Source organism: Marmota marmota, unplaced genomic scaffold, assembly GCF_001458135.2.
Source record: "Marmota marmota marmota unplaced genomic scaffold, marMar, whole genome shotgun sequence".
Taxonomy (NCBI): domain Eukaryota; kingdom Metazoa; phylum Chordata; class Mammalia; order Rodentia; family Sciuridae; genus Marmota; species Marmota marmota.
In genome coordinates, this window is record NW_025999891.1 from 52,512 (window position 1) to 114,307 (window position 61,796).

At 43.8% G+C, this 61,796-nt stretch overlaps 2 protein-coding genes, 1 long non-coding RNA gene and 1 pseudogene across 3 annotated transcripts in view; 1 reads left to right on the plus strand and 3 right to left on the minus strand.

Annotated features, from left to right (window-relative positions):
* The window catches only part of LOC125613212, a 27,788-nt gene extending 16,435 nt beyond the window's left edge, over positions 1-11,353 (minus strand). The window contains exons 1-3 of the long non-coding RNA XR_007343712.1: positions 11,343-11,353; positions 9,426-9,435; positions 4,670-4,673 (exon numbers count right to left, since the gene is read on the minus strand). This is a non-coding gene — a long non-coding RNA (uncharacterized LOC125613212). The remainder of the gene's footprint in view (positions 1-4,669; positions 4,674-9,425; positions 9,436-11,342) is intronic.
* A 2,017-nt stretch (positions 11,354-13,370) lies between these two features.
* On the plus strand, positions 13,371-15,922 carry LOC107155125 (lymphocyte antigen 6D-like). Its single transcript, XM_048792620.1, has 3 exons — positions 13,371-13,419; positions 13,797-13,895; positions 14,408-15,922. Exons 1-3 carry the CDS (start codon positions 13,371-13,373, stop codon positions 14,590-14,592), a joined length of 333 nt encoding a protein of 110 aa, XP_048648577.1. The 3' UTR covers positions 14,593-15,922.
* Positions 15,923-29,189: 13,267 nt separating this feature from the next.
* LOC107155126 lies at positions 29,190-31,829 on the minus strand (annotated as a pseudogene).
* Positions 31,830-61,147: 29,318 nt separating this feature from the next.
* The window catches only part of LOC107155184 (aspartoacylase-like), a 104,684-nt gene continuing 104,035 nt past the window's right edge, over positions 61,148-61,796 (minus strand). The window contains exon 8 of the transcript XR_007343716.1: positions 61,148-61,442. The gene's annotated coding sequence lies outside the window, so the exon portion shown is untranslated. The remainder of the gene's footprint in view (positions 61,443-61,796) is intronic.

Below are 61,796 nucleotides of genomic sequence, written 5' to 3' on the forward strand. Positions count from 1 at the left end.
CAGCCTCTACCTCAGAGCAAAGCCTGTCCAAGGAAGGGGGAGTGACCTTTGTCCTTGGAAAGACCCACAGAGCACTCCTAGGCACATTCCCACCCTGCTAAGTTGTTTATCTACAAATAACAGGAGAGATCTGCTGAGCCAGGTGTCCCTGACTCAGTCAGGCTAGCAATCCCCTAGCAGCCACCAATCAGCATGAGACAGGGAAATACCTGGGATGCCAGATGACCCTCCCAGTAGTTTATGGTGTTGGGAAACTATGTAGTTCAGCACATACACCCCTCTTGGCTTAAACCAATCAGTTCAAACGAACCCCTCTCTTGTAGTAACCAATCACCCCTACCCAACTTGTTCCTGCCAGTGAATGTGCTAATCATGTTTTAGAGTTGTTATTTGATTTTTCCCGCGGTGTGTGATGATTTGCTAAGAGATTCTATGATGTATTTGGGGGTCCCTGCCTTCTCCAAAGAATATATAAAACTGCTGCAAACCCTGGGCTTGGGGCCTCTCAGGGTCACCAGTTGCTGTGTGTGCACGGAGGACCGAGCTAGCTTGCAATAAACACCTCTTTGCTGTTTACATCGATCCTGGTCTCTGGTGGTCTTTTGGGGGTCCCGAATTCGAGCATAACAAGGGGAAAGGGGTCCTGGGAAGTTGGACAGTGGACTGTAGCCAGGGAACCTGGAGTCTGGGGCTGGGCAGGAGGGCAGATGCTGACCTGGGACCTTCCTCCACTGCAAGCCCATTCTGGTGGTGAGCCTGGCAGGACCCAGGCAGGTGCTTCAAGACTCCAGGTCAAAGCTTACACGGAACCACTCTTTCTAAGCCTGTTTTGTTGCTCAAATTTGCCTTAAAAAGGATCTTTTGACACTGACTCTTAACAGTCTATTGCTTCCCCTCTGAGGAGGGATCAGATCAGACCAAAGCACAGAACAAGTCCATCCCAGTGACATGGGCCCAGACCACTTGATGGACAATCAGTGATGTCTTCAGAAAATGTTACTCAGAGATGGGGGAATTGTCAGAATGAAGATGGCCACATGCCAACCCTACCCAAAGCAGGCCTTGCCCAGGCTCCAGAGCAGGGTTCCCACATTCTCCACTAGGTGGAGCGAGTGGGCATCTCTGCCAGTTGGCTTTGCCCTCACAAGCTCTGGGTATCCTTGAGGGGATCTCAGCCCCACAATAAAGGGCCAGATGACTGCGAGCCCCACATTCCTCAAGACTGCAGGATGGACAAGACAGGGGGACTGTGACAGGGCTCAATTAAACTCAGAAAATTTTAAAGAAGTTCCAAATTGCTTTTTTCTCAGTCTCTGCCATTTCCTGCCAAGGTCCCAGCTCCCTGCAGGTACCCATCTCATGCCCAGGATGGAAGCTTTGACTAGGCCAAAGCTCTGGCCCAGGAAGAAATGCAGGGCTGGAGGGAACTGACCATGCTCCCAGCTTCGTTCCTGTGGATGGCAGTACTTCTGTGGGAGAGCAGAGGCAGATCAGATTCTTCCTCTATATTGGCCAAATTGTGATTAAATTCATTTTTCCTTGCTATATCGTGTCCTCTTATTTCTGATGCTGGAGGAACCCCACCCACCCACTCACACACAATGCAATCAGCAGGGACTCCAGATTCTTGGGCCCAGAAATACAAAGATCCTCACCTGTGCCTGCTTACCTGCTGGCACTTCCTAGCCCATTGACCATGAGCTCCTCACTGAGGTGCTATCCATGTCCCCAGCACAGCTGGTGGCCATGAGCAGCCTGGGCCTGTGGTGCCTCAGCTTTCAGGGTCTCCTTAATCCCCTCCTGGACTTCTCACCTTTCTTCCCTTCTCCCCTGTATCAGACCGCTACTGCAAGTCTTCTTAAAGGCATGGATCCCCCCACCTGCGTGGACTACCCCAAGCTGCTCCTGGGCTTTGAGGTGGGTAGCTGGGGCACAGTCAGGGCTGGAAGGAGAGTTCAGAGAGGAGGGCCTCTGAGCCCCACCCTGGAGGCCTACCCCATGGTCAATATCCCCTTCTTCAGTTCTGCATTCTGGGAGGCAACAGCTGGAGTCCAGCCCACTGGAGAAATGTGAAGGACATGGGGCAAAATCCTTGGGAGGGAAACCCCTGGCATCTGGGTGAGCAGATGGAAAGGCCTTTTGGGTGAGGGGTGAAGAGAGCCCATAGCTCTAGGGCATGGGGATGCTGAGTTGTGCAGTATGGCTGCTCTCCTGTGGGCACCTAGGTGTACCCTGCCTGACAGACAGAACAAGGGCTGGGACCCTGATCCCTTGGTGAATCACCAGAAGGAGCTGGGGCAGGAGGGTCTCAGCAGGGCCCAGGAGGATGAGACCCAGGGCAGCATGAGCCCCTCCTCCAGGACCCAAGGCCCCCCATGGCCATCCCACACAGCACAGATACTATGATTGACAGCCACAGGACACAGAGACACATGTGCACAGAACTTTCCATACACTGACCATATAATGAGCCACAAAAAGCTTCAATAACATTCAAAGTATGGTGTGGGTATATAGTATAATGTGTATGTATGTGGTATGTGTGAAGTATGTGTGTGATGTGTGCATGTCGTGTGTGTGCTGTGTTTGTGTGTGGATAGTTGGGTGCTGTGCATGCTGTGTGTTGTTTCTACAGCACAGTTTGGACAGGATGGTGGGTTTCTTGGCATGTAAGTTGTAGTACTTGGTGTTGAGTGGGTGTATGTGACGTGTGTGTCTTGGGTTGTGTAATGTGTAAGGAGGTGTGTGTGCACTTGGTGTGTGCATGTGTGTTTTGTTCCTTAATTCCAATTCCAGGGTGACTGTGCCTTTGCAGAGCCAGACCCTCAGGATCAAGGCCAGCAGAGCTGATGCCACCCTTCCCTCTGGTGGCGAATGGCAGTTATGGTGATAACAGTGATCCCTGTGTCCACAGGACAGTCTGTGGCAGACAAGGAACCCCTGAGAATGACATATAAGTCAAGGCCCAAGTGTCCACCCCAGAATTCTAGTGTCAAGATAGCAGTTGGCCGATGGGGCCTGTGCCCAGCAAGAGCGTAGCTTCTGGTGGCCTCATGGAGGACAAGTTCAAAGCCCTACTGCCTTCCCTGTGGCCATCCCGGGAAAGCCTCCCACAGCTCTGCTCATGCTCATGCTCACAGACCCCAGAAGCAGACTCATGTGTTTCTGAAAAGGCCACAGGGATGAAAAGCCACTGAAATCAAGATGTGTTCAGTGGCCATGTTTATAATAACTGCGATTCTGCAGCTGCAGCCTCAACTGCTCACACCCAGTAGAGACGGGTGAAATAGGAAACCAGGGCATGCTCGCCTCTGGCCAGTGACTCTGACAAAGGCTCTGGGGAGACAAGAGGGTCACTCTCCATACCTTCCCCACTCTTATTCCACTGCTCAAAGCTTCAAAGCCTGAGATGGGGGAGGGGCGGCCCCAGTTGAGGTCACAGGAGGGTATTCCTGGGGTCCCTTTCCAGCCTGGGAGCTTCCTCCTCTGCATCTGGGGTGACACCTACTAAAGGGAAGGGTCTTGACCAGGATGGGTCCCTATTCTGAGGCTCCTGGACCAGGGTGCTCTCTATGAAGGGAATGCCATCTTTCTTGCTGGATATTTTTGGTGTCCCCCTGCACACCCTCCAAAAACACCTACAGTGCTATGATTGCCCATGTGGATATGTAGAACATACATGGGGTCATGAGTCACAAACAGCCCCAACAGCACCCCATCTGCTATGAATCCTTCTCTGTCCCCTTTCCTGCTGTTTCCAAGGATTCAAGTCATCATGTGGCCTTGGCAGGGGTGGGTATGGTGTGGCAGAGGGAAGGAGGCCATGCAACTGCCAGGAGAAGATAAGCCCCCATCCGGGTGGCAGGGCAGGCTCTGCTGAGACAGCAGGGTGCCAGCCACCAGGGCAGCTATGGGATGGCAGTTGAAGCAGGAGAAATTAGAGGCCTGGGCCACTTCCCAGATGCCTCTGTCCTGCCTATTAGGTCCAACTGACCCCTGAAGAGTCAGTCCTCATGCTTTCCCCACAGGATGAAGACAGGGCAGTCCCTGCGTCTTCCCTGGCAGACAGAGCGCTGGTCAGATCTGGGTTTCAGAGAAACATGAATAATTGTTTTAGAGTAGGTGTGTCTCTTGCAGCATGAGGAGTGAATCCCTGCAGAAATGCCTGGAGGACAGAGTGCTCCACAGGCCCACGTGTTAAAGGCCAGTCCCCTGATGGTGTTCCTGGGAGGTGGTGGAACGTAGGAGGTGAGGCCTAGTGGGAGGTTTCATTCAGGTCACTGAGGTATGTCCTTGAAGGGATTCTGTTTCTTCTTTTTTCCCCTCTTGCATCTCAGAGGGAAGATTGTTGTGAAGATTGCTCTGCCACAGGCTCCTCCATGATATGCTGGCTCATCACAGGCCCCAAAGCAATCCTTGATGGAAACCTTTAAAACTGTCAGACAAAATAAACCCTTCCTCTTCCTAGGTCTCAGGCATTGTGTTACAGCAATGGAAAGCTGACTCTCACACTCCACATCAGCCTCCCTGTGCCCCTGTACTTGCTTTCCCAGACACATGGCCAGGAGACATGAAAGTCAGCATCCTCAGGGACTTGTGTGTGTTCATTCCCAGTCTGTCCATCAACAGGAGAAAGATGGACCCAGTGTGACACACTCGTCAACAGCACATCACTCAGCAGCACAGAGCAGAGGGGACAAGCACAGCCCCGAGTCCATGCCAAGTTCAGAGCAGCGCCCCCTGTCTGATCCTACTTAAGGAAGTGTCCAGAATAGAAAAGAGCCTGAGCTGGCAAGAGAAATTACAACAGTGGTTACTAGGCAGGGATAGCACAGGGACTTCAGGAGAGTGGTTGCAGGGATATATCCCTGTGCAAAGTTTATGGGGTGCTCTTAGAGGGAGAGTTGTGTGTTTCCCTGTTTGTGTGTATTCTTTGTCTTTAGAGAAACACAAACAATGGTGTCAGCAAAGCATTCAGAACAACATCCAAAGAGGGCTGGGGATACAGCTCAGTTGGTAGGGGGCTTGCTTTGCATACAGAAGGCTCTGGGGTCAATCCCCATCACCACACACACACACACACACACACACACACACACACAAGTTCAAAGATGGAGTAAAGCAGATCTCAGGTCTCAGAGGGCATCAGAATTTCTCTGGGGACACAAGAGTTTGGGCTAGTTCTGGTGGGAGGGAGGAGCACTCCCTGGGGGAACAGCCCTTATAGCAGAGCAGGGCAGTGATCAGGTCAGAGGTGCCCTGCAGCCAGGATGGAAGGATGGAGGGCAGGACAGAGGGGCAGCAGCTGGACCTTGGCAAAGGCAGCTGGGGTGGAGGGCTGGACAGATGGGAGTCTGTGGACTGGGTTTGGACCAGCCCACCAGTGCAGCTTGTGGGGATGGGGCACCAGAAGGCTGCTGCAGATGCCGGGTGCATAGTTAAGTGACTGGGGTTGGGGAGGATGAGAGGGAGCAGGTTTGGAACAGGAGAAAATCACAACTATTTGGTAGAAGGTGATTGGGCAACATCCAGGCAGGGCCTTATGCCTCATCCACAGGGAGAGGGCAGATCACCCCAGGACACAGATTGGGAGGGACAGTGAAGGACAAGAGGGCAGAAGGAAGGGAAAGATGGCATGGGGAGAGAGGAGGGACTCTGGGAGGGGGCTGTAGGGCCAAGTCCAGCAGGGACAGTGGGAAGAGAGAGGGAGAGGTGGTGAGGAGGGAAGAGCCAGAGCAGGAGGTGGGAGAAGTGAAGACGGGGAGAGCCCACGCGGGCGGCTCTTGGCATCTGGGAAATAACCACAGCAAGGACAGCACACGTGTCCGGGGCTCGAGCCAGCCACACTCCACACGTTACTCCATGCTCCTCAAGGCTCCCTGGCCTCATAGGGGTTGCTGTTCCCTCCAATTTGCAGATAAGAAGACAGGCATGGAGCACACAGGAAGCAGGTGTGTGGCCAGGATGGGGACATGGGTTGGCTCCACAGTGTGTTCCCAGGCTCTGAGCTGTCCTCCTACCTCCAGGTGGTGGGGCTGGGCTGTGACGGGCGGGCAGAGGGCCTGGGTGGGGGACCTTAGGGACTCTTCAGTTTGGGCAGGATTTGTGATGTGGGCTGTGCAGTTGTAGCTTCAGGACCTTTGGTCACCTGGTGGCTGCTTCTCAGGCCTTATGCCTCATCCACAGGGAGAGGGCGGATCCCCCCAGTCATGTGGATAGGCCCACTGCCTGACGTTTCCTGGGCAGACACACGTGTCCTAAGTCTCCTATGGCATTGCCAGGGTCCAAGGTCCCTGGGTGTGTGCTCACACAGTGGCGGTGGGAGGAAAGCCAGGAGCCAGAGAAATAAGGAGCATGCCTGCGGGCTGCTGACCTGGAGTCCTGCCTCTGGAGCTATGGAGAGGCCATGACTCACTGGAATGTCAGAGTGACTCAGGGGGCCAAGGCTGCACATGGCCATCACTGCCATGGAAACTCTGATGCTGCTTGGTATACAGTTGGCTGGCTATGGTGTAGCATGCTGCAGGCACTCCCTCCACCCCTGGAGAGGGCTGGTCCTAGAGCCTCAGGTGGGCCAGTCCAGCGCCTGTGTTCATCACAGTGCTCTAGTCCTTGTGTCTGGGCCACAGCAGAGCAGCTGGCCTGCACAGCCTGGACAGTAGGAAGCCCAGGAAAACCCTCCCACCCCTATCAAGAGGGTCAGTCTGCAGCAGACAGACACAACATGGAGGCGAGCATGCTGTGAACTATGTTGGAACTGTAGACCTTGTCTAGGGAGCACCAGGGCAGTTATACCTTAAGAGGATCTATGTGTATCACACTTACTCCCCCAAACCTTAGGAAGTAGGTGCTGTCATGAGACCCATTTGACACATAAGGCAACTGACACACAGAGAAGTTAACTAACCCGAGTTCACACAGCTAGTAAGTGGCAGAGCTGTATTAGAACCAGGCACACTGGATTTGGGTTTCCATCTCCTCATCCTGATCTGAGATTGATAATATGAAAGTACACAGGGAATGTGCACTGGATTGGGGCACAGGGATGCTCTGAGCCAGCATGGCTTAGGGCATGTGTCTGCAGTGGATAAGTGGGTGGTGGCAGAGACAAAAGCAGGAGGGTCACCCTGCCAGACAAGAGCTGCTCTGTTACAGACATCGCAGCAACAGTGTAAAGGTGGGATTCTGGGTGGGAAGAACTTTGGGACCAATTAGATATAGGGAGAGGGAGGCACAGGGATGTCTGGCTTGTGTGGGCTTTTCTGTCTTCATGTGGCCTGAGGACACACGTTTGGGAAGGATAGTCTTTGGGCGAGGACAGCATCTAAGTGGTCACATCTGCAAGGCTTGGAGGGGAATGAAGAGCCTTTGGAGAGAGTGGGTAGAGGTGGAAACTGTCTGACCCTCACAGCCTTTGGGGCCAGAGTGTATGAGCCTGTGGCAAACTGCAGTGTGTGTCCCCAGAAGCCACACAGAAGGGGATCAGAGTGCCAGATAAATGCCCCTAAGCTGGGGCAGAAGAGAGTTTATGTATTTGCTCATTTCAGTGCTGAGGATTGAACCCAGGGCTCTGTACATTCTGGTCTGTGGGGAGCCACTCTGAAGGATTCGCGCCTTCCTTCCTGAAGCGGGAGGCTTTGACCAGTCACTACATTTTATATTGACCTGGACGTTGTCCCGGTTCAGGAAGTTGAGGGCCTGTCTTCAGATGTAGGCGTGTCACCCTTTGGGTTGAATTACACTCACCTGTCCCTTGTAACTCTGTCCCTTCTGACATTTTTTGGATGGAACTTTCTAAGAATAAGAAAGAGTCCCCCCAATAAAAGCCCACTTCCAAACCTGCTCGCTCTCTCTCTCACCAGCGTCTCGAGACTTTCTCTTGCTCTCCCATTTGGGGAGACTGAGGCCAAGAGCGGAGAAGCTGTCCTGAAGCTTGTTTAAGGGTAAAGTATATATCTGTGTTTTATTTGGTGTCCCTGAAAATTCACATAAGCGACCTTAAGTTCAACTGCCTGCGTGGGTCGGGGGCAGCACTAGTCAAGTGCTTTACCTCTGAGCTCAGTCACAACCCAAGAAAGTGTATTTAGGGGACAAATGGGTGGGTCATGGTAAGGTCACAAGAACTAAACGGAGCCAGAAATCAATGGAAATCTGAAGACATTAGAGCCAGTAGGGCTGCGTGTCTGGGCTGGTGTTTGTAAATCCATGATTTGGGGGAAGGCATCCATGCCATTCTTGGGCTAAACTCATTGTGAGACTTATTCCATTTACTCTCCAGTCACCTTACGTGAGTCCCATGACCACCACACTGAGTAAATAAGTGAGGCAGACTGAGATGACTAACATGGTAATGAGTATGCTGAGAATAAGAGTTGGAGCTGGGATTCAAGTTCAAGTGTTAAGGATCCTGAAGATTGAGCTTTAACAACCACCTAGTATTGACTCATGCCAACTGCAGCTGAAACCATGATATACTCCTTCACCACCTTTACCACCACTGCTGTTAGCAAAATCACCACTATTGCTCTCTCTCCACCATCCCCATCATCTCCACTATCACCACCACCATTAATATCACACCATCATTACTGCCCCCATCACCTTCATTAATAACACAGGCACCACTACCTTCACTACCATTACCATCACCATCACCACCAGCACCAGCACCAGCAACCATCACCACCATCATCACCACCTCCACCACCCCCTTTACCACCTCCACCACCACATCCACCACCTCCATCACCACCTCCACCACCTCCATCACCATCTCCATCACCACCACCATTACCATTACCATTACCAGCACCAGCACCAGCAACACCACTATAACCACCACCACCATCCCTACCACTACCATCACCACCACCATCACCACCTCCATCACCAACACCATCACCACCTCCATCACCAATACCACCTTTACTATCATCACCATCACCATCACCATTACCAGCACCACAACCATACCACCATCATCACCTCCATCACCACCACCACCAACCTTCACTATCATCACCATCATTATCATCATCATCATCATCATCCCTACTATCATGTCCTTCCTTAATACCATCACACCCTTAGAACCATCACCACTACTGTCATCACTATCATTATCACCACAACCATCACCATCATCACCACTATTAACACTATCACCACCACCATAAAAGAATCACTGCTACTATTAACATAAACAAATCTTTTTTTTTATCAGTAATTACTTTAAATGTAAGTGAATTAAACTCTCCAATCCAAACAAGGAGATTGCCAGAATGGAAAAAATATATCCCCCTTGATCCAATTATATACTCTCTGCAAGAGACTCACTTTATTTTTATTATGTATTTATTTTTATTTATTTGCTGTGCTGGGGCTCAAACCCAGGGCCTTGTGCTGCCAGGCAAGTGATCTACCACTGAACCACATCTACCACCTGAGACTCACTTTGGATCCAGAGACACAAACAGGTTGAAAGCAAAGAGATAGAAAAAACATCCAGTAAGTTGTGACCCACAGAGAACAGGGGTGGCTCTTCTAATAGGAGACACAATGGACCAGATCAAAAAAGGTTACTTGGGACAAAGAAGAACAGTGTTTACCAGTAAAGCTTCAGTCGGCAAGAAGATCAGTTACAAACATTTCTATATGTGAAACCATGTGAAAAGGGAGGAAATGCAGACACACAACACAACATGGAAGAACCACGAAGAAACTACATCAAGTGAGACCAGCCAGGAATTCCACTCCTCTGAGGTCCCTAGGAGCCATGGGGACAGGCAGTGGGTGATGAGTGCTAGGGCGGGGGTCAGGGAGGGATTAGTGTTAATAGGATGGAGCTTCAGTCTGGGAAGATAAGGAGGTCCTGAGGATGGGCTGCTTATGCCACTAACTGTACACTTAAGAGTGGCCATTGGTCAATTAAATGGGACATGCATTTTACCATAGAAACAAAGTTCTGTCAAAAATAAACCAACACACCTTGTCTCAGTGCCGCTTCTGGCTAAAGCCTGCCTGGGGTGCTCCCCGTCACAGTGACCTAGATCCCAGAGAACAAGGGGCCAGGTGGGATAGGCAGCTGTCACTTCTTATGTGGGGGAAGTGCCAGGGACTGGCTGCATGGGAGAGATGTGACTCAAAGGGTGACTGTCAGGACTGCAGTCCTGTCAGAGAGAGATGGCTGGGGAGCACCCAGGGCAGGAAATGGGAAGGGCTCTCTGGGAGCAGTGGCCTCTCCATTGACAGAGGTCAGATCCTTTTGAGGAGTCCCCTGTCCCCATGATCTGACCCTGCTCCTGTCATTGGGGTCATGAGCAACCTCCCCTGCAGAACTTCTAGGCTGGTTATCTTTCTGTGGGTCCACTCCAGAGGCAGGACCCTAACAACCTGGTCTCCTGTGGCCAGTGTAACAAACAACAAGAAAAGTAATGATTATGGTCTGTTACTTCAGGGGGTCAGAAGCTTGCAATTGGTCTTCCTGGCTGAAAGCAAGGTGTGGCTGATCGCGTTCCTCCCACAGGCTGAGGGACAGCTCTGCCCTTGCTCCTTGCAGCTTTCAGGGGCTGTTCTGGAGTGTCCCTTCTCTGCTTCTGTCCTTGCCTCCCTGTCTCTGACCTCTGGCCTCTTGCTTCCCTCTGCAAAGACCCTGTGATGACATCAGGGCCCCTGGGCAATCCAGAATCACCTCCCCACATCCAGATCCTTAGCTTCATCCCATCTGCAATATCCCCTTGCCATGTGAAGGAATGTCGCCACAGGTCCACAGGGTTAGAACTAGGCTGTCTCTAGGGCATTTTTCTTTTTACAGAACTATCAGCTGCCTGCTATACTGTTCAGGTTACCTAGGGGATGAAGCTTAGTTACAACACAGACATGATAAGCAGAACTTCTGGGCTGGTCACCTGTGACTAGTCCCGGTATTGTCTTGACTCCGTACTCGGAATGTACCGTTCCTCTTGGCTGACCCCTGGCCTTTCCCGCTAGCCCATAACATGATGCAGACAGGTGGCTGGAACTCCCTGCCTGGGAAGTGCAGTGAGGTCAGCTGTCTCCTAGGATACTGGGAGGACTCAGAGATTAGGTGGTGCTGGAAGCAGGTCTGCCCCCTCCTGTCACCGCTGAGCCTGGCTGCTAGCCAAGTCTAGGCTAAATCATGTAGGGTGTTCCCAGACTGCTCCCAGAAATCTTGACCAGTCCTTCAGGCTGGGGGGGGGGCGCGTCTCTTAGGTACCTATTGCTTATGTTCCTATTGCTTCTGGGTTCCCAGGAGGGTGGTGACTATCCCCACACAGAGAGCAGATATGAGCCCACAACACCAGGGATATCTGTTTCCTCACAGATTGGAAGATGCAGTCCCCTATGTGAAGGGCAATCCTCACACCCAGGTGTGACCTGGCTGGTCATATCCCCCCTCAGGGCCTCAGTTTCCTTTTCCATGTAATGGGTTCATTACTCACATCAGGAATCCTGGTAGTTTAAAAGAAAGACCAAATTCCCACACTTTGCACACTGAGTATTTATTTATTTTTTATTTTTTGACAGAACCAGAACCCTGTCAGGCCACGCAGGGCTGGTGGAAACTAAAACCCTTCCAGAGACCCTTTCCCCACCCCCAGCATCCCCATCAGGTACCTGTCCCTCACCCCCATTTTCCCTTCTGGTCATGGAGGTGATGTGTTCCTGGACTCATCTTGTATTTCTCACTTGCAAGGGGAAATAGCCCTGCCGGCGATGTTGGAGGAGCCAAGGACCTGGGTTCCATCTCTTACCTGCAGCATGGCCTGGGGCAGGGTCTGACCCACAGGGCACCTTGGCTTCTGGATCCATGGGGCACTTGGTGAGGTGACAGTGCCCAGGGCCAAGGAGTCCTGGCTAGGCATGGTGACAATAGAAGGGGACCTGAAGGCAGGGAGGAGAGAACCTGTAGCAATCCAGAGGAGCACTTCCTCCTAGTCTGTGTGGCACTAGGCAAAATGCAACTTGGGCCCCAGTCCAGGCTTGAAAGTGTGGGTCTGGACCCAGGTGTATAGAGCTTCTCAAGCTCATGCAGAGAAATAGCCATGCTGTGCAATTCATTCCCAGAACCCCCACACCTGGGTTCAGGGGGCTCTGGAGAGGCTGGTTGGGCTCAACTGACTGCCTCTGCGATTAGCAGCAAGCAAACAGCCTCTGGCCATCTGGGCTTCTGGGGTGGAAGGGATCTGGCCAGTAGTGGTAAACAGTGTGGAATCTCCCAAGGTCAAAGGCTCTTGGGCCTGAGTCCTTGGCTCAGGGCCCCTAACAGCCTGTAGAATCCAGTCTCTGCTGGTGGTGGACAGGGGGTGGGTGTCCAGCTGAGACCCCCTGGTTATGCAGTCATGCCCCCGCCATCAGGAGGGCTCTGTCTTAGTACTTGACTCCCTTGATTTCTAAGGGGCACTCCTACCCAGTCACATCCGTCCCTCTGGTGTTTCTGCACCTTTGAAATTCAGACAGAATGTACATACTGTGTCCTCTTCATTCTTGATGGGACACAAAATAAGTCCCCCTACAGCCCATGGTGTGGTGAGGCAAAGAAGTAAATGTTATCTCCATGTGACACCTCCCATCCCAGCTTGGCCAGTGTCAGTCACACTAGCCCCTACCATGTCCCCTCTGGGGAGGCTGTGGCTAACGGGTCCCACAGAGCACCCAGTGACTGTGCATCACACCTACACCCCCGCATGAAAAAAGACCAGCCCCTGTGTCATGGGCTGAACTGTGTCCCCCAAATTCATATGTTGAGGCCCCGACTGCCCAGTCCCTCAGAATGTGACTGTCTGCAGATGGGTCTTTAAAGAGGTGATGCAGGTTGTGAAGTCACTAAGGTGGCCCTGATCCAATCCTCCTGGTGCACTTGTGAGAAAAGGACGTCAGGACATAGATACATAGAGGGACAGCCATGGGAGGACACAGAGAGAAGATGGCAAGGTGAGGCCTCAGAGGAGCCAGCCCTGCAGGCACCTCGCCCTCAGTCTTCAGCATCCAGAATGGGGAAGATGCTTCTCTGCGGTTCTGACCCTGTCTGCAGTGTTTGTTATGGTGGAGCAGATTATGCTGCCAGGGAGGGGCCTCAGCAAGAGGCAGAGCAGCATGATTGTCCTGGCCCACAGAGGGAAGTGGGGAAGTAAGGTCCAGTGGCTGGCGGAGGCCTGGGCCAGTCAGGTGAATTCCAGAAGTGTTCATCACCTAACCACACCCCCGTGACAACTCATGTCATTAGCTAGGAGTGATGTAGGACTGACACTCCACCCACCACATCTGGGGGGGCTAATAAAAGTCAGCTGGCCTCATGCAGGCCAGACATTTGCTCTGTACACTTGCCTGCCTACCTGCTTGGACTAGGGATGCGACACCTGCTCTGGTTGCTGCCTCTGTTCCTGTTGGCATGGCCAGGTAAGCTTGTGGGTGCCCTGCCCTGTGTCCCCAGGGCTCTGAGGACCCTGGCTGCCATTCTGAGAGTCTGATGTACGTGGACATGCCCCCAGAATGATGTGCCCCTCTGCTGCCCAGAGAAGGAGCCAGGGCACAGGGCAGGACTTGCTCAGAGCCTCGGTTTCCTGCCCTAGAGAATGCATGGTGCTGTGACTTCTGGTGGGCTCCCAGAACCAGCAGTGGGCTGACTGCCAGGGTGGGCAGGCAGATGGGGGAGCCAGAATGAGGTGGAGGGTTTGGGAGGTGGGTGCTTTCCAAAAAGCAGGGTCCACACCTGTGGGGTCGATGGCTGTGGGGTGGGAGGCCTGGGTCCCTGAACTGAGGCATCTCTCCTCCAGTCCAGGGCCTGAAGTGTCACGAGTGCTTGGCATCAGGAAATTGCTTCCAGCCCACGTCTTGCAGGGCTGACGCCCGATACTGCCTGACGACCTGGAACAGTGAGTATCTGCCTTCCGGGCAGGTGGGGGTCAGGGTGGTGTGGGGTGAGATGTGGATCTGGCACCTGGAGCCTCCAGCAAAAAGGCAAGCCTGGGAAGTCCCCCATTTCTAATCTAGGCACTGAGATTGGCCGGCAATTGTTCAGGTAAACACTGTGATTGTCTCTACCCTGCAAAATGGGCACAACGCTGCTGCTTTCTTCCAAGTGGAAGAGCAGACAGGATATTCTGTCCACTCCACATGCTGCACGGGAAACACAACAATTCAGATTGTTCCCAAGGGTACCAGCTACTCAGAAAGGAAGAGTGGGGAAGTAGAGTAGCAGGTAGAAGCCCTAGTGGTGGTCACATGCTGGGCCCTGACCCTGGTCACCTCCTGCCATGCTTCCCTGTGGGGTGGGAGAGCAAGGAGGAAGCATCAGGCAGGCTGTCGGGAGGCCTGAGTGTTTTGAGAGGGGCAGGAGCGGATTCCACAGGTCTCAATAAACAACTCTCTATCTTGCCTCTTCCAGGTCCCCCAGGACAGAAAACGCTTGTTATAAAGTCATGTGCTTACACCTGCCCTGGCTTCCAAGAGAGCCTGAGTTACTCCAGAGCTTCCTGTTGCAACACAGACCTCTGCAACAGCACCGTGAGCCCCAGTGCCAGCTGGGGGTTGCTGGCCCTGAGTGTCTTGGGTGCCTACCTCATCAGGTAATGGTGGAGCTCAGTCCAAGGCACGCCCAAGAGTACAGGACTAGGAGTCTGGAGCCAGGTTCCACTGGTGGCTGACATGCTTTTTGGCCTTGGTGTGGCACTTCCGCACTTCCAACCAGAAGGACTCCAGGAGAGAATGAACACATAAGTGGCCCTTAAAGGACACTAGACACACCACTCAAGGTCATTTCTGCTGTCCAGGTTGCTGCATTCTGATCACCAGCCTGAGAGCTGGCCATCTCCCAGCCTCCAGGGGCCATGCGGTTACATGGTCCTGGTTAAGCCAGGCTGAAGCAGGAGCCTCTGGAAGTCCAAGCCGTTGTTCCTTTCCTGGTGTTTCAGGGCTCAAACTCCTAGCAACCTCAGAGAACCTGGGCTCTGTGCCACCACCTCAAGTGAGCAGGATCCTTGGCGGACACTAGTGCTACATTGCCAGCACTCAAGCTTGCTGCTGTGAGGCAGGCCAGGGACCATGGAGAAACGCCAAGCCTTCCACTGGCTGGGGCAGGGGCAATTGGCCATGTAGGGACAGAGGCACCCCTGAGCATCACATGGGGTGGTGTTGGTGGCAGCAGGGACAGCACAGATAGTGCATGCAGCCCCCGGCGTCACCTTCTGTCTAGGGCTGGGCCTGCCCACCCACATCAGAATCTCAGCTGCGAGAACTCCTGTGCATGCTGGATCCAAGAGCACAGGGATAAGAAGAGCAAGGGCCAGGCCTCACCCAGCTGTGAAGCTACTTCAGAGCCAAGCCTGAGGCCGCCTCCCCTCTCTGCCTACAGCTTGGATGATGCCTGGGTCAGCTGGTCAACCCTCAGGAATCATACATTTTTTATTCAAGAGTGACTACCTCCAAAAAGAACATACAGCAGGTTCTTTCCTCAGAGACCTGAAAGCTCAGACAGCACCTGCCCTGCTCTTCCCAGTGGGGCCTCGACAGGCACTGGCCAGCAGAACAGGCTATGGAAGGGAATTGTGGAGAGCCCACCAGCCTGCCCTGAGGTCCCTGGCTTCTCACCTGACTCTCCTCACCACCTACCTCACTTCTTCTCCTCTTGGGGAGGGAAGGTGCACAGGCTCCTCACTTGCTACAACCCTCGGGCAAGGCTGGGGTCTCCTCTGACCCTAAACACTTACCAGGACCTCCTTCCTAACAAAGTTGGGACTCTTCTGCAATCGGGCCCCTCATTCTAGCCATCAAGGGGACACAGCCTGAGAAGACTGGTGTCACCAACCTCCTCAGCAGCCCTGGTATCACAACCTCACCCAAGTACCAGGCCTCAAGATCCCCTTTGACCCATCATCCCAGAGGTGGGACATCTATAAAAACTTAAACAAGAAATATAATACTTATAATAAATTAAAAGTGATATTTAAGTTTTTATTGTGTTCACAGAGTTCATGGGTTTAAGGGACTTTCCAACCTGCGTCACCCTGGAAAAAATTAGTGCCCAGCTCAGCCTTCTACCATTAAGCACCCCTCTTCTGCACAAGAGCTGGTGGGTTCTCTGGTTGTTAGGACCAACCAGTGGGCACATCAGGTGTCCAGCAGTGACTCCCGTGAGTTCAGTGTGTGTTCATGGGCAGTGGGAACAGAATGCATCTCCTGCATAACTGCCCTGTACATGCCAGTTTCTGGATGTTCAGGACCCTGACTTCAGCCTCCACAGCTCAGTTGGGTGGTAGGGAGGCATGGGCTCACCTGTGTGCAGGGATCCCTCTGAACTCACCAGCCAGGAGCCAAGGCTCCTCAGGCAGTTGATAGAAGGTTCCTCCAGGATGGCTTCCCATTGCACCCACTCAGGGAACAGTCCCCCACCTTCTCTAGCCCCAGCAGGGAGACAGAAGCTGTGCCTAGCCTCAGGCACAGCCTGTAATGGCAACACCCTCTGCTCTGGGTCTGAAGTGGTCCGGGGATTTAAGGGTCCCTGAAGCCTGTGCCCCAGCACCTAGCTCAGTGCAGGGGACAGCAGGCCATGGAGAGTGTTGTGGGCTCCTTTATTGAAGCAGGTGGGCACATAGGGGGGGTCCGGGACTTGTAAGGACAAGAAGTGGCATCATGACCTCATCTGGGATCAGCTCAGGCCTCTCTAGGGGACTGAGGCCAACACTAGGTTTCTGCACATGGTGCTTTAGAGAGATTAGTCTCAGGGGTGAATACCAAAGCCTGACAAAGAGTATCTGGCACTGATCCTGCTTTAGACAAGAGAGCTTGGCTCCAGGGGTCAGGGGAACACAACCTTCTCAACTGCACACTGCCTGCTGAGAAGATCCTACCCTGTGCAGCCTGACCTGGAAGCCCCAGGGCCACGTGTGCTGGACACATGCAGCTGGAACCAAAGCCAGGCAATGGCAGCAGGTCTGGTGGCTCTGTCACCCGCTTCAGTTCCAGGCTTCCTACTGCATCCACAGCAAGAGGAGCATCAGCTTCAAAGCCTTTTGTGTTATTGTGGTGCTGGAGATCGGATCCAGGGGCGCTCTACTACTGAGCCACACCCCAGCTTTTGTTTTGAAACACAGTCTCACTAAGCTACTGAGATTACAGGCATGTGCCACCACACCCGGCTTTAGTGCCTTTTAATACTATCTTGAGACTGGTCAGGAGGTTTGGTTCACCCAGTACAATCCAGGACTACTACAGGCATTGATGCTGGAGGTCACCACAAGAGTGACTGCACCCACCCTGGGACATCATGGTGGACTCTACACACCATGCTGCCTGGTTTTTTTTGCAAAAAAAAAAAAAAAAAAGAATGCAGGAATCATCACACTGTTGTTTTTTGTTGTTGTTGTTGTTTGTTTGTTTGTTTTGTTTTTTGTTTTAAATCAGGCAAGGGAGAAACATGTCTAAGAAGTGAAAACCCATGCTCAGATCATCTCCTCCAGTCCCTCTGCTCAAGGGGGTGACTGACACCCTTTCCTCATGCAGGACCAGACAAAACTAGGGATTGACGCCAAACCCTTCCTTCCATGAACATCGCACACTTACTTCCACCCATGCTCCTTTAGTCATCAGAGCTGAGGTGACAGTTATGTGCCTTCGGTTTAGAAACTGAAGTAACTTTTATATTTTCATGTTGATACCTATAGATATAGAAAATTCATTTACATTTCAGGAGGCCCTGCATAGCCAGTCGCTTTGATGGCAAATTTTAAACTGCTTCTGATTTTCTGTGATCACAACTTGCTTATTACCTATGCAGGTCTTTGTGCTCCAACCAGATTATTTCTGTTGAATACTCTCCTAAAAGTAGAATTCTGAAAAATAAATGTCACACATTTAAAATTTTTGTTATTTCTGCCAAGCTGCCCTTCTCAAAGGTTGCACCAAGCACTGTCTGGCTTTGGTGGAGGGTTGAAGAAAACTGAGAATTACAGCTATGGTTAGTTAGGTTCTGATGGGCAACCTCTACCAGCTGGGCTTCTCCCCCATGCTTTGCTGATATATTTTTAGAGCAAGAGTCCTATGTCAAGACTTGGCATTCACAAGGTGCTCTCATTACACTCTGAGTATTTTCCCACCTGATTCCTATGTTATAGCACCTATTCTCAGCCTAGTTGCAATGTGTACACAGGCTGCAGATGCAGGTGAGGCTAAGTGACCTGTAAGAGATCAACTCACTGGAGAACAGGAAAGGGCTGGGCTTTGGGCTCACCTCTGACCCATCTGTCCCATCAGACACCAAACTACTGTGCTGGCTAATAACCATAGATCCTCAGGGTACGGGGACACTGAAGTCAGGGTCATTAAATTGGGTGGGTAGGTCAGGAAAGGCAGCAGAACAAGTTGGCATTCTCAGGGTAGAAGGAGGGCCAAGGGAGCCTGGAGTCTGGTCATGGCTGTGCTTGGGGTCTTTGTTGGTGCAGGGGCATGAGGCCTGGAGAATGGACATGAGCTTGCTGTTGGACAGTGAAGTTTGGGCATGAAGCTTGGACCACAGGCTCCTAGATGTGGCCATGGCACATGGATACTGAATTCCAGTGGAGGCAGGGCATCCAGGATAGTGTCAGGAACCAGGTGTGTGGGCCTAGGTCTTTCACCAATGGAAGAAGAGCCCAAAATATCATCTCTGACAGGGACATCTTGAGGGGCATGTGCCCAGAGACCTTCCCAGAGAATATCAGCCACTACTGGGGTTATGCCTTCAGAGCTGATAGAAACAAAGTCCAGCAGGCTTCTGGAAATCCCACACATGTGTGGAAGACATTTGCCCACTCACAGAGCCTCACCAGAGGGCTTTCTGTAGAAGAACCTGGTGCCAGGACCAGTTTCCCGAAACACTCTCTTTCTAGTTTCCCATGCCCTCTCTGGTCTCCTGAGCTCTCTGTGGAGGGTGCAGGGAGCACTGGTGCTCAGTTCTGTGCAGTCAGACAGGGCCTTATCACCCATGGCAAATCAGTTCAGCCATCCCAGAGTCACTCTGCCTGGACTCAATACAATCTCCGACTTTCACCTGAGTCATTGTGCACTGGAACCCTATGGCCTGACCAACATCAGGAAGGCAGGTGCTAGCTGGAGCCTTTAGGTGGAGGCTGCTGGCCCAGGAGGTTTTCTACTGCAGGCTCCAGCACCCTGGAAGATCCTTTTGCCTGCTATCCACAATCTGGCTCTTGGAGTCTGGGGCTATCCCTCAAGTCCATTGCCTTCCACTTGTGGAAGGAGGATGTCTCAGCAGAAGAGCTAGACTTCATGGCTTGCTGATACAAACAGGGACTCAGAATGCCTGCTGGAAGTTAAAGAGGGTGGGTCCTAGTTTCCATCTCTCTCAGCTCAAGGTCACCTTCTCAGAGAGGCTTTGGCCAACCATTTTGATGAACCAGCTGCTCTCCAGAATAAGATCTTGTTTTATCATTGTCTTCCACACCTGGATGCTGGTGCTCTGGATACCTCACAGACATATCTGCTAGCACATGTGTCCAGCACACAGATGCTCTGCAAGAACCCCTACTGACTGACCCTTCCCCAGCCTCCAGCCCTTATACCCTCCCTTGGAATGGATCAATCCTCTATATTGACTTTCTCTTATCCCCTCCCTGTGTAGAAGCACCATCCAGACCTGGTCTGCAACAGAGATGGAGACTTTTCTCTACAGTGTGGGGCTCTCTAATTGAACTAGAACTTCCTACTACAGCCTGGGCAAGTTCCCTAATTTCTCTTCTAAGCAGAGGAGATAAATGACCTGCCTGCCTCTCAAGAGCCTGGGATGATCAGTCAGTATCTGCCAAGTGCTCACAGTATGAGCTGTCAATCTCTTAATTAAGGAACTAAATAGAGAGAAATTATTCCCCCAGGGAAGACATTCTCCATGCAAATGCCCAGTGTGGAGACATTCAAGATGGCAGAGTAGTGGAAGGCCACACTTCCAGTTGCTCTGGGAGCCAGGATTCAAGCAGTGGGAGTACTGTTTCTCAGCAAGGTGGGTGATAGAGGGATTTCACTAAAATTCAACATTGGACAATCAGAGTGTCTTAGAGACTCAGAAATTAGGGTGCACTGAACAAAGAAGAGTATGTTGGAACCAGGCTAGTTGCAGTAGCTGTGCTGGTTCACCACAGAGGGGAGGGAGAACACAGACAGGCATGCAGTGGGCAAATTTGGCACAGAAAGTCCTATAGATCAGAAAGGCAGCCCAAACTTAGCTGATCCAGAGCCTGCACAGCCATCTGGTGTTTGAAAGTTGCACTATTTCTCAACCAGCCATGCACAGCTGAGGTAAGAACCATCTCAAGGAGGCCACACTGCTGCTTAGTGCTGTGGAACTGGGAGACCATAGCAAACACAGTCCTGGCAAGTACCTAACTTGTGACCCAGGGTGTACCCAGCAGAACATGAATGAAACAGGCATAGAGGAGATTGTACCCAGGGGGATTCAAGTAAGGGATACAGAGGAGAGCCCAACTTGCTTTCCCTTTGAATCTGGAGCTCATGTGACCATAGGAAGTGGGTTGGGAATCTGAACAAGTGGGTGTGAATACATTCAGGGACTCATCCCAGGAAGGCTGTGTTTGAGGGCAGCAGAGTGTGTGGAGGATTGCCCATCCCCTCCCCTGGCCCTCTAAACAGAATTCTTGGGAGGCTCCTGAGACCCAGACTCCCAGCAGATATCAGCAGCTTCCAGACCCCCCACGTGTGACCATTCATTCTTGTCAATTATATTGACCAACTGAGTGGAGACCATTCCTTTATTGTTCATTAAGAATATTCCCCACAGGGGCTGGGGATGTGGCTCAAGCGGTAACACGCTCGCCTGGCATGTGCAGGGAACTGGGTTCAATCCTTAGCACCACATAAAATAAAATAAAGATGTTGTGTCCACCGAAAACTGAAAAATAAATATTAAAAATATCTTGTCTCTCTCTCTCTCTCTCTCCTCTAAAAAAAAAACAAAGAATATTCCACACACACACACACTTTTTGTGTGTGTGTGGGGGGGGAGGTTCTTGCTGTGCTGATTGGTTTGTGGACATATATACATATACAGATTTCTTTTTTCTCTCACTCACTTTAGCATTTTAATGTCATTATTTTTACTTGCTTTGTCTTTTGAGGGTTATAAGGATTTTGTTTTATTTTGTTTTTTTTCTCTCCTTTATTCTCCCACTAACAGGATATTCTCTTGTTCTTTATCCCTTTACTTTGTTTTTTCCTCCTCCTCCTTCCTTATAATCATAACCTACTATATCTCTTTTACATTCTCTCTGTTCGCATTTTGAACATTGTGAACTCTCTTCTATCTTCCTATTAAATTTTCTTTTCTCTTAATGAACCGTATCTGACCATCTTTTAGATCTAATTTATTTATAAAACTTCTGCTGGCTCCACTCATGTTGCTTTATTGCTGCTGGATGACATAATTGACTCACCTGCTGTTTGCCTTACTGCCAAATCTAGTTCTAGTTATTGTTTGTTTTGCTGTTGGCAATTTCTGACTCCATCCTGGAATCTTCCAGGGTGACTAGGTGAGCTCTAGTCATATCACCGTGGCAAGGTTCAAACCTTGTCCTCTCACGTCTCAGCAGGTGCTTCCTACATCATCTTCTCAAGGATATGTGTTTTTATACTTATGGATAATTTTTATTAGAACAGAAGTATATAAACCAAAAGAATCAGGGATATATATATAATCTCAGGAGGAATCCAGAGCAGTCAGTCACAGACTTTTGACCACTTCTCCATCTGGAGCCATACAGGACATGCTTTTCTTTAGCAATAAACTATGGACATGTGCAGAATGTCTCTGCACAGAGAAAACTGTTCAAGTTTTTGGATCAGAGGCTTTTATTGAGAGCCAATCACATAGAGACACCATGCTACATAACAGTCACAGCCACTGAAACTTAGGATCCCAATGATGAAACCAGACACACATCAAGTATGCTGATGTACGTGCAAAGCAATCCTGACAGGCTGAAATGACATGGCCCATTGCTCCAGGTATCCAAAACATCATGATCAACCACTAACATAAGAACATTCTGAGGGCCACATTACCAGGGGTTGGCCAAACGTCAGTCATGGTTCTAGGTTCCCTTGAACATGCAAGGACAGAGCAGCAAGACCTACTCAGGAAACACTTTCTTCACACTCCATATGCACTATTCAAAACTCAGCAGTGCCCCATTGTATGGGGGATTGTATGTGTAAACTCTGGCAAGATCACAGCTAGTCAGTCATTGCTTAAACTGAGATTCAAATCTATGGTGGGTTTATGCCCACTTATGCTGTACTGTCTTCTCAATACCAGCTACTAGGGTGCTGAGTATTTACAGATCACCCAATCCATTGGTATGTAGCAAAACCCCTACTTAACTATAAATTAGTCTTAAGACATCCTTCTACTCTGCTCATTCATATCCAACCTCCCTATGGCCTCTGTCTTTGAACAGGTAGTTTTCCCAGGTGTGTGTCTATAAGGTCATCATAACATTTACAGGTGGTACAATGTTGCTGCTTAGGCATAAAAGTATTAAGCAGATAGTACATGCATTCAGGGGGAGAAAAAGCACTGTGGTACCACCTGTGATCTCAGCTACTCAGAAGGCTGACTCAGGAGGATCACAAATTTGAGGCCTGTAGGCAACTTAGTGAGACCCTGTCTCAAAATAAAAAATATTTTGAGTAGAGGCTCAGTGGCAGAGCACTTGCCTAGCATGTGAGAGCCACTGAGTTTAGTACCCCTTGCGGGCATGTGTGTGTGTGTGCACACACACACATACACACACACAAAAGCATTGTGAGAGATATAGACTTGAATTTCCTATTGGTATTACCTATTTAAAAAAGAAAACTGAAAAGGAATAATTTGCTAATGATATGGTGTTAGAAAAGCCGGATCTTTAAAAAATCCACAAATAGAAGCAAAAGTTGTGATCAAATTTTAAATTATCATGACAAAATTTTAAATGTATGCAAAAGCATGGCCAAGTAATATACTGAAATTATCACTACATGCCAATCTTGTTTCAATTAGACTTTTATCCATTATACATTTACATCCTAAAAGATAATAACTTTTTAAGATGCACAAACACACCTGTAATCCCAGTGGCTCAAGGGACTGAGACAGGAGGATCTCGAGTTCAAAGCCAGCCTCAGCCAAAAAAGTGGAACTAAGCAACTAAGTGAGACCTTGTCTTAAATAAAATACAAAATAGGGCTGGGGAGGTGGCTCAGTGGTGAAGTGCCCCTGAGTTCAATCCCTGATACTCCCCCCCAAAAGCGCACAAACACTACCATTATGTCATTTACAAAATAATGATAATACCTTATGTTTTGTTTAGCTTTTACTGTCACTAAAAGATCTGACAGGAACACCTTATAGGAAGAAAAGTTTATTTTGGTTCATGTTTGCAGAGGTTAATTCTCTGACCAGCTGACTCCATCCCTCTGGGCTGACAGTGAGGCAGAATCTCATGGCTGAAGGTGTGGCAGAGGAAAGCAGCTCTGACATGGCAGTCAGAAGCAGAGAGAGCTCATTTCACCAGAGAAAAAATATAAACCCCAAAGGCATGCCCCCAGTGACCTACCTCATTCAAGGAATCCTACCTGCCCAGAGTTACCGCTCAGTTAATCCATATGAGTGGATGAATCCACTGAATGGGTCACAATTCTCACCATTTAACCATTTCATCTCTGAAAATTCTTTCATCATTTTATACTTAAGTTTTGGGAGACATCTCCTATCTAAATCTTAACATTCTGCTCTGGCACCCAGAAGCTCATGCCAACTTCCCAATACAAAACACATTCAGTCCATTTCCAAGAGTCCCCATAGTCTAAATAGTCCCAGCATTGCCCAAAAGTCTGAGTCCAACATCTCTTTTGAGACTCAAGTCAAACTTTTCCCCTGCAAATATGTACATCTTCCAGAAACAGGATCTTTAAAGTAGAGGCATCTGGACAGTTATCAAGAGCCCTGCACTTTAGGGACCATCTCTTGCTGGTGGACAAAGAAGTAACCTCCAGGAGGCAGCCTGCTGGAGACTGGCTGGGGTGACCATGCTGTCAGCTGATACAACAGAAGAGCTGGTATTATGTACCATAGGTTCTGACTGTTGAAGCAGGAGGAAGTTAGTTTTTTCAGCTATGTATGGAATTGATCCAATAAAAGTGCCAGCTGAACAGACACATCTTAGAAGAAGATATATAATCGATTAACAAATATATGAAAAAATGTTCAACATCTCTAGCAATTAGAGAAATACAAATCAAAACTACTCTAAGATATCATCTCACACCAGTCAGAACAACAGTTATCAAGAATACAAACAACAAGTGTTGGTGAGGATGAGGGGGCAAGGGCACACTCATATGTTGCTGGTGGGACTACAAATTGAAGCACCCAATCTGGAAAGCAGTATGGAGATTCCTTAGAAAAGTTGGAATGGAACCACCATTTTATTTAGCTATCCCACTCCTTGGTCTATACCCAAAGGACCTAAAATCAGCATACTATATTAATGCAGCCATATCAATGTTTATAGAAGCTCAAATCATAATAGCTAAACTATGGAACCAACTTAGATATTCTTCAGTAGATAAATAATGGATAAAGAAACTGTGGTATATATACACAATGGAATATTACTTGGCATTAAAAGAGAATAAAATTATCGCATTTGCAGGTAAATGGATGGAGCTGGAGAATATCATGCTAAGCAAAGTAAGCCAATCCCCCCAAAACAAAGGCCAAATGTTCTTTATGATAAGTGGATGCTAATCCATAATGGGGCGGGGGGGGCATGAGAAAAATGGAGGAACTTTGATTGGGCAAAGGGAAAGGAGGGAAAGGGAGGGAATATGGAGGCAGGAAAGACTGCGGAATGAGATGGACATTATTACCCTAGGTACTTGTATGACAGCACATATGGTACGGCACTACCTCATGTACAAACAGAGAAATGAAAATTGTTTCAATTGTGTACAATGAATCAAAATGCATTCTGCTGTTATATATACCTAATTAAAATTAATTAATTAATTAATTTAAAAGTGCCAGCTGCCCATCATAGCCATCTACAACAGCTTTCTCCAACACCTGAGATTTCTTTGGAAACTATGAAGAGTCACTTGGTAGAAGAGAAGGCGGGCAGATTTCACCAGTAATCCCCCCAACCTGCCCCAGCACTAGGGTCTGCACAGTCACTGGCCAGTGCCTTCTGGACCTCAGAGTGGTGACTCAGCAGACTCCACAGCCAGAGTGCAAGAAGACAGTGCAGGCTGAGGAGGGATAAGGCACAGATTTGGGGATGGGTGAGGGAGGCTGAAGCTCCTGGCAGAGACAGTGGAGTGGTGTTGGGCGCAGGCAGGGTGATGGGAATCCCGGGGAGCCCCTAGTGGGCTCCCTGTATCCTGAAAGGGGCATCTGAAGAAGCCAGCTCCATAAGTGGTCTCTTACAGGAAGTGGATAAAAACTTAATTTTAGTCATAAAACGGAGCCTTGCTGGGAGGAGGAGGCAGGGTGTGGATGCGGGACCCAACTCACAGACCCTGACTGCCTCACTTGGCGGCTGCATCAGGTGTGAAAATTGGCGCAGGTGTGAAATTGGCATCAGGTGTGAAAATTGGCGCAGCCTTGGGAAGGGCTCCTCAGAGGGGGAGTCATAAAGACATATGTCATAGTCACCTTATTCTGCCAGGAAGACATTGCATCTTAATGTCATGGTGGCTGGAGCCTGTGTCGGGGGTAAGTGTGGCCCTCTCCCAGGCTGGTGGCCCATGTTGGTGACCACCTTTGGACAAGTGTTAGTCCTGTTAGTGGCTTCCCATTTGCTGAGTCCTTGGAGGTCTGCATACCTCTCCTGTCAGCCACTGTGCAGTGACTACATGTGGTGACAGAACCAAGTGTCACTGCCATTTTAATTTGGGCTTCAACCCAGGCTCTGTTCATTAATGTTTCTTGCTGAGACCCGTGCAGCTTTGCCCAGGCCTGCTGCAGGAGTGCACGGGGACTGCCTCTGAAGCCCACCCAAGTGACTCAACCTTGGCCAGCTCAGGTCTGAAAGGTGGAGTACTCCTCAGGCTCCTGGGCATGAGAGGGATGCAAGTCAGTGGCCACATGGAATCTGCTAATTCCAGTGTCCATACTTGTGGCTGTTCACCTGTGGACGGCTCTGCAGGGCTGGTGCTCAGCACACTGACACATATCCTGACAGTCTGGCAGTGACCATCTCCCCACGGGTATTGGGGATGCTGTCAAAGAGGAGGGAAGAGGGCTCAGAGCCTACAGCAACACTTCGCCCTGTACCTTTAGGCAAGAGTCCTCGTTTATCTGGGCCTCCACTTGCTTATTAATAAAATGGGAATGACAGCAGTTCCACCAAATGATTGCTCTTGCTCAGTCATGTGTCTTGTTGATGCATGATTTATCTTTTAAATTTTTATATAATATTTTTTTTTCTGGTAATGGGGATTGAGCCCAGGGAAACTCTACCACTGAGCTACACCCTCAGCCCTTTTTATTATATTTTGAGACAGAGTCTCACTAAGTTTCTGAGAATGGCCTAGAACTTGCATCCTCCTCCTTCAGCCTCCCCAAGTTGCTGGGATTACAAGCACCCAGCAAGCTGACACAGTTTTTACAGCGTGAGACTTGACTTAGTCAATGATGAAGATGCTCCGCACACACAAAGCAGCCTCTAGTCCAATAAGGCAGTCATGGAGACTCTGAATAAATAAATTCTTCTGCTTTGGAAGCTCCAGTGAGTGTTTCAGGTTCTAGCAAAACTGAAGTAGCAACCCTGAAAATCCTCTGCTTTTAGGAACTAAACACATGAAACTTCATGTCTGGGCTGTCCAAAAGGACAGGACACCTCCAGGATCCAGAAAGGAGGAAGCTGGTTAAGGGATGGTGGGCTCCGAAGCCAACACTGCATGCAGCCTTGGGCATGGCTGCCACTTGTAAGATCCTGGCAGCCTGAGTGCTACAGGGCAGAGGACATAAACTTACGAGATACATAGGACTGGAGACTAGAATTGGAAGCACACATGGATTCTGGATTTCCAAGACTGCAAATTCAATGAGAATGTTCTCCTAAAACTTCCTACCTAGCAGCAAGAGATGAGAATGAAGCTGACCTTTGCGGCTAAGGAATGAAGGGGAAGGAAATACTTCCTCCTAAGAACCAGGACAAATGCCCTCATGTTGGTTTAGGATTTATGTCATCCACACCTTAGAGGCAGTCCAAGCCACATAGTTATATATAAAATATAACTACTACTCTAGGAGGATCAGCAGGACTAGTGAGACCCAGAAGGCCTTCAGCTCTACCCCCCCAAAGAACAGACCTGGATTGTCCATGCTAAGAGATGTCACATCCAAAAATGGCATCATTGATTCCTAAAGTCAAGATGATGCATAAACCTCAAGAATATAGAAAAAGTACCACAACATGGAGAAAATAAGAGGAAGGGATTACTAACTGTGAAAGCCAAAAAATCAAATGGTACTGAAAACTAAAAACCAATAGAATTAGCATAAGTTAAGTTAAATATTCTTTGAAAAGGTTAACCTCACAGGGAAAACTTCAACATGCAAAACAAGACAAAGCAGAGAAAAGGCATAAATAAATAACACTAAGAATAGAAATGGAGCCAAGTAAAGAGCAAATGAGGGAATTCAATAATTAAGAGTGGGAAGGGGGTGGACTTGGTCAGTGCATACTGTATGCGTGCATTGAAACGTCACACTAAATTCCATTAATATGTAAAGCTAATGCATGCTGATCAAAAAATTTAAAAAGGAAAAAAGAAATAGAAATAATTAAATTGAATAACATAAAAAGAAAAAGAAAAAAAGGTGGCCGTAATTGTACTCCAAGAATTTATATATTATGAAAAGCTTCTTGGGCTGGGGATGTGGCTCAAGCGGTAGTGTGCTTGCCTGGCATGCACGGGGCGCTGGGTTCGATCCTCAGCACCACATAAAAACAAAATGAAAGATGTTGTGTCCACCAAAAACTAAAAAATAAATATTAAAAAATTCTCTCTCTCTCTTTCTCTTTAAAAAAAAGCTTCTCAATATAATGAAAAAGATCAAATAGACTAGAAATTATTGAAGGAGCTAAAGGACTTAGACTGACAACTTTGGGACAGTTACTTGGTGTCTCTCAGTGTGTTTTCACTCTTGTACTATGGGGAAGAAATGGTGCCTTCCTTATGGAAACCTCTGTGGATTGAAACATATTCAGAAAATACTTAGGACTGTGCTTGTCATAATTAATTCCTCACTAAATGTTGACTTTTATTTATTTTTTGCAAGAATGTCCATTATATCTTTATAATACTGAAAAATTGGAAAAACAGTTTTAAATATTTATTACAATACTTACTGATAAGGAAATGAGTAAATAATCCACAGAAGATCTATAGGATCTAGGATTCTGTAGCTGAGATTAAAATTGAATACATTCTATTTGTAGCAACAAGATCTTTTAGATGTCTTGTTTTATGCAAAAAAAAAGGAAATTGCAAAATAGTATATAGTGGAAGTTACTATTTATGTTTCAAAATAAGAGACTGAGAGTGATTGAAGGGACAACTTGGATGACAGTGTAGGTTGATTTGAGTGGGTAAAGAAGAATTTTTATCTTTATCTTTATTTTTGAATTTCCACAATGAAAATGGTTGATGTAGTATATAGGGGGTAAAATTTTAAAATTTAAAAACATTTTTAAAATAACTAGATCTTCACTGAAGTTTCCCAGGGAGGAGTCCGCAGGACTGTAGATAACATTATAGTACATTCAACAAAACCTCCTTAAAACCCTTCAAAGAGAAAATTCACAATAGCCAAACTATGGAACCAGCCTAGGTGACCATCAACAGATAAATGGGTAAAGAAAATGTGGTACATATACATAACAGAGTTTTATCCAGCTGTAAAGAAAAATGAAATTATCTTATTTGCAGGAAAATGAATGTAAATAGAGACCATTATGTTAAATGAAATAAGCCTAACTCAGAAGATCAAGGGTCATATGTTTTCTCTCATTTGTGGAAGCTAGAAAGGAAACAGCAAAATAAAAGAGGATGGGGTGGAAATCTCATGAAAATCAAAAGGAAAGGACTAGTGGATGGGAGGTAAGGAGGGAGGGGAGAAGTGCTGGTATGATACTGGCCAAATTACTTTGTTATACTGTGTGCATTTATGAACATGTAACAACAAACCCTATGGTCATGTGTAACTCTAATGTACCACCAAAAAAAAAAATGTGGAAAAACCTCCTTCTCAGACCTCCCCTGCTTGCCAACATTCTTCTCCACCCCTCTTTGCTGTGTCACACTCTTCTTTCCATTTTCCACAAACAGATCAAATTTCTTTGCCATACCTTCATTTGTTGCCCCCAAGTTTTTAAAGTGTAGTACAAGCACTCAGGCAACACTGAATGGATTGGACTTACTGCTATGTACCCACCACTATAATTCACGCCATATTTACTTCATCTAATTTTTTATTTAACAAAAAATAAGATATCATAGGATCAAAATTGAGAAACTTTTTAAAAAATGTTTTTGGTAATTGTTATTATTACTAAAATACTGGTGAACCCAGACCTGTCCTTACGCCTTTTGGGGCGCACCTCGGCATCTGAGCCCCCTTTTTAGAGCGCCTTTGACCTCTTTGTTGCGAAGGCTGTAGATGAACGGGTTCAAGGTCGGTGTGACCACTGCATACACCACGCTGGCCAGGCGGTTGTAACGCACGGAGTAGGCAGATGAAGGTCGGAAATATACAAACAGGACAGAGCCAAAGAAAAGCGACACCACCACCAGGTGGGCCCCCCAGGTGGAGAAGGCACTGCTACTGCCTCCTGCCGACAGCACTCGAAGCACCGCGTCGAGGATGTGCGCATAGGAAAGCGACACGAGAATCAGTGGGGTCAGCACCACCGCCCGGCCCTCGGAGAAGATGGCAATCTCCGCGGAGGATGTGTCCGAGGTCGCCAAGCTCAGCAAAACTGTAGCATCACAAAAAAAGTGACACACGGGGGCAGAGTGGGGGTAGGAGAGCGTGGAGATGAGCATGGTGTGGAGCAGCGAGTGCAGGTGAGCCACCGCCCAGGACGCACCCACTAGCGCAGCGCCAGGGTGTCATGACCGCGGTGTAGTGCAGTGGCCGGCAGACCGCCACCGCGCGGTGGTAGGACATGGCCGCCAGGAGATAGCTCTCCGTGACGCCCAGAGCCAGGAAGAAGTACATTTCGGCAAAGCATGCTTGGAAGGATATGGCCTGAGCTGGGTGGAGCAGGCTGACCAGCAGTCGGGGGACTGTGACCGTGGTAAAGCAGGCATCCACAAAGCTCAGGTGACCCAAGAAGTAATACATAGGGGAGCACAGAGCCCCATCGGACCTCACCAGTACCACCATGCTCAGGTTGCCCATGGCGTTGAGCAGATAGACGCTGAGGAAGAGCAGGAACAACACTGGATGGGCAACTGTGTCATCCATCAGGCCAAGGAGGAGGAAATCTGGGCCGGATGTGAGGTTGACCAGAGCCATACTCCAAGCCAAGTAGGAATGCTGAGGAGTGAGGAGTCAGCAGGTCCGAAATCCGAGGAACCCCAGGTGGACTTTCTGCATGTTGAGGTTCCATATGTAAATTTTTATACACATCCACCTTGCAGTATTTACAAACATTTTGATAATATAGATTTCTGCTTGCTAAAATATATTGAAAACCACATTGTTCGTTGAATGATCCTAATTTTATGAAGAAACTGAATTTCACAAGGGTGTTCTAAGGTAATGGTTGAGTCTCAAGTTTTGTTGTAAGTGATACCTGATTTTGAGTCCTCACTTTACTACTAAGGTAGTATGTCCTCTTTGAGTCTCAGTTTCTTCTTCTTTAATGAGAAAAATACTAGTTTTTATCCTTGGGTTAAGTGAATAGTAAGTTTAAAATTAGTAGCACAGTGCCTGACACAAAATAAGTCATAACTTTTAACTGTCAACTCATCATCAATCTATCATCATCATCATCACTATTTAGTCAAAATGAGTTAGGACCCAGGCCATCTAAATACCACTCTAAATCTCTTCACAAAACACCTTGCTGCATTTGCCATTCATGAATTATGCTAATTCATGAATTGACCAACTTCTTCTGTAGGCTTGTGGGCCATATGGTTTCTGTTGCAACCATACCACTCTGCCTTTGTGGTGCAAAAGCAGTGACCCACAATGAGTAAGTGAATGGCCATGGCTAGGTTGCAATAACACTTTATTTATAAAACAGGTGGAAGGCTGGAATTGTGCTGTCAGACATGATTTGTTGACCCCCATATAGGATACTGTGGGAGAAAGGGAGATGAAAGGATATCAGCTTCTATCCTCAAAAAGTTAGATCTGGAGCAACATGCAGAGTGTCTTAGTATGTTTTTAATTTTATGAACCATGTGGGAGTAAATTATTCTTCTTGGAGGAATTTGGGAAGGATTTTTAAAAAAGGTGTAGGATTTGAATCGGGCCTTAAAGAATGAATAGAAGTTCACCAAAGAGACATGCTCTGGTGTAGGAGGAGGGGGTATTCCTGAGAGTGGGAAGAGATTGTGTGGAGTTGTTGGTAGAGGCGGCATGGACTGGAGATGGTGAAGCATCCACATTATGCCACTGAGACCCTGGGCAAAGCTTATTCTTGCTCTTATCTCAGTGCATAAAATCAGTTGTACATAGAGGATAGGAAAGGCAGCAGAATACAACAGACACTAGTATGGCAATATGTAAATCAATGGAAGTGTAACTGATATGATTCTGCAATCTTTTTACGGGGTAAAAATGGGAGTTCATAACCCACTTGAATCAAAGTGTGAAATATGATATATCAAGAACTATGTAATGTTTTGAACAACCAACAATAAAAATTAAAAAAAAATCAGTTGTACAGTTATATTTCTCAGCCAATGGCTCCAGTAATTTCAGAAATAATGCACTTATTTTGTCTCCCATTCAATCTCTTCCCTAAAAGACCACACTTTTCTGCACCAAAGTCTCTACAAGTGTTCTCCTACTAAGCTAAGCTGTCCACCCTTTGCCAGGAAAACTGGCCAGGCTTTGATGAGATCCCAGAGAATGGACCAAGTCAGCTCCTAACAAAAAAGCTCTTCACAAGAAGAAGCTGTATCTCCCTGCCTTGTCCAGTGAGCTGTATACAAAATTTATCCAAAATTATTTGTTGAATGAAGCTCTTTTGAAAAACAATGAGTGGAAAACAGAAATGAAGAGAGGATGATGGGGAAAGTCCAATAGTCATATCTCACCTGTCAACTTCCAGGACAAGCAACAGATGTATCCTGTTTTCATTTTTCTGCTTCTCTGTCATTATCACCCATTAGCTGTCCCAGAGAATCTACCTCCTTAGTTCCTGCAAACCTTACTCCTTGGCCCATCATAGAATAGGAACATGGAAGAGCTGGTCTCTGGCACTCCTCAAATCCATCCACTTTTATTTCAGTGCACTATTCTCCTTGACAGAGCCCTTGACCTTCACTTCCCACCCCCGCCCCCAGGCAGCTGTGTGATGCTGCAGAAAGAGCATTGGCTGTAAGTCACAGCTACATAAGCTTTCATCCTGACTGCTGTGTAAACTTGGATTCTCCTTCATTTAATCTCCATTGTAAAATGAGGATCTTGATTCCTGCTTTACATGGCTGATGCCAAGATTAAGTGAGGTAATGTACATAAAAGGAGTAACAGAGAATGGATGCTGATAGGTCTTGGTTTCCTTTCTGCCATACATAAATGCACTGGCTTTTTTCTATGGCTTCTTGGGATGATTCAGTCCAGTATTGGAGGGCTTTAAATATTTAGTTGTTTTTCTTAATCTCAACTAAAATCTGCTTTTCTGCAACAAATGGCCACAATTTTGGCCTCTAGGAACAACATATACCCAGTCTACTTTCTCAGCTTTTTTTTTATTGGTGGGGGGAGGTTGTTTGTTTTTGCATAGCAATCAAAGGAACCTATTCTAGGTCTAGAGATATTTTCTTCAACCTGAAGATTACTGGAGCCTTAGATCCTTTCTCATAGGACCTAATTTCCAGGTCCTTTTTCATTCATTATTTCCTTTGTCAATGTTTTCTTAACACTAATTGGGCACGGTGTTCAAGGTGGGGTTGGTCTGTGTAGAGTTTCCTGAGGCAATAAAATGGCTCGAGCTTACCATTCCTGCCTATTTATTGAGTGCTTGCTGGGGGAAGACATTGTGGGCTCTGGGGCTACAGAGGTAAGGCAGCCACTGTCCTTGACCTCCAGCTATGCACAATGTAATAAGCACTACACTAATTGTATGAGCAAACTAAGGGTGATTTTCTCTGCCTGGCTGATATGGAGAAGATCCCACAGAAGAGATGAGGCTCAAATTAAGTTTGTAAGAATGAGTAGAAGATAGCTTGGGAATAGAAAGGGCAGGGCAGGTTGGGGAAAGAGAACGTGAAAGAGAAGGAAGATAGTTTTTTCATATGTGTGGGAGAGTTGGAGCTAAAATGTGGCTTTTTCCATTAATACTTAATGCAGAGAAGATAGAGATGGGTGGGGTGGGGGAGACAGGATACAAGGTAAGAAGATAGCAGAGAAATATTAGGTTCTCTTACCTGAAAGGCAGCATGCCACACCTCAACCCCTTCTGCAGAGTCTGTGAGCTGGTCTCTCTCCTGGCCAGAGGTCCCCAGTTGGAGGAAGATGGTGATCATCCATCTCAGTCTAGAGACTTAGTGTGTTTCCTGTGGGTTGGGACAACGGTACTATGTAGAGAGAGGTAGACAGACAGAATTGCAAGGGCCCTGGGAATTCCTGAGCCATGCTCTTCCCACTCAGCTTACTGCCCAGCCGGTCTCCGTGCTGCCTGTTGGATTCAGTGCAGACTGCTCAGCCCGGTGTCCAAGGCCTTCCAACATGGCTCCCGATATTCTCTCCAGTCTTCCCCCCAACTGCTTCCATAGGCTGCTGCTTCCCCTGACCCCAGCCAGGCTGGCCTTTGTGCTACCACTAACAGCTTTCTCACATGCCTCCCCTGCCCTCTCTACCCTTCCTGGAATGGTTTTTTTTTACCCTATTCCAATATCCAACTCTGGTTCTACTTCCTCCCAGAAGCCCCATGCCCTTTCTAGACTCTGCAGCCTCCACATCTGCTTCTCTCCTCTATCTCTTGTAACTCTCATTTGGAACTCAGCCCTCCTTTGCTGACACTAAAGTGACTTCTTCTGCCGTGATGCTCATCTTTCCACTAAATGATGAGGCTTCTGACAACAAATATTTAGTTATCCTTTCACATCTGACCCTTGGTCTCACACAGAGCTTTGCCCTAAATCTCTCGACAGTCAGGGAAGGCTCCAGAGAAGAGGTGGCACTTGAGCAGGGCTAGCTAGAAGGTGTTCACTGGACAGACAAGGGTGGAAGATAATTTTATAGAGAATAAATAGCATGTGCAAAGGAAATTACAAGGGAAGTTTAAGAGGTTACATAAAATCTTTGAGCTACATTTTTTTTTCTCTAAAAATGGATCATTATGCCCTCTTCATGGTATAGTGTTTGAAGCAAAATTCAGCAAATCGTAGGTGCTTATTAAATGTCAAACCCCCCACCTCCTAACTACTTTCAGGGATGGGGAGATAGGTTCACTGGATTTATGTCAGTTCCCCCTGAAATGTCCGGCACAGGACTGAGCAACTGAAGTAAAGGACGAGTGTGATAGAGTTGTGGGTACTGACCTGCTTCTGTTGATGCAGGGCCCTTTTCCTGAGGCCCAGATATTACAGGTGCTGCTTTGAAGTAGGTAGGAAGGACTCACTTAAAATAGAAAAATGAAGCAGGGATGCATCAGACAGATGTAGAACCAGTGCCGTGTCTCCCACACAAGTTGCTGCCCTAAACCCTACTGCAGACAATGTCACTCAGATACACCAAGACACAGAAGTACGCAGGGCACACACCTGCACAAAGGTGCAGGGATATCTTGATGCACTCAGATACATGGGCATGCCAGACATGCACTCACACTCACTAGGACAGGAACACACACACATGCAAGCACACACGGACAGTCATAGTCACTAACACACAGACACAGACATGATCCATGCACTACAGGAAACCCAGCACATGTGCCACTTACATATGAAGATGTACACACAGATCCCCCCACACTCACATAAATGACAGAGACACAGAGACCTCAGTGGGTCCTTCCAGACATAGTGGGACTCAACACAGGTTCACACATAAACGAGTGCTGGCTGCTCCCTCCCCACCTCCCACCCTTGCTCAGGTCTGTCTGCCTTATTAGAGAGGTAGTGGGCAATGGTGCACAGGGGAGACCATCACTGGCCCCTGCACTCTCAGTCCTGGGGGCTTCTATCCAATTCCATGAATCCAGTCTCTTCCTAAATAGTCCAGATTTGTCTCTCAATGGAGTGCAAAATAACTTTCTCCTTGATGACAGTTTTGACCCAAAATGGATTTTTCTATTCCAAAGATCTCCTCCCCTCCTCTAATTCTCTCTGCCAACATCTCACTCATTTCTCTTCAACAATCTATTCAACCATCTTACCTGTTGTGTCTACTCCGTGTTAGGCAGGCACTGGAGCAGAAGGCAGGGGAGGGACATTCAGAGATGAGCAAGACAGCGTCAAGGAGTTCCCCTTCCTGTCTTGATAGCAGGCAATTGGTAATGATTCTTAGATATCATTTCACCCAATACCATGTCACAAGCTGGGAAAGCAGCACCTGGAGAAGACTGTGCCTGAAGCCATTCAGCAGTCAGGGGATGAGCCAGGATTCCAGTTCCAGGTTCTAAATCCCACCTGTGGTTAGCCACTTCCCTGTGCTGTCTGACACACGTGGGCAGGTACTTATTTAACTCCCTCCCTCAGGCATTTGACCTACCTACCTTGCCTTTCTCCTCTGATTATTCTACTCCCTGACAATAAGTCCCCTGCACGTCATCTCACCTGTGGACACAATCAGGCTCTGGCCACCAGAACATAGACCTAGAGCTGGTCTCCTTGCAGCTGAGTGGGGGGAGTTATGGAAGGTGTACCCTGAAGAGGAAGACTTGGCTCCACAGTCAAAGGTGGGAGGGGTGACAGGCAGGTCAGAGCAGAGGGGGTCACCCACTAATTAATTAACCAGGAAACTCCATGGGGAGCTAGAGCAGCCTCTGCAATCCCTGGCCCCATGAGGACCCCTCAGCCCTTGGCCAACCTGGCTTCCCCTTGCTTGCCCTGCTAAAGAGACAGAGTGAGAGAGTAGGAATGAAGGTGTAAGGGATCCTGGAACTAAAATTGACAGTCCTCAGTGTGGTGGCTGGCTGTGCTAACCCACCAGGCTCAGAGGGTAATGCTGTCACTCCTCAGCTTCCTACTCAGGGAAAGACCCAAGAGGGCTGGTTAAAGACCAATAGCCAGGAGACTCAGTCCTCTTCTCCCTGGCTTTCTCCATGTGGAACTTCCATCATCACCCCTAAGGTTGCAATATCACCATGTGACTCCTCCCTTACGAAGGAGCTCCTCCTCCCAATCCCCATGTGAGAAGAACATTGTGCCAGAGCTGAGACCTGGATGTCCATCTCCCAGTGTGGGCCCAGCAGCCCTTCCCTGGGCCCCAGGCCCACCTTGGCCCCAGAAGTCCAGCCTAACCCAGAATCAAGGGAGGGAATGAGGAGCCACAGATACTAGCAGTCATCCCAGGACAGCAAGATTGAAATTGGGGCAGCTGAGCTTCATGTCCCAGATTGAGATACTGCCCTTACTCCATGGCCAGATTGGAGATGCCAGGATCTCAGTCCTGTCCAGCTTGTGCCAAAGCAAGATGGAGCCTGTAGTCAGTAAGAAACCAATCTAAAGTGGAGAAATATGAAGGATTTTTTTTGGGGGGGGATGCAGGGGATTTAACCCAGGGGTGCTTAACCATTGAGTTACATCCCCAGCCCTTATTTATGCTTTATTTTGAAATAGGTTTTCACTAAGTTGCTGAGGACCTCGCTAAATTACTGAGGCTGACTTTGAACTTACAATCCTCCTGTCTCCTGTCTCAGCCACCTGAGTCATTCAGATTACAGGTGTGCAACACCATGCCTGGCATGAAGAATTCTCTTAAGATAAATTTCAGAGCCCAAATATCCTTATGGTCTCAGTGAGGCAGGAAAAAAATGGGCTTATGAAAACAGAGGGAGAATAAACTAATTAAATGAATAATAATGATAATACTAGCAACTACACTATATTAAATATCAGGCATTACATTCATTTCTCATAAATATATCATCATTTAAAATTCCTAACAGTTCCATGAAGTACGGTATTATTATATTCATTTTATAGATGATAAAACTGAGGCTGAGCTGTGAGTTCCCAAAAGTTATACAACTTGTAGATGTAGGAGCCAGGATTTGTACTAGGTCTACAGGTCTGGCCCTGAGCGGCCATTATTTCCTAAAGACCCTCTTCTAGGAGCAGTGAGATTGGCATTCAAATTTCCTAAAGCCTCAACAACTATCTGAATTGTGAAGAAGAAAAAAATAGATGAAATGGCTGGAGAAGAATCTCTTTACTGAAGATTATGCTAGTTTAAGAAGAACCAATGAGCCGAGGATTCCAGCAAAGACAAACAGAGTGGAATATAAATTATTAAACTTGGTGGGATCCCACTGTGTGGCAGGTTCTATGCTGGGTGCTGTGATGTCAACTCAGTCTGACATGTCCCTACCTGAAGAGTATGGTATTTTCTAGGGAGAGAAAGTATCAAATTAGAGAATGACACGTACTTAGAGCCGCAGTTCTCAGACTGTAGTTCCCAGACCAGCAGCAGCAGTGTTACCTGGGAACTTACTAGAAATGCAAATTCTTAGGCCTGTTCCAGACCCAGTGAATCAGAAGAGGCATCTGAGAAAATGCTGCTTAACTTTTACAGGTGATTAGGTGCCCACCAGGTGAGATAAGTGAGGGAGCTGAGGAGAAAACATCATAACTGACTAGTAGTTGTGGGGAGGTGGAGAGGAGGAGACAGCCAGGAACTGAAGCAAGGTGGGAGGACAGGAAACCGGGGTGAGTTTGGGGGATGGCTTAAGACTATCCCAAGCCACTCTTGGTGGCCCACCCAGTGGCTGTTTCTCTTCTCACCTCTCTTGTTTTCTCACTAATGGAACCATAATTTATTAGACTGCAGGTGGAGATCCTTTGATCTCAGGGAGGATGAGTCCCCTTACCCACCACAGGGGCTGATTTGTCCACACCAGTCTCAGGGTAACCTCATTCCTTGACATGTGATTTGTCTCAATCTTCTTGGCATAGGACCTGGTCCTGGCTAATGAGATGACAAAGAACATTGGCTGGGAAGGCCTCCATTCCCAATCAAAGCATGAGACTGTATGTCTCTAGAGGGATGAGCTGGAGAAGGAAGGTCCACAATATTCAACTGAACTGGTTGTTCCCTTTGACCTAGGATCTCCCTCTGCACATTATGGAGCACAGATCTCAGAACAGTGACTAGATTACCTTTATTCACAGACTTAAGAATTCCTGCCAAGACTGTTTTAGAGCTTGTGTGTGTGTGTGTGTGTGCGCGCGCGCACACATGCAAAAAACTGAGACAATGAGAAATATTGGAAATGTGTAAATCCTCATAATGGGGTTAAGGTAGAGTGTTATCTATTCTTGGGGTTGTTAATAGTACTTCCTGTTTTCCTTTACTATTGCCTGAGGAAGCATTTCATAGAAACTGTTGCAATTTTTAAATTTTTCTCTTTGCTGTTTCCAAGCTCTTGTGACATGAGGGAACTGTAACTTGAAACTATAATCTGAGTTTTCTGAAATATTTTTTGACTGTGAGAGACTGCTTATTTTAAAATCTCAACTAAATATTCCCCATTTCACTAATTTTCTTGCTTCAAACTAAGGAATAGGTCCCTATAACAATTTTTCTGAGATTCTAGGCTTAGCTAAATTGGAACCACAAAGGTCAAGATAAAGATGAGAATCTCAACATCATGGCTGGTCTACACCCATTTTCCATTCCTAACCATTCTGTCATTTGCTTTGTGAAAACTACTTCCTTTACCTGGTGCACATGATCTGGGTTCAGGGCAGTAAAACCATAAGCCTAGCCTTTGTGCAATATTAAATTTAAAGAATTGTTGAAGGATCTTTCCATCAGATCTTTTCCATACACATTTAGTGCCTGAAATTTTGACTCTTGAATGGAAATGCACAGGACTAACAAAAGACTAGAGACCATTTATTTCAGGGGTGCTGCTTAAGACAGACACTCAAGGACTTCCTGTTCACTAATATACACATGAGGTCATTTGTGTTTTTTTCAAAGTCTCTCCTCCAATAAAAACCATTGTTTCCCCTAGGAAGACATGGATCCTAATCCATATTATGTTTTCTTAGTTTACACCTGTGATTTTTTCAGTCTGTTGCAAGCATTGCATTGGAAGGCATTTCATCAATTTGTTTATTTATTTATATTTTTTAATGGAATCTTTTTAGTTATACATGACAATAGAATATATTTTGACATAAATAGATTATAATTATAAAAGTATAGGATTTTTTCCCTAAGGTACTCCTGCATAGTTAACCTAGTGTCTGGAAAAATAAAGTTTTATAGAATAAGCTGTCACTTCCCAGATTTCTTAAGGACTTTTAACAGTTTCCTTTAATGGCCTGGTGAATGGTAGTGACACAAGCTGGAGTTTGTCATAATCAAAGGAACACTTGTGTCCATGACAGAGTTGGTAAGAGAATATTGTCATCTTATCAAACCCAGGAAAGATATTTATTTAGTTATCATTGTTACTGCAATTTTAAAGATTGACTTTCTAGAGGATGGGGGATAGTAGCTCAGTGGTAGAATGCTTGCATAGCATGCATATAACCCCAGATTCTATTCCTGGTACATGTGTGTGCACACACACAAGCACATAAATTGGCTATCTAGGTATGATAGTGTAATTGTAATAGAACCAGGCAATTGAGCTTTCCAAAAGCACTGTTCAGCCTTTTTCAGATCAGTAAATACTTCTAGAGAAGAACTTGCCCTAAATACATAGACTCCAACTACTAAGTGATTCCTCTGAACCTGCTCCACTCCCTGATCCTAGGCAGGCCTCACTAGCCTGTGAGCTCTCTGGTGCTTTTTTCTAAACAGAATTACGGTGGTGAAATATGCATAAAATATACCATTTTAACCATTTTCAATGTGCTGTTCAGTGGCATTCAATATATTCACATTGTTGTGCAACCATAATCACAATCTATATCCAGAATTTTTATTCTTCCCAAATTGAAACTCTGTATCCATGAAACACTAACTTCCCTTCCCCTTTCCTCCAAGTCTTTGGTAACCATTGTTCTACTTTCTGTCTGTGCATTTGAATACTCCAGATACCTCATTTAAGGGGATTCATACAATATTTATTCTTTTCTGTCTGGCTTATACTTTTATGTTTTTAGGAAGATGATCTCATGCTGGGCTCAGTGGTGCATACAATCCCAGCTACTTGTGAGGCTGAGGCAGGAGGATTATATTTGAGGCAAACCTGAACTTAGCAATATCCTGCCTAAAAATAAAATGAAAAGGCTGGGAATGTAACTTAGAGCTAGGTGCTTGTCTATCATGCACAAGACTCTGGGTGCAATTCCCAGTAAAGAGAAAGAAAGAAAGAAAGAAAGAAAGAAAGAAAGAAAGAAAGAAAGAAAGAAAGAAAGAAAGAAAGAAAGAAAGAAAGGAGGGAGGGAGGGAGGGAAGGAAGGAAGGAGGAAAGGGGGAGGGAAAGAAAGAGAGGAAAGGAGGAGGGTAGAGAGAAAGAGAAGAAAAAAGGAAAGGAAGAAAAACAGACACAAGAGAGAAGAGGAGATATTCAATTAGGGATTGATTTTCACCTTGACATTATAGAAATAGATTATTGTAAGTCCCAAATTCACCCACAAGGATTCCCCTTAAAACCCTGGGTGATATCACCACATAGAGTGCAAACTGTGGGTACACTTTTAAAATCACTCTAAGAACTTACATTGTACCTATAAAATGAGTATAATGATGATGATGCCAAATTCATGAAATCTGTGTGTGTGTTTGAAGATGAAATAAAATTGTGCATACAAAATACTTAGTATAGGACCTAGAACAAAATAGAGATTCAGGAGATGCTGTCCATAATAAAAATAAGTACATTATCTTAATAAGAATGTTTTATCACAATAATGCAAGTATTATGTTATACTATGTTCTATTAATAATAATCCACTGTCACTTTATGTTTCGTGTCCTTGAAGAGCTCCAAGAAGAGGAACACAGATCCACTTGACTGTACAATCTCAATAGGGGCCCTGTTTGGAACCAGTTTAACAGAGAACAAGAGAGTGCTTCAAATCACTCTAAGGCACGTACTCCATGAGATCCTGAAAGATCTTGTCTAGTTAAACCAAGAGAAGTTTCCAAAATAAGAGACTCAACAAGAAAGAGTTCTTAGAAAAATTCCCTCCTCAAATTTTAAAATAAACAAATATGGTTATCATTGTAGAAAACCGAGTTAAGACTCTAGAAGCAACTGTTAAAACTTCTCCAAATTTATACCAACATTACCTGGGGATTTTGTTAAAATGCAGATTCTGATTTGATATGTTTGGGGAAAGAACTGCTATTTTTAATTGCCAAAAAGCTTTCATCTAAGTTTGCAGAGTATCCTTTAGGTGGCAAGTTTCTAGAAGATTTGTAGGAAGGCTTATAGGAAAAGAAAAAAAATAGAATAATTAGGAATTAGGAATGAAATAATAAAACTATGATGGGAAAGGTTTTTTACTTATTTTTTATTCTCTTAATTCTCTAACCTGTTTTCTTTTTAAGGGATTTCCCTCTCCTTGACTGTGTATAATTTTTTTTTCCTTGTGGTGCCGAAGATTAAACCTGAAACTTACACATACTAGGTTGTTAGTTTTTTTTGTAACTGTGACAAAGATATCTGACAGGGACAAATCAGGGGAGGAAAAGTTTGTTTGGGGCACATTTTTAAATATTTGCCCATGGTGAGTTGACTCCTTTGCTCTGGTCCAAGGAGAGGCAGAACATTATGGCAGAGGGTATGGTTGAGGAGTACGGTTCTGTTCGTGGTGGCCCAGAAGCAAAGAGAGTAAGTAAAGGAGCCAAAGGGAAGAAGAATCCTTCCAGGGCAATCCCGCAGTGACCCATCTCCTCCAGCCATTTCCCACCTGTCTACAGATTCCACCCAGTTAGCCCATTCAAGCCAGAATATACTGATTTGTTAACAGCTCTCCTAATTCAATCATTTCACTTCTGCACATTCCTGCATTAACCCAGGAGATTTGGGGGGATACCTCATATCCAAACCATAGCACTAGGCAAGCACTTTACCATTGAACTACATTCCCAGCCATTGTGTACAAGTTCAATGGGTCTAAATCTCAGTGCCTGGTCGCTCCATCCCCCTTGGCCAAGGAGTGGGCCTAAGATTCTAGATAGGCCAGCTGGGCACACTCTCCTGGGGTCTTGGATGCTATGGTTGAATAATGCCAAGAAAAGGCAAAGCTGATGGATCCCATTCATTCTTGAGATGTTGCTCAGGTGAGAGTGCTAAGCAGTTTCTACTACTGAAAGCCCTAGGCCATCCAGACAGGCCCCCTGAATTTTCCCCATGCTCAGTCCTCCTTAACCATCTCCTTCTTAAGGGTAGAGTGTCCTCAGGGATCTATGTTTGACTTTTTTTTTCTTTGCTGTTCTCCCCACCCCCACACACACACTTCTTTTTTCCTTAACTTTTTTTTATATCTACTTTGATTAAAGCAATACATGCACAGAATTGTGGAAGGGAGCCAAAAAACACTGTAAGACTTATAACAAAAATAGTGGTTCTCTGACCCATGTCCTCCAGAAACAATTACAGAGGCATATTGGTGTTCATATTAGTGGATATATTGTCTCTAGAGAAACCAAACCAACAGTCCATATTTATGCCTAATTATCTGTCTACTATCTATCCTGTCTATCCTCTATCTTTATCTATTACCTGTCTGTCCAAGGAAATGGGTTTAAGGAAGAGGCCCATGCAACTGGGGGAGCTGGAAAGTTTGGAATTTGTAGGACAGGTGGCAGGCTGGAAACTCAGGTTAGAGCTGACATAGCTGTCTGGAACTGATCTTCACATTAGCAAGCTGGAGAGGTTGCAGGGCTGGGATTGTTCCTGGAGCTAGCTAAGGAAGAAAGCACTGGGGCAGGGTGCTACTTTAAACTCTAGAAAGTTTATTTTTTATTTATTACACAGGCTCCCATATACTGGCTTGTTAGAAGCCAGGACCAAAGGCACCTGCCAAAAAAGCAAGCCACCAGACTTTTTCCAGGGACAGAGTTTGGGCTGATCTCAAAGTCACCACAGCTGAGGGTGCTCACATAGTTCAAACCCCATTTTCTTTACTTTCTCATGTTTTCTTCTGAACTGTGCTTTCTTTTATCTCTGGGGGGGGGGGTCCCTTTGGATTTTGTTTTTCCCGGTTATCCTCTGGTTCCCAAATACTTTTTTTTTCCCAGTGGTGTCCATAGTGTTATCAAAGTTACTTATATATTCTTAATTTGGGTTGTTATATTACTCAGTTCTGAAATTTTCATTTAAAGATGCAAAATTTCTAGCAATCTGCAGCCATTGTCAGTCTGTCCCCTCCCATCTCCTTAAAAATAATAACCTTGGCCCATTTCCTGATTGAGTTTTTGATTGTTTGTTTGTTGTTTGTTGTTTGTTTGTTTGTTTTGGTATTTAGCTTTTTAAGTTCTTTATATAACCTAGAGATTAGTGCTCTGTCTGATGTGTGAGGAGTGAAAACTTGCTCCCAAGATGTAGGCTCTCTATTCACCTCACTGATTGTATTTTTTGCTGAGAAGAAGCTTTTTAGATTGAATCCATACCATTTATTGATTCTCTATTTCAATTCTTGCACTATAGGAGTCTTATTAAGGAAGTCAGGGCCTAATCCAATATGATGGAGATTTGAGCCTACTTTTTCTTCGATTAGTTGCAGGGTCACCAGTTTAATTCCTAGGTCCTTGAGTTTTGTGCATGGTGAAAGATAAGTGTTTAATTTCATTTTGTTGCATATGGATTTCCAGTTTTTCCAGCACCATTTGTTTAAGAGGCTATCTTGTCTCCAATGTATGTTTTTGGAGCATTTGTCTAATATAACTTTAATTATGTGGATTAGTCTCTGTGTCCTCTATTCTGACCATTGGTCTACCAGTCTATTTTGGTGCAAATACCATGCTGTTTTTGTTACTATTGCTCTGTAGTATAGTTTAAGGTCTGCTATAGTGATGCCATCTGCTTCACTCTTCCTGCTAAGGATTGCTTTAGCTATTCTGGTCTCCTATTTTTCCAGATAAATTTTATGATTGCTTTTTCTATTCCTGTGGGGAATGTCATTGGGATTTTGATTGGGATTGCATTAAATCTGTATAATGCTTTTGGTAGTATGGTCATTTTGACAATATTAATTCTGCCTATCCAAGAGCAAGGTAGATCTTCTAAGGTCTTCTTTGATTTTTTTCCTTAGCCAAAAATACAAATAACCCAATCAGTAAATGGGCCAAGGAACTGAACAGACACTTCTTAGAAGAGGATATACAATCAATCAACAAATATATGAAAAAATGGTCATCATCTCTAGCAATTAGAGAAATGCAAATCAAAACTACTCTAAGATTTCATCTCACTCCTATCAGAATGGCAGCTATTAAGAACACAAACAATAAGTATTGACGAGGATGTGGGGGAAAATCCCACTCATACATTGCTGGTGGGACTGCAAATTGGGGCAGCCAATACGGAAAGCAGTATGGAGATTCCTTGGAAAACTGGGAATGGAACCACTATTTGACCCAGCTATCCTATTCCTCAGTCTATACCCAAAGGACTTAAAAACAGCATATTACAGGGACACAGCCACATCAATGTTTATAGTAGCACAATTCACAATAGCTAAACTGTGGAACCAACCTAGATGCCCTTCAGTAGATGAATGGATAAAAAGAATGTGGCATATATACACAATGAAATATTACTCAGCAATAAAAGAGAATAAAATCATGGCATTTGCAGGTAAATGGATGGCGTTGGAGAAGATAATGCTAAGTGAAGTTAGCCAATCCCAAAAAACCAAATGCTGAATGTTTTCTCTGATATAAGGAGGCTAACTCATAGTGGGGTAGGGAGGGGAAACATGGGAGGATTAGATGAACTCTATATAGGGCAGAGGGGTTGGAGGGAAAAGGAAGGATCAGGGGGTTAGCAAGGATGGTGGAATGTGATGAACATCATTATCCAAAGTACATGAAGACACCAATTTGTGTGAACATACTTTATATACAACCAGAGATATGAAAAATTGTGCTGTATATGTGTAATAAGAATTGTAATGCATTCTGCTGTCATATATAACAAATGAGAATAAAAATTTAAAAATAATTACCTTGTTACTTTAAATTTTGAGTCTGATAATTCAAATGTGTAAATTGAAATGTGATTCAGTTCATTTTCTATTGTTCCTAGTGGTTTTAATTTATGTTATCTTATGTTCTGACATGCTTGGTCATTTTTGATGGTAAGTTGTATCTATATTTGCAAATTTTTTGATAAAAACTGTGTATCTTACAAGGTCTAGAGTGAGGATTTACATTTATTTCTTCCAGGCATGTGGGAGCCCTGAAAGTTTATGATCATATCAACTAAATATTAAGGATACAGATAAATTGGAACTGTCTATAGTTCCTGCAAGGGTTCCTTTTAGTTCAATCTTAACTATTAAAGTGTAGACATTTTGGATCCTAACCCAAAACAAAAGGGTTTATCAGACCCTGAACTCCCATCTCTTTTCTATAGGTCCTTTAGTATTGTCAGAAATCTGGTTAACTTCTTGATGTCTTAATCTTTTGGTTTCTCTGACTTAAATCAACGAGGGGAAATGGCAGCTGTTCTGAAGAATGGCTCAGCTCCACAGGGTTCCCTCTTCCTCCAGGTCCTGTCCAAACAGTTCGTCACTTTTTTAAAAATCTTCTTTGTGGTGTCTGCAAGAATGTATTTTGAAATATTTTGCCCTGCTCTGAGAGTTGTTCTCAGAAGGAGGTTCACTCCAAACTAGCTAGCCAGCTTTGGAAGAAATCAAGGTCCANGTGGCTGTGTCCCTGTAATATGCTGTTTTTAAGTCCTTTGGGTATAGACTGAGGAGTGGGATAGCTGGGTCAAATGGTGGTTCCATTCCCAGATTTCCAAGGAATCTCATACTGCTTTGAATATTAGCTTCACCAATTTGCAGCCCCACCAGCAATGTATGAGTATACCTTTTCCCCCACATCCTCTCCAACACTTACTGTTGTTTGTCTTCATAATAGCTACCATTCTGAATGGAGTGAGATGATATGTTAGAGTAGTTTTGATTTGCATTTCTCTAATTGCTAGAGATGATGAGCATTTTTTTCATATATTTTTTGATTGATTGAATAAAAGTGGTGAAAGAGGGTATCCCTGTCTTGTTCCAGTTTTTAGTGGGAATGCCTACAATTTTTCTCCATTTAGAATGATGTTGGCCTGGGGCTTAGAATAGATAGGCTTTATGATGTTGAGATATGTTCCTATTATCCCTAGTTTTTCTAGTGTTTTGAAATAAAGGGGTGCTGTATTTTGTCAAATGCTTTTTCTGTGTCTATTGAGATAATCATATGATTCTTATCTTTTAGTCTTGATCATGGTACACGATCTTTTTGATATGTTTCTGTATTTGATTTGCCAGAATTTTATTGAGAATTTTTGCATTTATGTTCATTAGAGATATTGACCTAAAGTTTTCTTTCTTTGATGTGTCTTTGCCTGGTTTTGGAATCAGGGTAATATTGGCCTCATAGAATGAGTTTGGAAGTGCTCCCTCTTTTTCTATCTCCTGAAATAATTTGTAGAGTATTGGTATTAGTTCTTCTTTAAAGGTCTTGTAGAACTATGCTGTGTATCCATCTGGTCCTGGGCTTTTCTTGGTTGGTGAGCTTCTGATGGTGTCTTCTATTTCATCACTTGATATTGGTGTGTTTAAAATGTGTATATCTTCCTGGTTCAATCTGGGAAAATTGTATGACTTAAGAAATTTGTTGATGTCTTCAACATCTTCTATTTTATTGGAATATAAGTTTTCAAAATAATTTCTAATTATCCTCTGTATTTCTGTAGTGTCTGTTGTGATATTACCTTTTTCATCACGTATGATTCTTATCTTTGAGTCTATTGATGTGATGAATTACATTTATTGATTTCCTTATGTTGAACCAACTTTGCATCTCTGAAAAAATCCCACTTGATCATGGTGCACTATCTTTTTGATATGTTTCTGTATATTTTTAAATCTTTTGATTGGTGAGTTTAAGCCATTAACATTCAGGGTTATTATTGAGACATGATTTGTATTCCCAGCCATATTTGTTTATTTTTTCTATTTAACTTGACTAAATTTTCTTCTTTGATTAACTTTTTCTTTAGGGTACTACCCCCCTCTGCTGATTTTTATTGTTGTTTTTCATTTCTTCTTCATGGAATATTTTGCCAAGGATTTTTGTAGTGCTGTTTTTCTATCTATAAATTATTTTAACTTTTATTTATCATGGAAGGTTTTTATTTCATCTTCAATTCTAAAGGTTAAGTTTGCTGGATACAAGATTCTTGGTTGGAACCCATTTTCTTTCAGAGTTTGATATATGTTGTTCCAGGATCTTCTGGTTTTCAGGGTCTGTGTTGAAAAATCTGCCATTATCCTAATTGGTTTTCCCCTATATGTAATCTGATTCATTTCTCTTGTGGCTTTAAAAAATTCTCTCCTTATTCTGAATGTTGGACATTTTCATTACAATGTGCTTTCATGTGTGTCTGTTGTGATTTTGTATATTCAGCATCCTGTACGCTTCTTAAATTTGAATTTCCAATTTATTCTTCATGTTTGGAAATTTTTCTGATATTTCATTAAATAGATTGTTCATTCCTTTGGTTTTGACCTCTATGCCTTCCTCTAGCCCAATAACTCTAAAATTTGGTCTTTTTATGCTATCCCATATTTTTTGAATGTTCTGCTCATGGTTTCTTACCATTATCACTGTGTGGTCTATGTTCTTTTCAAGATTATATATTTTATTTTCATTGTCTGATGTCCTATCTTCTAAGTGGTCTACTCTGTTGGTAATGCTTTCATTTGAGCTCTTAATTTGGTTTATTGTTTCTTTTATTTCAAGTATTTCTGTGGTGTTTTGTTTTTTGTTTTTTTTAGAACCTCTATCTCCCTGTTGAGGTGATCTTTTGCTTCCTGTGTTTGTTTATGTAGCTCCTTGTGGAATTGATCTTTCCCTGTCTGTGTTTGCTCTCTTATATCTTCCTTGAGTTTACAGAACATTTTAACCATGTACATACTGAACTCCTTCTCTGTCATTTCTTCTGCTATTGCTGCCAATGATTCTAATGATGTGGTGTCTTCATTTGTTTGGGGCACCTTCTTCCCTCATCTTTTCATTTGCTTGTGTGTCTTCCTTTCCAGCTCTGTGGGTCTAGGGTGTTATTGTTTTTACCCTTTAGGTTTGTAGTGCTCTTGTAGGGTTCCAACATCTCTCCTTTGTGGAGAAGGACTATATTAACAAATCCCAATATCAACAATACATCACCTATGAACAAATTGTTGTTATTAAGATGTTTACAGTTTAGTCTCAATGTCCAGAAATGTTGGATTCAATTATTATTTAAAATACAATCAGTAGTTTCAAAAGAGTTTTACAGTTTCTGATGGTGGACAATGAACTGGAGGTGGGGCGTAAGATAGTATGCTGAGGAGGTAGGATGTGAGGATATAGAGTTCATATATCTTAGAAAGTATGAAATAGAAATCTAATGAAGAGGGTTAGTAGCAAGTGAATAGACAGGAATTTATTTAGGGTAGACAAGTACATGGGAAGACAGTCAAGTAAATAAAACAAACAAACATGTGTATTTAGAATTATACAGGATGTTAAAATAGTAAAACTTGGAGAGGGAAAGAAAAATGAAAGAAGAAAGAAGAAAAGAAAAGAAAAGAAAAGGGCATATACAACCCTCTATATTATATTATTCAGGTGACTCTGTCCTCAAAATCCTACTTTATGGAAAATTCTTGGTTTCGCATATGTTCGGGATGTGAGGCCTGGAGGATAGAGGGGTAGAAGAGAAAGAAAAAAATATATTTAAAGGAAGAAACCATAGTTGTTGCTAGTTTTAGAGATCCATATCTTTCCTGCTTCTCTTCTCATCCAATAGTTGGGGTTGTCTGTTGTAAGCTGGTGTCTCTGCCCTCAGGATGGTGGGATAACCAGGATGGGGTGTGGGGTGTTACATTTTGTTTGGCAGGAAAGAAATTGCCCAAGGCAATACATGTGATGCTTTAACATCTGTTATGATGTAGGTCCTGGGTGCTTAAGATTAGTTTGGGGGATTTAGAGGATGGTAGTTTTCCTTCAAAAACCTGGAAAAATAATGAAGACAATGTTAGACTGTATTCTTTTGTCAGATTTGTCTCCCTGTAGCTGTCTCCATGTAGAAGTAAAAATTATAACATTTGCCAAATAGAACTTTGGTTACAAGGATTAAATGAGTTGGTGTGTGTAAAGCTTACTTTGTAGTGGGTTTTAGAAAAAGAAATAAATGAGGGTGGTTTTTGTTACTGAGTAGCAATCATAAAGCCATACTGATTTAGGAACAGACAATTAATGGAATAGAAGACAGACTATACACACATTTTTAGATTTATGATAATTTAACATGTGAATAAATTGAACATCACAAGTGAGTGGAGAATGAGGTAGGGAGTGAGACATTCATAGATAGTGCCAAGGGAAATGATCTTTTTTTTTTTTAAGGAAAAAACATCCCTTAGATTCATATATTATAAAATGTATCAAAATAAATGCAGGCTGGATTAACATTCTAGGTACAAAAGCAACAGAAGGCACAAAGGAAAAGTATCAATAGGTCTAAGTATCTTATACGTAAACATTTTCCATATATGAATCTATAAAATGTTTTTTAAAGGTCTGGAAAATAATTCAAGTTAGAAGTCAAACAATGAACTTGGGGAAATATTTGCAGAATGTATGAGAAGGTTAGTATCTTTGCCCTCTAAGAACTAATATAAGTACATAGGAAAACACTGAGAACTTGAAAGGTAAATAAGTCTAGGACATAAAGGCACATTACAAAGGCAAAATTGCAAACGTGGTTAACATAATTTTGCCTCCCAAATTAGCAATGATTTAAAATAATGAATACTTGTGATGGTATGGTGAAATGGAAATAAAGATGCCATCTTCCTGATGATAGATAAATTAGCAATATGCATCAAGAGTTCTAAAATATTCATATTGAACATTAAAATGTCCACTTCACAATGGTTAAAAAAACCCTGTCATATATTGAAAAATAAACTTAATGAAAAAGCAAAATTCTAGACTTTAAAAGCCTACAAAATTCTTCTCTAGAAATAACACTTGATACATATCCCTATCTGGAAAGACCAAATATTGTAAAGCTATCTGTTCTCTGAGATCAATCTATAAATTTAACATAGATCTGAGTAAAATCCTAATGGGAGAAAAACCCCAGTTGGTATTTAGTGCTACCTATAGTTGAAATGCAAGAGAAAACATTTGAGACTAATCAAGGTTTGGGAGGGGAGAGTCAGAGGACTCCTTCTCAGAAATCCAAGCAAATCCGACTGAGAAGCTGAGGCTGCAGTGCTGGAAACACCATAGACAAAAACAGTATGGTGGAGAATGTAAGGCTCAGATACAGACTAATGTATATGTTGCGGTTGGATCTGGAATGTCCCCAAAGGCTCTTGTGTTGAAGTTTTGGTTCCCCCATGAAACAGTGTTCAGAGGTGGGGCTTTGGGGAAGGGATCGGATCATGGGGACTCTGACCTCATCAGTGGATTAATCCATTGATAGCTGAATGGACTACTGTGAGTAAGGTCTAGTTGGGGGAAGTAGGTCACAGGGGGCATGCCCTTGGGGACTACATCTTTTTCCTGCCCCACCCCCTGCATTCTGGTTGCCATGAGATGAGCAGCTTTCTGTAGTCATACCCTTCGACCCTGATGTTCTGCCTCACCTAAGTCTCAAAAACAATGAAGCCAGCTGACCAAGAACTGAAACTTCTGAAACTGTGAGCCAAAATAGATCTATAAATATTTCCTCCTTTAAATTGTTCATGTATTTTGGTCACAGAAACAAAATCTGACCAACACAGTTCTATATATATTATTTATTTATTTTTTCAAAGGTGACACTTCAAATTATTATTGGGAACAATTTTGGGAGACAAGCTATAGAGCTAAAAAAATATAAAGAGGATGTATTCCTATATCACGCCATGTACTAAAATGAATTTGAATAGAAAAATTATAAAATACAAAATAAAGTCATAAAATAGTAGAAAATAGCTGATAATTTTTATAAACCTTAACAAGAAAAATAATTTCAAGTGTGACAGCAAACACAGAAGTCATAAAGTAAATATTTATCTATCTGACTATATAAACTATCAAAACACTATTTGTGTTAAAGAGATAAAACCATAATAGGAGCAATATTTGCAGCACTCATGACAAAATGTTAATATTTGCATTAATATAAGACAGAAATCTCAGCCTTATTCACAAAAAAGTGCAAATTAAAACAACAAGGGAAGTAATGATTCATGTATGACATAAAGATTTTTTGAATGGTAATTTCTAGGTTTGGTTAGGATTAGGGAAGTGGCCTTCTCACACTGAATTGATAGGAAAGTCAAATAAAGCAATCTGTCTAGTTGAAGTTTGTCAAATTTATAAAACTGTTGAAAATTCCAGGACATTGTGCAAAGTCCTTTCAGAGTGTGGCTCTTGATAGTGAAAAACTGGAAACCATCCAAAAGGTCAAGAAAGGAGTTTGATCAAAGAAATCAGGATGTGGTTATAAAATGACATCCATTGCAGATTATGAATCAGATGGATTTATTAATATGGAATCAAAAAAGCAAACAGCTTATGATAGAAAGAAGACCACCAGAACAGGAGAGTGGGGTATACTGGAGAGAGCAAAAATGAAAATACCAATCACCAGGCAAAAAAGTCAGGAACAGCTGGCTCCTATTTGCAGGAGGCTGGCCCAGGCCCAGGCCTTCTCTTTATCAACACCTTTTCCCTCCCCTCATGACATGGCTAATGAGTCTTGCTAATGACACTACTGAAACCACGCATTGTTAATTGGCTCCTCCACTCTCCAAGGTCCCAGTTCCTTTCAGACTAAGTGCCAAAAGGAAAGTAACTCTTTCTTGGTGGCCCTTCCCCCTGGTCTTATTAGCAGAAGACAATCTGCAAATCCCTGGGCTTCCCTCAGCCCCTAGGCTGCTTTATCCTAAACCCTCATTTGGGAGCTAATTAGAGGATTCTGTTCATGGAACTTACAAGGACTTCAGTCCCCAATCCTGACCCTGGCTGTCTCAATGGAAATAGTTGCTGGAGGGAGACTCTTGAGGCCCTGCAGAGCTGGGGAAATTCACAAAATTTATCAATTAGTTTACTGTTGTCTGATATAGCAAAATATACTGAAGAGTCAGGGGACTCAAGAGATGAATCCCAGTGTGTGAGGAAGACATGGTGGTTTCTACAGGTCTGAGCCCTTCACTAGTTCTTTCATGGAAGGGCAATCAAATGTGGTACAAGGGCCATAGCACTGGCCAGAGGACTGGAGTGGACATTATTTTGTGGAGTTGGGTGGATAAATTCATGCTCTGCAGAGAGAGAGAGAGAGAGAGAGAGAGAGAGAGAGCGAGCGCAAGCACAGACTCTAGGAATATGGTAACTCCTTCAACTAAACATCGAATGGAAATTTAACAGCTACACTATACCTAACATCAACTCAATAAATCTAAGCTCAGTTCACTTAATCCTCAGAATAATCATTTTATAGATTAAAAACCTGGATGGAGGCTACAGAATCAATTGGCCTGATGTCATGTGGCGGTGTTAGCCCAGGACCCAGCTCTCACTACTCCTCACCCAATGCTTCCTTCACTTGACCATGGGTGGCTTGATGCAGCAAGAGCCTTAGCCTTCCAGCTTGCTCCCTGCCATGTAGAAGATGCTGGAATCATATTGGCCATTCCTGATATTCTCTCCTGAAAAAGCACCTTTAACTACCAAATAAATGTCTGAGCCCAAATAAGGCCCTGCTATCTTTGTTGCTCCAGATTCCACGAACACAACCCTCAATAAGAAATATCTTCTGGTCAATGTTCCAAGGCTCCTTCTCAAGGTCACTTCTTTCCATTTTCATTCATTGCTGCCTCTCAGGCCTTCACATCTCTTCCTGGCTCACGGCTACCACATCCAATTTGAGCATCTGTCCAGTTGCTGATGCCCAAGTACCAGGTCTATCCATCAGAGATCCATGATGGTGAATTGTTGATGGGTTTATGCACCTGTTCCCAGCTTTATCAGTGAGAACTCTATTTAATTGCCCATAGTCATTTATTTCTCTCCATTTGCTGGCATCCTGTGTGAGTCTGAGCATCTACCATAGTAGGTGAATTTTTTTAAAAAAGCCTAAAATTCTTGGAAGAGACTAATTTTACAGATAGAGAAATTGAGACTTCAAGAGCTCACCTAGGCTAAGGGCTTTAGAGTTGGATTAGAACTGTGGTCTCCTTATGTCCTGTTTATGGCTTTTCTTCATTCAGCTTTACTGCCTTTTGAATTTCTGAGACTTGCTGCTAGAATCAGTATCACTCAGTGATTTCCTAAAGGCAGAGAGAAGATAAAGACACTGGCCTAGAAGCCAGTACTTAGAAGCTATTCTACATTCTAATTTCATAGGCTCTGGCAAATCACTTAACCTTGCCGCAGTCTCGCTGGGCACAAAATAACCGAGCCACCACCAAAGCCTTGTAGATTCAAACAGCAACTCTTTATTCCCGAACTCTCACCGACACTCTACACACACGCACGTTCTGGGAAAATACACTCCCTCCACCAGGCTCTGCGTACTTTCAGAACCCCGTGAGAACTCCACGGGAACTCTAAAGGAGTGGGCCCCTGAGGCAGCAGGATATGCCCTAATCCTGGAGCTGCCCTATTCCCAGCAGGATCCACCCTAAACCCTGAGCAGGGTCACCTTTCAAACCAAAATGCCATGCGTCATTTCTACTTGGCTATGGCTCTCAGCATAACCTGTCTGCACCATTTTTTAATCTGTGAAATGAGGTTTTAAAAAAAGCTGGCTTACTTACTCTCTAATCCTGGTCCTGGTTATCACTGTGGATGATATTCAACTGTGCCGTTGCAAAATCCAAATTAGAACTTAGATTTTAAAGTGCTTTATAACTACTATTATAAAACCAGACATGACCAAAAACCAGACATAGTCCCTGCACACATGGAGCTTACAGTTTGTCAGATGTTAACCAGTTATCACCTGATCACTGTGTCTCTGGATGCCATGAGTGTTTGCACGTGTACACACATTTACACACATGCATTTTTTTAATTCTAATCTGTTATATGTGACAGCAGAATGCATTACAATTCATATTACACATATAGAGCACAATTTTTCATATCTCTGGGTGTATACAAAGTATAGTCACACCATTTGTGTCTTCATACATATATTTAAGGTAATGATGTTCAACTTATTTCACCATCTTCTATTTCCATGCCTCCTACCTTCCCCTCCCACCCCTTTGTCCTATCTAGAGTTCATCTAATCTTCCCAAGCTCCACCCCTCAACCCCATTATGAATCAACCTCCTTATATCAGAGAAAACATTAGGCATTTGGTTTTTCGGGGTTGTTTAATTTCATTTAACATTATCTTCTCCAACTCCATCCATTTACCTGCAAATACCATGATTTTATTCTCTTTTATTGCTCAGTAATATTACATTGTGTATATATACCACATTTTCTTTATCCATTCTTCTACTAAAAGGTATCTAGGTTGGTTCCATAATTTAGCTATTGTGAATTGTGCTGCAGTAAACATTGATGTGCTGTGTCCCTGTAGTATGTTTTTAAGTCCTTTGAGTATAGACTGAGGAGAGGGATAGCTTGGTCAAATGGTGCTTCCATTCCCAGTTTTCCAAGGAATCTCCATACTGCCTTCCATATTGGCTGCCCCAATTTGCAGTCCACCAGCAATATATGAGTATAACCTTTTCCCCACAGCCTCACCAATACTTACTGTGTTTGTCTTCATAATAGCTGTCATCCTGAATGGAGTGAGATGAAATCTTAAGAGTAGTTTTGATTTGCATGTCTCTAATTGCTAGCAATGATGAACATTTTTTCATATATTTGTTGATTAATTGAATATCCTCTTCTGAGAAGTGTCTGTTCAGTTCTTTGGCCCATTTATTTATTGGGCTATTTGTTGTTGTTTTTTTTGTTATTGTTGTTGTTATGTTTTTAAGATTTTTTTAGTTCTTTATATATCCTAGAGACTAGAGCTCTATCTGATGTGTGTGTGGTAAAATTTGCTCCTAAGATGTAGGCTCTCTATTCACCTCACTGATTGTTTCTTTTGCTGAAAAGAAGCTTTAGAGTTTGAATTCATCCCATTTATTGATTCTTAATTTTAATTCTTGTGCTATGGGAGTCTCATTAAGGAAGTCAGGGCCTAATTTGACATGATGAAGATTTGGGGGTAATTTTTCTTCTATTAGATGAAGTGTCTCTGATTTAATTCCTAGGTCCTTTATTCACTTTGAGTTTTGTGCTTGGTGAGAGATAGGGGTTTAATTTAATTTTGTTGCATATGTATTTCCATTTTTCCCAGCTATCTTTTCTCCAACGTATACTTTTGATGCATTTGTCTAATATAACTGTAATTATGTGAGTTAGTCTCTATGTCCTCTATTCTATACCATTGGTCTACCAGTCTATTTTGGTGCCAATACCATGCTGTTTTTGTTACTATTGCACTGTAGTATAGTTTAAAGTCTGGTATAATGATGCCACCTGCTTCAGTCTTCTTGGTAAGAATTGCTTTAGTTATTCTGGGTCTCTTATTTTTCCAGATGAATTTCATGACTGCTTTTTCTATTTCTATGAGGAATGTTATTGGGGTTTTGATTGGAATTGCATTAAATCTGTATAGTGCTTTTGGTAGTATGGTAATTTTGACAATATTAATTATGTCTATCCAAGAGCAAGGTAGATCTTTCCATCTTCTAAGATCTTCTTTAATTTCTTACTTTGTAGTTTTTGTTGTAGAGGTCTTTCACCTCTTTCATTAAGGTTGATTCCCAAGTATTTTTTTTGAAGCTATTGTAAATGGAGTAGTTTTCCTCATTTCCCTTTCAGAGGATTTGTCACTGATATACAGAAAATGCCTTTAATTTATGGGTGTTGATTTTATATCCTGCTACTCACACATATGCATTTTTACATTTTATTTTGTTTATGAAAATACGTGCAATTGCATAAAATTTTATTTTCAGCTTTCTTAAAAACAATCTTTATGTTTGAGCATCATTTAATAAGCACATTAAATGTTGTGACTTTCTCATATATGCTATTATTTGCATGTGCCAAAATTTCCTTGATCAATGGACATTTTTTATTGATTTTTTTTAAAAAATAAATGACAGTGGAATGCATTACAATTCTTATTACACATATACAGCACAATATTTTCATATCTCTGGTTGTATATAAAGTATGTTAACACCAATTCATGTCTTCATATATGTACTTTGGATAATGATGTCTATCACATTCCACCATCCTTGCTAATCCCCTTCCCACTCCTTTTCCCTCCCACCTTCTTCCCCTATCTAGAATTCATCTAATCCTCCTATGCTCCCACTCCCTACCCCACTATGAGTCAGCTTTCTTATATCAGAAAAAAACATTTGGCATTTGTTTTGGGGGGATTGGCTAACTTCACTTTGCATTATCTTCTCCAGCAATATCCATTTACCTGCAAATGCCATGATTTTATTCTCTTTTATTGCTGAGTAAAATTCAATTGTGTATATATGCCACATTTTTTTATCCATTCACCCACTGAAGGGCATCTAGTTTGGCTCCACAGTTTAGCTATTGTGAATTGTGAATTGTGCTGCTATAAACATTGATGTGGCTGTGTCCCTATAGTATGCTGTTTTTAAGTGTTTGGGGTATAGACTGAGCAGAGGGGTAGCTGGGTCAAATGGTAGTTCCATTCCAAGATTTCCAAGGAGTCTCCACACTGCTTTCCACATTGGCTGTACCAATTTGCAGTCCCACTAGCAATGTATGAGTGTACCTTTTTTCCAATATCCTTGCCAACACTTATTTTTGTTTGTCTTCATAAAAGCTGCTGTTCTGACTGGAGTGAGATGATGTCTTAGAATAGTTTTGATTTGCATTTCTCTAATTGCTAGAGATGATGAATATTTTTTCATATATTTGTTGATTGTATATCCTAATTTCAAGTGTTTCACTATTATCAAAAAATAATGCAACCTAGTCTTTGCATCTCTGAATTTTGTCCTATATTTTGAGGAGTGACTACCTTCTAATTTGTGCAAGTACTTTGTCTCATCCAAAATAGTGCACATTTACAAGATCAGATTCCTGTTACCTTGTGACATAAGTAAAAATGACTCAATTGCTTATTTTTATATGAGAAAGGAGAAACACATATTATTCTTATCCCCTACTTATAGTCTTCATATTCTTTTTTAAATTTTTTTAGTTGTAGATTGCTATAATACATTTATTTATTTATTTATTTATTTATTTTTATATGGTGCTGAGGATCAAACACAGTGCCCCACTCATGCAAGGCAAGTGCTCTACCACTGACCCACAATTCTAGTCCTTCATATTCTTTTTCTATTTCTTTGTTTTAAGGGAGTTTTGGCTCGTGGCTTGATTTTTTTTATTTAATTGGTTCTGCCTAGTTATTATAAGTATAGAATTTATTTTGATATAATTATAATACATGGGATATATCTTATTCTAATTAGTTCCCCATTCTTATGGATGTACATGATGGTGGGATTTACTATGATGGATTTACATAAAAACAGAAAAATTATTTCTGATTCATTCCATTGTCTTTCCTTTTACTATCGCCCCATCCCTTCATTCCCCTTTGTCTAATCTACTGAATATTTATTCTTCCCCTTATCCCTCTTATTGTGTATTAGCTTCCACATGTCAGCAAAAATATTCAACCTTTGGTTTTGGGGGACTTATTTAGCTTAGCATGATAGTCTCAAGATCCATCCATTTACTTGTAGGTGACATAAAGTCATTCTTCTTTGTGGCTGAATAATATTCCATTGTGTATGTATACCATATTAACTTTATACATTCATCTGTTGAAGGGCACCTCGGTTGGTTCCATAGGTTAGCTATTGTGAACTGAGTTGCTATAAACATTAATGTGGCTGTATCACTGCAGTATGCTGATTTTAAATCCCAGGAATAACTGGGTCAAATGGTGGTTCCATTCCAAGTTTTTTGAGGAATCTTCATACTGCTTTACAGAGTGGTTGCACCAATTTGCAATCCCACCAACAATGTATGAGTGAGCCTTTTTCCCCACGTCTTTACAAATATTTTTTGTTACTTGTATTTTTAGTAATTGCCATTCTGATTCAAAAAATTTAGCACCAAATAAATAAATACCCCAATCAATAAATGGGCAAAGGAAATGAAAAGATGCTTTTCAGAAGAAGAAATACAAATTGTCAGCAAATACTTGATAAAAAATTTTCAATATCTCTAGCAATTAGAGAAATGCAAATTAAAACTATACTGATATTTCATATCAGTCCAATCAGAATGGCAATTATCAAGAATACAATGAGAATAACTGTTGGCTTATTTGTTAGCAGAGATATTTTAATGCAGTTAACTATGAAGGAAAGGGGAAAAGACATTTATTTGATAAACATGGCAAATTCAGAGCACTCATGAAGCAAATTTCTTTGAGTTTTTAGACAATTTAATCTATATAAGGATGATGATGATGATGATAGTGATGGTGATATAATATTTAATTATAGATGATAGGGATGTAGATTTTATTCAAGAGCATGAGCTTGCTACAATGCCCACACTTCAGGTCCCCATAGTGCTAAAAGATTCTATAATGTCTATCTTTATGATTATTTTTCTATTTGACTAATAATACTTTGCCCCATTCATTTTATTTTTTATTATTTAATTTTATTTTTTGCCTTTTCAGCCATTTATTTATTTTTATTTCTATTATGTTCAATGCAAATCAATTCCATAACATGAGAAGTTACTATGAATCAAAGCATACATACACAAACACAATATACAACACAAATAGACATACAAACATTCAGGTATGAAACAAAGGTGCGTGTTCATTCACATTCACAGTAGCTTTAGATCTGTTTGATCTGGTTGCTCCTGTGTAGGTTTCGGAAGGCAAAAAAAAATGATTTGGGTTATCAAGACTACTGTGGTCATATTAGATACTGCAACATGTAAGCATCATTGTATGACCATTGTGAACAAAAGATTTCAGGGAGTGTCTCCTTTTTAAAAGATTTCTGTGTATCAAAGCAGTTATAAAAGATTTAGAGGATCAAGACTGTTTTTAGGCTTAAGATCAGGTTCTAACTACTTAAAAATATTAACTGATAACAGAAAGTGTTCCAAATGTGGCATTTCTGATCCATAGTTTAAAAAATATATATTTACAGAAAAAGTACAAAAGTTTGTGTGAATTAAATTCGCAAGCTGCACTTCCAGTTTTCATTTCCCAAATGCTTGATTTATAGTTTTGGCTTTTTCTCATAGTTGCCTTTCTCATTTTAAGACTTGACATTTTACCTTCAAAACTGACCAGTTTTAAATTGTGAAAAATATTCAACAGATGCAGAAATAAAAATCAGCATTTTAAAATTAGTTGAGGTCAATGCAATTCTATTCTTTGGAATCAGTTTAGATAAAGGAATCTGGTACTCTCGTTGAATGAAAACAGGAGATGGGGACACCTACCATTTGACTTTGAGAATATAAGATTTATTCATGATGCCTGGATTTGGGGTGGATTCCAATCTATCATTGCCCTGATGCATGCCAATTACCATACAAAAGTTCAAACAGTTCCCAAGGGATCAGAAATAACTTAACAATATGGAACTTTATCTAGAATATATCAGCATTAAATTAGTACTGCCGAAATAAAACATTGACAATTTACAGTAACACCAGGAAGTTCCTTCTCATATATATATAAATAGAATCATGGAAGCTTTTTATATTACCTGTTTTATGGTCTTATAGATTTCATGAGCCAAATGAAAGCTGAATCTTCATCCCACATTCCATCCTTTATCTCTAGATAAAATCTATTCTTGTTTTTCAAGGTTGAGTTTTAAGTGTTCATATTTCTTAAGCCTCATTCGAGAAAATCACGTCTTAATTTTGGATGTTATCTCTTTTTATCTCATATGTGACACTCCAGCAGATTTAATATTGGCATGCATCACCTGTGAAACCCTTCACATGTCCTTCAAACCAATCAATCTGGAATTCTCAGCGCTTTCTGTGCCAATAAAGTCGGGTGTGGAGTTGGTAGATTTAAAGCAGACCTGCTTCTTCTTCGACACATTGGATTTCTAGTCACCATTTGGATTGGGTTTAAAAGATGAGGAAGTAGAGACATTTCTTGGCCTGAGACTCTAACAGTAGAGATATAGAAGAGAAAGTGAGATCACAAGGAGACTAGCTATTGACTGCAGGGCCCTGCCAGCTGCCTTGTGGGTAGAATTAGTTGAATTGGGAGCAGCCAAGGTACTCTGTGAGGAGTTTCTTGAAAGTGTCACAACAGCTGTTTGGTTTGAATAAATCTGTGTAAATAGGAGCAATGCCAGAAGCAGCAGCCGCAACCCCAGCCTGGCGACCATTACTCCACCCATGTACACTCCACCGGTACAAGGTGGGCCCCTCTGGATGCTTGATGCACGGAGATAGATTGACTCCAGGAGGGCACAGGCAGAATGGACCATTTTATTTTTAATGCATTTCATAAACCCAACACTAATACAGGCCTAACAATATTAGATATGTAGTGGAACTCTCAGCTTAAGAATCAGAATTACTTCACCTTGAAATTCAGACAGACCTTGCAGCACCGGATCCCACCAGGGTCAACATGCATGGGGATGGGAGAGCTTCCTGCAAGAAGGTAGACCAAGTTCATAGGCCCAAGTCCAGTGACAATGCATAGAACACCAGAGAGAGCTCATCTTCTGGTGCCAGTCCTCTTTGGTCAACCTCCCACCTGCTAAATTCAAGGAAAAGAACTTCAGCAACAACACCTATATAAATGGTCTATATAAGAGCGATAAGTCACAGGTCATTCTCTTTTGTAGTGCTTATTTCACCCAGTATTGTTTGTGTGGCTCTCTATACCAGTGCCTACAGCTGCTATTCACTTAATTCCATGATTGCATTGCATCAGTGTTCCCTGATGTATCATTTCTTTTCTGTTTGAAGGTATTGTGTTTGCTTCTTGCTAAGAGCCAAGTATATGATGCATGGCATTTTTGGTCGAAAGGTGACGCCAGCTAGCCATTGAGATGATATGATTATGTTAAGATTTGCATTCATATGGATATTGGATTCCTGCTGTTCACCT

What these genes read in the sequence shown, in the direction of transcription:
- LOC107155125 (XM_048792620.1), top strand. Translation starts at nt 13,371, where the DNA reads ATGCGACACCTGCTCTGGTTGCTGCCTCTGTTCCTGTTGGCATGGCCA. An exon ending in GTTCCTGTTGGCATGGCCAG is followed by an intron (nt 13,420 to 13,796) that starts GTAAGCTTGTGG and finishes TCTCTCCTCCAG; the next exon opens with TCCAGGGCCTGAAGTGTCAC. An exon ending in CTGCCTGACGACCTGGAACA is followed by an intron (nt 13,896 to 14,407) that starts GTGAGTATCTGC and finishes TGCCTCTTCCAG; the next exon opens with GTCCCCCAGGACAGAAAACG.